A 72,089-nucleotide genomic window follows, 5' to 3' on the forward strand; every position below is an offset into this window, starting at 1 on the left:
TATATATATATATATATATATATATATATATATATATATATATATATATATATATATATATATATATATATATGAAGAAAGAGTTGCCCTCCGATTGAGACGCACTCCCAGGAGGTACATACAGCACAGGGAAGATCTTGTGGTAACCGCATCACCTGACGCGTTTCGGGCTACGCCCTTCCTCACCAAACACTCGAGTTCCGGTATTTCCCCTCCTTTATTTCCATTAGCATACTTGAACTCAGTTGAGTAGAACCAAGCATTATGGGACTGGAAGTCCTTACATTTGATTTAACCCATGTGGGCTGCTGGTAACTCGTGGTTCCACAGTTCTTAAAAACACGGTTTCCACACATGAAGCCTTCCCCCTCCTCCTGCTCCATATGCCGCAATTGTTTCCAACAGCAGCAGAGCGGTGCCTCTCACGACCTGGGCTGGCCGTCGAATATGTGAAGAAAGAGTTGCCCTCCGATTGAGACGCACTCCCAGGAGGTACTTACAGCACAGGGAAGATCTTGTGGTAACCGCATCACCTGACGCTGTGGAACCACGAGTCAACAGCAGCCCACATGGGTTAAATGTAAGGACTTCCAGTCCCATAATGCTTCTCTCTACTCACCTGAGTTCAAGTATGCTAATGGAAATAAAGGAGGGGAAATACTGGAACTCGAGTGTTTGGTGATTCGTGCACAACATACCTTTGAGGAAGGGCGTAGCCCGAAACGCGTCAGGTGATGTGGTTACCAGAAGATCTTCCCTGTGCTGTATGTACCTCCTGGGAGTGCGTCTCAATCCGGGAGCAACTCTTTCTTCATATATATATATATATATATATATATATATATATATATATATATATATATATATATATATATATATATATATATATATATAGATAGATAGATAGATAGATGGATGGATGGATGGATGGATAGATAGATAGATAGATAGATAGATAGATAGATAGATAGATAGATAGATAGATAGATAGATAGATAGATAGATAGATAGATAGATAGATAGATAGATAGATAGATAGATAGATAGATAGATAGATAGATAGATAGATAGATAGATAGATAGATAGATATTCACTTAAAAAACCATAGGTTTCACACATATTATAGTTATATGAACTAACTATAACGGGGGAATTTCATTGGTTTTTTGAAATATCCACCTAACTATAACATGTGTGAAACCTATGGTTTTTTAAGTGAATTTGCAAGGTTTTTTAAATGCTAATTCCTAACTATAACGTGTGTGAAACCTAGGGTTTTTTTAGTGAATTGGTATGTTTTTTTAAATGCTAAGTTATGTATGTATTATTATTTTTTTCATATATTTATTTTTCAATAAACTACGTATTAAAATTTTAATTTTTTTTGTTTTTTGTTTTATGGTTTTACACCGTGCGCACGGTGAGCGCACACCCGCGATTTAAAAAAAAAAAAAAATTCTAATGTTTTTTTCTGCCTTCGGGGTCCTTCAGGGACCCCCTGACAAAGGCTAGGGGGTCAGGAACTCTCTACCCTGCCCCCTTTTCATGTTCGCCACCTTCCTTTTTCACTCTCGCACTGAAAACAAACAAAATGGCGGCCGACACTTCCTGATTCCGACCGATTCGAACGTTGACTAACATGTAACCACCAATCAGAATTACGCTCGCGCACGTTAGGGTGCGCGCACGGTGCGCGCACAGTGCGCGGCTATAGATATTTAAGTGCTTTAACTACAATTTTCTCAGGAACTACTGAACAGATTGACTCCATATATGCAAAAGGCACATCCCTGACCTGAGGACTACCTCTCTGCCAAATTTCAAGTAATTCTGTTCAGCCGTTCGGGCTGTACCTTCAACTAAAGGTCCTATGGGAAAATGCATGTTGAAAACGCGTTTTGGGACCCCCCTTTTTTCTCTGCCCCCGCTTGACGAATCCCCCCGAGACTTTCAGGGTAGGAGCTAAGCGGAGCGCCCCATTAATTTTGAAAATTTCGCGAAGATTCGTCAACCGGCGCCAAAGTTATTCAAAATAGAATTTTGAGATTTCCTATGGAAACACGGTCCTAACCATAACTATCTACTGGCGACAACCAGTAGATAATATATACGCTAATGTGTATTGAAGAATGAGTGGGTGTATGAGTGTCTGAATGGATAATTCAGTGGGTGTGTGACAGACTGTATAAGTGAGCAACTAAACATGTCTTAGTTTATGAATAGGCGAATGACGAAACTGGCTGCATGAGTTGGTGAGTAGCTACATGAGTGTCTATATGGGTTAGCTATTGGTTGTATGAGTACTAGTATGGGTGCCTGACTGTCTGTGGGGGTGGGTAGGTGGTGTGACTCCCTGTATGGATGTGTGAGTGGGTGTTTAATGGGGGTATGGGTTTATGAGTGCATCTGCGAGATGCTGTATGTATGACTAAGTATGCGTTTGACTGTGTTGGTGAGTAAATGTATGTTTCAGTGTTATATGTGTAAGTAACTACGTATGTTAACGGTAGTATATGTGAGTGTTGGAGTATATAATTGACTATATGTGACAGTGTGTGATTGTGAGAGTGGCTGTATGGATAGGTGTGTGCTTGTGTCAGTGATTGTAGAAGAGAGTAAGTATGTGTTACTATCTGTATGAATAAGTGAGGTGGTATGTGTGTATAACTGTATAGGTGAGTAAATGACAGTGTGATCAATGTTTTCAATGACTGAGTAGGTGTTTGAGTAACTCTGTGGGTGAGTGGCGGTGTGTGAGTGCATATATCAATGGCTGTATTGATGAGTGACTGCATGTATGAGTCACTGTATGGGTTAGTGAGTGGATGCTTGTGCAGACCTATGAATCAGTGAGTGGGTATGTACTAACTGGTATTGGTGTCTCTATGCTTTCGAGAATTGTAGTCTGTATTTTAAAGTGGGTGTATCAAAGGTTTTTTTAGGGTGTGAGGAGGTACATCCGATATTAAGTGGATGATGGCATCAGTGATATCATCAGTGATGTCATTTGAGATGTCATCAGTGATGTCATCAGCGATGTCACTGACCATTAAATGAGTGATGTAATATGTGACGTCATCAACAGTGCATTGCGGGGGTGCGAGTCATAGTTGGCTAAGCTAATGGCTGATTTTTTCTGTTTTTGTACGAATGAAATATCAGCCTAACTATAACATCATTGAAAAGTGTTTTTTTCAGTGAATTTCTAAGGTTTTGTAAATGCTAATCCCTAACTATACCGTCACTGAAACCTGTGTTTTTTTCAGTGAATTTCTAAATTTTTTTAATGCTAATCCCTAATTGTAATGTTCCTGAAACCTGTGAATTTTTCACAGAATTTCTATGTTTTTGTACATGATTTTATTTATGAAGACATGTTTGTAACAATTTTTTATTTTCTGTTTATGTCTTTTTAAATATTTTCATTCTGTTTTAAAATAAATATAATCTGTTTTAAAAAAAATATATATAACATAGCCGATTAAAGATTTATAGTGTTATCTACTTAAATTAACACTGTTTTATTGTTTGTTATTTTGATCAGTGTGATAGACTATAATATAATATTCAATTGAAAAATATATTTTTTTTAAATATATAGATTTTGTTTTCAATTATTTTTTGCTAAATTACATTTTGTAAGATTCCTTTTAATACTATAAAAGTTGTTTTGTTGTATGCTTACCTATTTATTTTTTTAATTTCCAAAAAAAGGGTCGGGCATCCTACAGGATCCCATGCAAGGGGCGCTTGGATCTGGTATACAAATTTCAATCTCAAAAACACATTAAGAACAAATTGATATATCTTTTAGACATAGAGGTTTATTGCTGACTATATAAAAATAGTAATAAAGGAATTTAAAATTTATTTTCAAATGTTTTTGGCAGCTTTTTGTGGACGCAATGGTGTCGCGCAGAGGACGCGGTTCTACGCGGTGGGTGCATAAAGCCTGCTGGCATTTATTTCTTGGTTCGCATAGGAGACGCGACTCCGGCATAATTTCAAAAGTCTGAAATATGACTGTTTCCAATTTAATTTTGGGTTTAGCATAAAGAGTTTTCATTAAAATACTTTTGAACACAATATCCTGATAGAAAATGACCATTATATATAACATTTAATACATTTTACGGGTGCGTGATGGATATGCGGAGGATGAGCGACCCATACGTGACTCCATGTGACATAGAACGAAAGGTTCTCATTGGTTGAACAGCTTTTCATTCTCTTCATGCGTGGAGCCAACACCGGTTAAAGTAATTTATTTTGGGTGTGTCTGGCTTGAAGACAACCTGTTTTGTAGGCTCTTTTATTTTTTATTTTTTTGTGGTGTTTTTCATTTTCCTTCAAGAAAAATGGCAGCAGCATTCCCAGAGGAGCACGAGGAGGAGATGAAGGAGGTGGAAGTGCCAGTGAAGAAGAGGAAGAAAAGCATCGTGTGGGCCTTCTTTACTGTGCCTGAAGGCAAAAAAAAGTAAATGCCAGTAAGGTGACATGTACCATCTGTCACTAAATCTTATTGAGAGGCTCTGAGAAGAAATACTCTTATGGTGCTTCTTCAATGAAAAAACACCTGGAAAGAATGCATCCTATTCACCTGGCAAGTGAGGTGGAGCGTCATAGACAAGAGGAAGCAGCAAACAATGATGGACAACAACCATCAACATATGCAGGGGTTGTTTGGACCACTCCACAATCCCTGATAGTTCCGGAGTTGGCGAATGCTGCCATCGTCTGCCGCCACTGCCTTACGACACTGTGTGTGGGAGAGTTATGGATTGATGCCGTGAAGACACTCCTCAAGAGTGACAAATGTTAATATTTTTGTTGTTGTTGCTTATGTTTCTAATTATGAAAAAACCTAGAAATTCCGCATTCTACTTTTTAAATAATACTATCCTTCCTAGACCAGTTCAAAGAGATGTTGTAAGAGAACTGTTCGTTTTCCTAAGAATTTATAGGAAAACACAATGTTTTGTTAAAATAACCCTCACCTACCAAAAGGTCCTTTGGTGACATGCTTCATCATCGGGTTCTTCATGCCCTGTTTCAAGCCGGGGCGTGCTTCGACCAACGGAGACGTGGGACCACTGCTTGGTGAGGTGATGATATGTGTAGTGTGAGAGTGGAAGGGTCAAAGTGAATAGAGTGATAATAAAAATACCTGGCTGTGTGGAAATTAAAATGTAATACTTCCTATAGTTGGTATTAGTAAAAATGGGGAGTGGAGGATGCATGCTATGATGAGCCTTGTCTACATGTTTCGAAGCCATCCCCTTGGCTTCTCTTCAGGACCAAAACAGATGATCCCCACACCACTCTTCAACAGAAACAATAGTGTGGTCTGCCTAATCAATGTAGCAGCCTCGTGTACAGAATAGAAACAAACACTTATACAATACCCAATTGGTATATTCTTGTTATTCAATTTGGAAGGATTGAATAAAACATAGTTATCACATTCATTTTGATAATTACAAGACCACATCACCAAACTCGTGGAAAGTCTACCTAGTGATATATTTTTCTCTAGTGCACCACTACTCGTAATTCATTCACATGGGTGCTGTGTTGCCCTTGATTTTGACGAACAAGACAGTACAAGACATAAAACATAAAACGCACACTCCATGGTGAGCCGTATCCGTGGTATTAAAATCTTGTTGTATCTTCATTCTATATGCAGGAGTAATCTCATGTGATGCCTGGAGAGGTACTATGTGGAATAGAGGTACAGGGACAAATATGAAACAGAGTTAACATACACTTTTGCAGTGAAACTATAGTCCCCTGAGCTATTACACAGGAGGGAAGAAGCACTTGTAGTCAAACACTGTGGGAGAAAAAGTGTTCACGTAATGAGAAAATAACGTTTTTCACGGAAAAAACATTGCCTTGTTCCTGGTAATGCTCATTCCCCCAGCAATGCCTACCTGTGGCTCCGATGAACAAGGGATGTGTGCCGTGAAGAAGCTTAAGTACCTGATGCCTTCCGTGGTTGCCGCGTGTGTGTTTCCAACTACTACATCACTAACCTGCAAAAAATTGCTGTCCAGTACTGGAAAATTCCACTCGCTACACGTGCTTACTTCCGCTTGTTGTGCGTGCCAGCGAATGAACTGCTAGAATGCGAATTCTGCAAAATGTCCGCCATTATAAGGCAAATCAATTACTGGTTGTTCCTGTGTATAGCGCAGTGTGTGGGCTCCCTTGTTATGATGCTAAACGTTGAACAGAGCGGGGTCACTCTGAAGTAAACATTAGCTGAGGATAAGGTGTATTGCGCATGTCTGTGTGAAAATGCTTAAGCGTGTCCTCATCTGCCCTAATACTGCCCTACTTCCTGGTTGATCACATGTACCTACTGTATCAATAAACTCCATAAAGGGTGTCAATAAAAATTGTGCATGAATACATTCGGCAATTAGAGGTTTAGATGCATGTCACAGCAAGAGTGCCAAGGTACAATGTTAGTATAATCCCAAATTCCAGGATGATGCTATAGGTGATATAGCTTTTGCAGGCAATGATGGTGCTGAGACTGAGTATTTACGGATAAAACAAGATTTTATTGGAAGGGTGAATGATTATAAGACGCTATAGGTGATATAGCTGTTGCAGGCAATGATGGTGCTGAGACTGAGTATTTACGAATAAAACAAGATTTTGTTGGAAGGGTGAATGATTATAAGACGCCTGTGGAGAGTGTTTGGAGCATCTTATTTGATCATAGTGCAGAGGAGAAATCATGAGTCAGTGTGTCCAGGGTGCCCTTACTATCTCAGTTGTCTCCATGGGATGTCATCATTGAGTCCCCTTTCATGTGTATCCAAGTGAAACACCCAGCGCTGTTACTTTTTGAACAGTGTTACTTCATTGTTCACATGTTCAATGACTGTCCATTGTATGTCCTGTGTAGTGTGATTGGCCTCTAGCTAATGTGATGACATTTTTGTAGTCGCTTTTTTACATTTGACATTGCTGTTATGTTCCCCAATACGTGTTTTTTACTGGGCGTGTGGTCATCCCAATAAAGTGCATACCACAAGGACAGGTGATCATATTGATCACATTCTTACTGTTGTAGTTTGTGAAACGGCGTTGTTCCCAAACTGTGCATTGTTGAAAATGATATTTCTGCTCTTTTTGGTCAAATGACAAGGGTGATGTCCCATCAATGGTGGGTGTAGAGTGTTCGATGTATCTGCTTGAGTGGTTACTCATGGCCTGGTGTGTACCACCATATCCCACAGACTGTTGCCTCTTCTGTGCAAGAACATAGGTTTTGGTAAATTCAAGTGCCCGCAGTTGAGTATGCACCAATGTTTATTGATTATTTTCAATACTTGGTTGGAGCCAGTATTGAATGTGGTTATGCATATTGGTCTCTCTTCCTTTGGTTTCTGTGGTGCAGGTTCCAGAAGGGCATTCCTGTTATTGTTCCAGGCTCGTTTGAATGCTTTATCCACTATCTTGGTGAGGTAGACACTTTTCTCCAGCTTCTTGCGTAGGTCCTCTGCCTGTTCTTTAAAGTCTTTCACATTTGAGCAGTTTCTTCTCAGGCACAATAACTGACTATACGGGAGATTATCCCGTAAGTGCAGTGGATGAACACTGTCATACAGGAGGAGACAATTTTTTTCTGTTGTTTTGAAATGTGTTGTAGTCTTCAAAACACCCTCCTGGGGGATATGTTCAAGTCTAGGAACACTAGTTCATTATTTGAGATGGTGGTGGTAAATTTGAGATATTCATTCTGGTAGTTCAGTCAGGTCATGAATTTGGTAGCAGTTTCCATGTCACCATTCCAAATTACCAAAACGTCATCAATTTAACCCCTTCGATGCGCATGACGGAGCGGTTCCGTCATGCGCATCGGTTGTGCTGTGCGGATGACGGAACCGCTCCTTCATGGCCCCGCCCGCACACGAACCCTTCAGCACAGCGCGGTAATCCGCGCCGCGCTGAAGGAGTTAATGCTTCCATACCCTGATGTGGTGTTGTTAAGGGTTGTTTATGTGAAGGATCTTATGTGATTCCAAATGATGGACATACAGGCCAGCTACACTGGGGGTGAATGTGCTGCCCATGCTGGTCCCGTGTTTTTGGAGGTACAGTGGTGTGCTCTGGTATTGGAAGATGTTCCTGGTGAGTGCTAACTTGCAGCAGTCCATTGCAATGTTGTGAGGGGTTTGGAATTTCCAGACCGTCCTGAAGAGTACATCCTCTATGATGTGTAAAGTTTCATCATGCAGGGGACTAGTGTAGAGGCTTTCTACATCCAACCCCATCAAGAGTTCCTTTGTGGGTCAAAGTCCATATCTTGTAGGAGCCTCAACATGTCTTTGGTATCTTTTAGTTAAGTTTCTGCCTTTTGTTCAAGAGGGCGTAGAAAGGCATCTGCAAATCTGGACAAAGGCTCCAAAATAGATCCTATGCAGACACAATGGGACAACCCGGTGGTTTGTTCAGGTCTTTGTGAATTTTAGGAATCGTGTAAAAGTAGGGGATTATTGGTGATTTGTTGGTTAGGAAATCTCCTTCCTTCCCCGAGATCTAGCCGTGCGCGAGGGCTTCCTCTATAATGCTAGCAATCTGTACTCTAAGAGATTCAGTGGGGTAATCTGGTAAGACATCATAATTCCTGCGGTCTTGTAGCAGTCCTTGATATTCCTTGTCGTGAGCATCTGAAGTCTGGATCACAATTGCTTCCACTTTGTCAGCAGGTTTTATGACTAGTTTGCTGTTATTTGCCAGTTCCTTGATGGCTTGTTTCTGTTCCCTCATGGTGTTGTGGAAGGTGAGGTGGTTGTCTGAGTTGATGTCCTCTATTTCCTTCATGACTGCCTTTTCAAAAGCTAGTAGATCTGTGGGTAGCAAACTGTTAGGGGATGTAAATGTTGATTTCACTCTGAGTCCCATGTCATCTTCTTCTCTGATCTGTGGTTCGTTTTCGCTAAAGAAAGCCCTGAGTTTTAGTTTCCTCATGAACTCATTGACCTCCTTGCAAAGTTGAATTTGTCAAGTTTCTCCATTGGGACAAAACCCAAGCCCTTTTCCAAAATACTCTTTTGAGCTGGAGTCAGGATTTGGTCAGTCAGGTTCACCACTAAGAGGTCTTTCTGCTGGTTGTTGGTTGGTTGCTCAAGTGTCCTGTCATGCTCCTGGTTGTCATTCCTGATGCTTCTTCTTCTGTTGCCCAATGGACTTGGCTACTTTTCTGATTCGGACCCCTCCTGGGCCCTGGGTGTGACCCTAAAAAAGGATTCTGTTGATAGTATAGGAATTATTGTGTCATCAGTGGGCAGTATGGGTAAGGGGTAGGCGGGGGGTCCTTGGTAGGGGCCCCATCCTTGTAAGCCTCTGAAATGTGCTCTCCTACCCTGGCCTCTCCTCCCTTGATATCCTGATCCTCTGTTTCTACTTGAGCCCGAGCTGTTAGAGCCTGTGTCTGACGAGTACCCGTCAGTGTTCAAGTCTTGGTGTTTAAATGGTGCCACGTAATCTTCTCATATGTAGAAATATACCTTTTCCTGGCTAAATCATCCTGTGTCCTTTTTTAGTTTGGTGTACTTTGTTTCAGGGTGACTTTAAAATCATTAATTGTCTGGTTGAGTTCTTCAAGACGTTTCTTCAGTACACTGACTGGTTGATAACTTTTGAGGCGTACCTCAATAGTTTGTATCTCAGTCTTTAATTCCTGGGCAATACGGGTGGCAGTTTTTATTATTAGGATAAGCCAGTCCTAGGTACAGTGCAAGGAAATTGAAGACCAATCCTTCTTAAACAACTTGTCATGCTGGAAGGTAAATGGTTCGTTCTATACCTTACGACACTGTGTGGGAGAGTTATCCATTGACGCCGTGAAGATGCCTCAAGAGTCACAAATGTTATTATTTTTTGTTGTTGTTGTTTATGTTTCTAGTTATACAGAAAGAGCAGAGTTGGACTGTTTAACTTTTCTTTTTTTCTTTAAAAAAAATGAAAAACACCCCAAAAATAACAAAACTGAAAATACATAAAAAATATAAAATTGTTCTAAAAATAAAATTCTAATAGAATTTAGAACCACCTAAACTGGTAATAAATAGAAACATTGTACGTAATGAAAATGAACGATTGTATGAATGTGTGTATGATTAACATTAGAATTGTGAATAAGTAGTGTCTCAGTAGGTGATTGAATGCATGGATAGTATTTGAGGGAATGGATCAGTGCAACAGATGTGCCTGAGTGATTGCATGACTGCATGGATAGTGCCTGAGCGATTGCATTAGTGCAGGGGTAGTGCCAGGGTGATTGGATGAGTGCATTGGTTCTGCTTACATGAATAGCTGAGTGCAAGAATGGTGCCTGAGTGATTGCATGAGCGCATGGGTAGTGCCAGCACGATTGCATAAGTGCAAGAGTAGTGCCTGAGAGATGGTATGAGTGTATGAATAGTGTTTGAGTGGAAGGATGGGTACAAAAGTAATACCTGGGTAATTTCACAAATGCATTGAGAGTGCGTGAGTAAATGGATGTGTGCATGGGTAGTGACTGAGTGTATGGATAAGGGCATGGGTAGTGCCTGAGTGAATGGCTGAGTGCAAGAGTAGTTCCTGTGTGATTGCATGAGTGCATGGGTAGACCCTGGGTGATTGCATAAGTGCAGAGGTGCTGTCTCAGTGATTGCAAGAGTAAATGGGTAGTACCTGAGTGAATGGATGAGTGCATGGTTAGTGTTTGAGGGAATGAATGAGTGCATCAGTTGTGCTTGAGTGATTGCATGAGTGTATGGATAGTGCCTGGTGGTTTCTATGAGTGAAGGGGTACTGCCAGTGTGATTGGAGGAAGGCATGGGTAGTGCCTGAGTGAATGGATGAGTGCATGGGTAGTGTTTGAGCAAATGGATGAGTGCAACAGTAGTGCCTGAATGATTGCATGAGTGCATGGTTAGTGTCTGGGTCATTGCATAAGTGCAGGGGTAGTGCCTGGGTGATTGGAGGAGTGCATGGGTTGTGCCTGAGTGCATGGGTAGTGTTTGAAGGAATGGATTAGTCCAAAAGTAGTGTCTTAGTGATTGCATCAGTGCTCAGGCAGTGCCTGGTTGATTGCATGAGTGCAGGGGTACAGCCTGGGTGATAGGAGGAGTACATGGGTAGCACCAGAGTGCTTGAATGAGTGCATCAGTAGTGTTGGAAGTAATAGATGAGTGCATGGGTAGTGGATGAGTGATTGTATGAGTACATGGGTAGTGCGTTGGTGATTGCATAAGTGCAGGGGTAGTGTCTGGGTTATTGTATGAGTGCATGGGTTTTGCCTCTGTGAAAGGAAAAATGCAAAGATAATGCTTGGGTTATCCTTATTAGTGCGAAGGTTGTGCTACAAAGATTAGATTACAGCATGGATGGTGTTTGTGTGAAAGTATGACTACCTGGCTGATGATATCTGAAAGTTGTTTTAATAGTGTAAAGGATCAACATTATTTTTATTAGAAATGAATACCATTTAAATGAACTTTAAACATTGTTTCACATTATCATGCATATCATGTTATGTGTTCTTTACCTTTTTAAGTAATTTAGATATGTAACTCTGTGGAACTATTTAGAGTAGCATTGTTGTATATTGAATCAAAACTCTTTTCAAACGTCACCATTACCTACTGTAAAGAAGAAGAAGAAAACTGTAATGTAATGTATTACAGAAATTATAATATTATACTTTTTGAGAACACAACATAAAGTTTAGAATTACATAACATTTTCAGTTTCCCTTTTTTGCTGTTCTCAGATTCTACTGAACTTCACCATACACAAAGATTTCAATGTAGTATCCCCACTGAACAGCGGGGGGAAAACCAATCAATGAGATTGTAAAAAAAAATAATTACCAAAAAGCATTATTTCCAATATATGTAGATATGTTTACTTATCTACAGTTTCTTAGTTATGTCCAACTTGTACATTAAGTCTTTTATTACTCTCAAGTACATTTGCTAAAATGTACACTCTCATTTACATCTGGTACAATATAGAAAACAAATATATAAACTATTTGCTTTTAAACAATTTTCCAAATGCAATATCAATTAGCACAAATATTAATCCAAACACTAATTTTTAAATGGTAATTGTTTCAATGCTGTCTACTTTCTGTTCACATCTTCCCAATAGGCCGAATAATGTATTCAAAACTTTCACTTTGAAAAAATCCAGTATAAATTTGTTAATTTGTGTTCATATCTTCCCAATAGGCCGAATAATGTACTCAAAACTTTGGCTTCAAAAATATCAAATATGAATTTGGTAATTCACAAGGCAACCTAGATTTGAATTGCAAGGAGGCGTCATTGCAATGTGTCCATCCTTTATTACACTTTTAATACAAAGTATAGTGTCCAGATGTTGTATTAGGTCCATCATGGAAAATAATAGTCACTGCTATAAACGTTTTTCCTGAAATAGATAATTGACTTTCAACAAAAAAAAAAAATGTGGTTTCCAATTTCCTTCCCATTCGCTCTACAACTTTGTATCATCAAAATGAGATATTTTCCAGATATTTCTATATGTAATGTAGACAACATCTCTGATTTGCAATGCAAACATTTCATATCCTGATTGGCTGTTTTTACACATTTAGTAAAAGGTACTGGTATGCAATCTGGTATCGTCAAGTGTATGAATCGTTCTGTGTCTATTTCAGTGCTGGAAGTAAATGAACACTCTTCACATTTATGATCCCATCTGTAACTTGCTCCTAATAAGTTTTCAATCTGTATTTCTTCATTTTCTAATACTCCAAGCATAAAATTCTTGTTCATCTTGTTGTACATTAAGAGTAAATGTCAAAGAACCAGTACATATATCCAAAAGATGTCGAACAGAAGCAGTGTGGATTTTTCTTCTGTCAGTTACCAACTGTTGAAATACATGACGTACTAAAGAACAAAATCTTTTTTCATGATTTCCCATGATTTCACAATGAAGCTCTTCTAGATAAAACACAACATTCAAAATCACATTAGCATAGCAGTTGATACCTAAACTATTTTCCAACTGGTATCCTACAATGTCATCAACAGTTTCTATTTTCATTTTCATTACAACTTCATGATTCGCTTCAATGTTTTTCTTTTTTTGAACCTCAATTGAATGTTTGACATATTTCCATTTTGGATACACTACACATTTCTCATATACAGGATATTCACCTAAATTAGGAGAATAAGGTATTCTGAAACGATTGTACTCTCGTACACAATTTGCATCAGCACTAACCTTTTTCTCATCAAAAACAATCAAATACAAATCAGATAATGTTCTCACTCAAGACACTGCAGCATATGCCATTCCCTCTTTGAGCACTGTACTTCTAATATTCACCAAAGCACTGTCTATACTTAAACCCTGAGATTTATGAATAGTTACTGCATATGCTAAAGACAAAGGAAACTGTTTTCTGCGAACATATAAGTATTTTACTAGCAAAAAATGTACAACGCAACACCCAATCTGCCTTACCTCTTCAATCTGATCATATTTTATCTTTAAAAATTCTATTCTGAAAATTTACAAAATCAACAAATTTTCCCATTGCTCTATTTACTAAATGTTCTTCTACGTTCAAATTATGACGTAAAAGTACCCAACAGTTTATACATACACGTAAAGTCTTTTCTAAGCCTGCAGTCTTAGATACAGACTTTTCCAAAGAATCCAATTTTGCCTGTACTTTCTCTATGAGAAGAATAGTCACTCCTTGGTGTTCAATTTTATCAATAGCTTTAATTTTCACTATTTGTTGTTTTTCCAGTTTTAGTATTTCTTGATTAAATGTAGAACCTTCTTGCAGTGTAGGCAATGGCATTAGGCAAACTATGGATTCCTTTTCTTCAAGGTTATTGTACAATATTTCAGCTGCTGTATTTGCAGTTGTAAACAAGTTCCTTATTAGCTGACTTTCTAAACCTTGTTTACCATGTTTTGTCAATACACCAATTCTTATATCTTGAAAAATATTTCCATAATGTTCATCACTTGCTTGTCACATATTCTTAACAAGTTCTTTATATTCAAAATGTGACCAAATATTCACATTTACAATACTTCCCAAGATTTTCAAGTATCTTCATGGACACGTGCTTTAAAAACAGGTTGCCCTTTTGCAGGAGTAAGTTTTAGTAGATTGACAAATACAATTACATGTTTTCCTCCAAACAGAACATCATAATCACTTTTTAAAATCTGTTGCATTCTCAAGTGTACAAAGGCAAGCATTAAGTTTGAGACCATGCTCACCTCATCAATGATTAGAACTTTCATTTTCTTCAGCATTTCTTAGACTTTATAACAAGCTTATTCCAGATAGCTTGTGATATTCTAATTTATTTTCATGTTCAACTGGTAGCATAGGTAGTCGATGTAAAGTAATCCCTTTAATGTTGTGTGCTGCTAATCCAGTTGGAGCTGTTACAACACAAGATAAATGTGATTCTGTAGTTTTGTATAGATAACTGCTCAAAACTTTAATTAAGAAACGTTTTCCTGTTCCACCTTGAACTCTGATGTACATTAGAATAGGTTTTATTGAAGAGCATTTGCATTCTTATTTTTCATGTGGAAAACCATGTTCTATCTGTTCTGTCATTGTTGATATATTTCTTTTTGTTCAATGTTTAGTTGTCCTTCTGACTTTTTAACTGAATCATATCCTGCTGTTCTTGTTGCTTTGCAGTTTCTACTTCATTTATGGCTATTGCTACTTCATTTTCAATAATTTGTTTTCCTAGTGGATCTTGACTTAGTGGACCAGAAGTTTGACTATCTTGAGAACTGTCTCTAGCTATGTCAGCTGCAATAGTAGTTTCTTGTTCAATCTCATCATTTAACATTTGTAGATAAGTTGGGAAGATTGTGCATTTAATGCTATCTTTACTTGCATTAAAAGAATCATCACAGCTGTTGAAATCTCCAAGTAATTCCGCTTCACTGCGCCAAGGCTTGAACAGTTGCAGAAGTGCTAAATAGAAAAATTCCCTCTTATCTGGACTTTCGCAACTGGGTTTTCTGTGGTTAATAAGATTTCCTTTGACACGTTTTACCAAACATCGATCACATCCAATAACTGCATATTTTTCTTCATTTATATTTTCTATAATGTCTCTTTTAAAGCTATAATGTTGAAGTTTTTCATAGAGACATATGTTTTCCAGATATTTACTCCTTTTGGGATAGTATGTATCCAACATTTTATTTTTTCACAAGATCTGTACTTTCCGGTTCATTCAGTGCTAAGTATTCAATTTCTTGCATTACTCATGTTAGTGGGGTTCCCACATCGAGGGCACCACCACACTGCACAAACCCTACAAGCATGGACACACAGTTCACTAATGGAATGGGAATCCTTGTTTGAGGGAGGCCAAATGCGACCATACAAACAGTTAGTAGAAGAATACAATCTCCCTCCCAGGCAATTCCTACTACACTGATGACTTTTGGCAAGTAGCTGGCCATTCTGGGACCCGCTCGCAGGAGAACCACTGACGCACCCAGTAATACACACCATACCACATATATGGGGGCCGGCAGACATCTCGTCACATGGCTGTATAAAGCTACCCGAGAATTGTTATTTAAGCCACTGACCTCACTACAACAGATATGGGAAGAAGACCTCAACAGACCACTACATGACAAGGAGTGGGCACAGGCTCTAGAATACCCCAAAAAAGTCTCCAGAAATGCGGGATTCAAGAACAAACAATTCAACATCCTACATATGGCATACTTAACACCCAAGCGCTTACAACGTTATTACCCAGACACGCAGTTTCTATGCCCCAGATGCCAAAGCCCTGCAGCGGACTTCCAACACATGTTCTGGAGATGCCCTACATTGCAGCAATACTAGCATTACATCTATGACACACTCAGAGCAACCGCCAATATCTTTGCATCCCTTCTATTACTTCTGGCAAAGAGAGCCATAGCTATGCAGTGGAGGACTCCGTGAGGGCACCCGGTGGAGGCTTGGGTGTGAGCCTCGAAGAAGTCGGGCGTGGTGGACGAAGATGTAACCCAAGAGGAGGAAGCAAAGGGAATGCGCAAACACCACATATCAATGGAATGGGTGCAAATCCTGTTCCAGTTCAGCCAGCAAACCATGTGAGCAGAACCAGCTGAGGTCCCCCATACCCAACCAACTCCTGCCACGCCAACCACACCAGCTGGCATATGTATTAAGCTAGAGCATCTGCCTGTTGCTGATACTCCCTCACGGCCCACACCGTAGATCACAGCCCAAGAACCTGACAAAGAAATTAGCCGAAACCCCCCCACATCAATAACTGCCAGCCACCAAACTAGCCCCACACATAGGCACAGAGGACTACTGACCCCTTCCCGTCTGTACACACACCCCTTTTCCCCGCTGATCCTGCATCGGTACCCCAGTTCAGCACCCAGGTTTTCAGTTTAGGATACAAATTAGCTCCTCAGATAACACCGGTGAGGGACAGGGATCGTTACCCACCCACTAGAGCAGCAGGCGCAACGCTCCCATAAGAACCATGGGCGGACGTAGTTCCGTCACCAAGATTTTGATTAGCAACCATATCCCAGGACTAAGGGTGGGCGACAAATTCCATTCCGCTCGCGGAACTTGCGAAATTTCGGCATTTTCGCGTTCCGCGTGGAACGCGAAAATGTCAAAACTTCCGCGATTCGCGGCGGAACGAAAATATGCAGTGCAAGATTCATTCTGGCACGATGCTCCTGTCACTAAACCTCAACAGGAAGCATTTACAGATATAAATAAAGCAGGTGCCGGAGTTGAACTCAAATTCAGTAACGCATTAATCAGCACAAAACATTTGTGAGCACGGTCGAAGCTAGGCAGGTGTGCTTTCTCCCCATATCTACCATCAACAATTTGCTGTAATCCTTGATGGAGCTCTGTGCACCCATGAGTTTCTCACAATATGGCGAAACATCAGGAGCGATAGTAAAGAGGAAGACAAAGACCACATCAGTGAGCCAAAGGTAGAAAGTGTATGCCTGTGTCAATTCTTACAGGTAAGAGCCTGCTGTGTGCCGCAGTGCATGGCTACAGTACTCATTATCATCAAAAAAGCAGCTACATTATCCGTGCCTCATACCCCTGACAGATGTCCCTCATCATGGTCTTGGAAATGTTGCCACTGTCAATTAATTTAGAGGTAAGTAAGCTTGAAAATTAATAAAAGGTTACATTCTATTTTACTGCGTTTTAAATGTGTTGCTTTTCGGGTTCTTTGTGTCAGCCGGAAAAGTATAGTCACGGCATTCACAAACATAATTTCTTTGGTTCAGTGAATGAAAGCCAGCGCTTTCTATTTTTAAAGCATTTGTTAATAATCAAGTAATGTGTGCTGTTATTATGGTACAGCTAACAAAGCCCTTCTTTTCCGACAGTTGTTTATGGCAGCAAAACAGCTTGCAGAATCTCTGAGCAGCTCACAGCAGGCTTTGCACTGAGCATCCTTGTAATGAGCCGTGTTTGTCTCAGGGTCATGCTGACTCTGCCTTCAAATCCCAGCTCTACCACCACCGCCATGGCCCTTTACACAGCTGCAGTGTAGAAAAAGCACTATACATTTACCCAACGAGGTAGCACTTACTGATTAGCCAGTAGCAAGTACTCCAGTTGAGTAGAGGTATTGCACAAAACGGTGGCATCTTCTTGGGTAAATATGCAAGGCAGGATTCATTCTGGCACTATGCTCCTGTCACTAAAACTCAACAGGAAGCACTTACAGATATAAATAAAGCAGGTGCCCGAGTTGAAGAAGCTCAAATTCAGTAACGCATTAATAACTGATAACTTCAACCTATGTATAATGCTGGGATTGTATTGATATATTATGACAGCTATGAGAGAAAGCATTTAGCTATGTACACCTGAATGTCCCAAAATATCTATATCTGCCTATGCATGTACCTTGAATTCGGAACCATTTTCCATGATTCACTGTATCTTAAGTGTTAAAATTGAATAAAAAAATTGAAACAAAAAAAAGTATTCAATTTCTTGTAATGTTTTCAATACTCTATTCGATGTGCAGGTACGACCTAAACTTACCGAAATAATTCCTCTTGACTTTGAATATAAACTGGCAGAGCTAACCGATCTGAACATTCATAGGATCCAATATCTTGGTGGGAAAGCATTTTCAAGCTAGAGCTGTAAAATTTATTGCAAAGACTATTTTCCTGTAAAATTTCTTCCCACATTTCTTTCATCTCTGTCTTTTCAGATTTAGTTATATATAATGTAGCATAGCAAGCACCAGCAATTGAACTATCTGCAGCATATTGACTATCCAAATTTGCATTCCACATTGTCAAAATCACTGGAGTGTAGTCATCAATATAGTTTGAATCTTCGGTTCTTTTTAAGTTGTATGTATTCTTCTGAGATTTCCGAGTTATTGTATGCCTTACTGCTGACATAAGACTATTTTCTCTTCCTTTTGAAATTATTGGACATGGGACTCCAAAAAGACACTTTGTATTACATTTTTCATTAGACTTGTATTTTCATTGACAGTATTTGCCACATTGATGAAGTTGAAACTGTTAAACTTGTTGTGTTAAGGTGTTTTCTCCTCCTTCTCTTGGAATGGCACAGGTAACATACTGGTCAATGAAAGACAAAACTCTTGCATCAGTATCAGTTCCAGATTTTGGAGCATTCTTGATCCTTAATAGCATGTGTATATGAGGAGCACCTCTGGCTTGGTACTCTTTTCACCAAAAGAAATCAGTTACTTCTCCAAGAGGAGAAATATATTTATTGCAGATAAAGATACACCATACTTTGAAACCTATGGTTAAAATATCTGCAGACATTTACAGGATCCAAGGAACATAGTTCTCCAGGTGTTTTCAATTCAATATGTTTTACATTTGAATATGCATTTTGTGGAAATTCAAGTAAATCGTCCTATGCATATTCAGCACAGCTAAGTGTTACAAACCATGTAGGGGTCCTAGGTTTCTTAACACACATTTAAGTTCTCCATGACGACGATATCAATACTCATTGGTACCACATTGACACGCCATCAATTTTATTAACTGAGATTCTAACTATTCATCTGTTTGTTGAACTTTGTCCATTAATTCCTTTGCAGAAACATGAGGAAGATGAACTCCTGTTTTTGATATATGGTTCACTGCATATGAAAGTGCAGACAAATCACTTTCAAACAGAAGATGAAATATATATGGAATACACTGTCGAAATCTTCGATCTTCTGAGTACAGTCTTGTCAAGCGGTATTCTGAAGCTGGAATCTGTACTGCTCGTTCATCATATCATCCACCTTCTCCAGTGGGGAACAGCTGTGTAAAACAACGTGCTTTCCCATACACTCATGTGAGTTCCCTTCACTTTCTTCATTTGAAATAATTCAATATTGTTTCCTATAATTTATTTTGAATGTAGAGGATGTGTACTGTAATGTTCATAAATCTCTTCACTCCTAGACTTGTCCACTTTTTCTATTTGGCCACTCGAAATTTCTGTTTCATCTTCTAAAGATATTTCCTGTTCATCAACGCTTACATTCTAATAATAAATATTATTCTGCACCAGATACAATGTAGACTTTTGAAGTTTGTTAACATCTACAAACTCTTACCACATTTTTCAACTCTTTGTTGGTACACCATTAACTAGAATAACTATAGGCTCACTTTCCTCCCTGTCTATACCAACAGTTTCAATATTTTACTTAAAATCCAAAGGTAAGTACACAACTCTTCCTTTCAGACCTCTTTGTAATTCTGTTGGAAGCAGCTTACCTGTTTTAGGCTCCATACGAACTATAGCCTGAAACAGGTGCACAGAGTGAAATAAGAATGGACTTATATGCATTTATTCTGCCAGTTCCAGAGGTATACCTACCAACTCTAAGTTGTTATGTACAGCTCTAGTTGGGGAAACATTGTTTACATCGCTTTCGGTAGTGGTACAACGCGATGCTGTTACATCGCGGTCGTTACCACGACTGCGATGTTACTACTCTATGCCATTACAACGCAAGTCTTTACATCGGCTTGCGCTAGATGGCGTGCTAACATTACAAATAGTGTAGTTTACTATCCCAACACCTTCCCTACTGTTAAGTGGACTGGAGTTGGAATAGTAAATTACGCTTTTCTAATGTTAGCACGCCATCTAGCGCAAGTCGATGTAAAGACTTGCGTTGTAATGGCATAGCGTAGTAACATCGCAGTCGTGGTAACGACCGCGATGTAACTGCACGCGTTGTAATGACTCGCGTTGTTACATCATACATCCCTCTAGTTGGCACTTTGCTCTCTTCTAATTTGTTGTAACAATATTTACAAATACGTTGATCAGTAGCCAACTCAAAATCACCTTCCACCATCAAATAAGCACTACATTTCTCCCACTTATCATTGGTTTCCTTTTCACTTTTTAAATATACATTATCATTCCTAGTTTTACTTCTATAGTTTGGTTTTTCAGATGAAACAATCTTAAACTTTGTAATTTCTTCTGCAAACTTGCCAGTACTAATATCTTCCACCTGTTCTTCAACACCTACATTTATCAAACTCTAACTTTCTCGACGCTCTTCTTGTGACCCAAAGAAACAAAACTGTATATCATCACATACTTTTTTTACGTCTGACACTGTACCATGCAAAAGAGCTGTGTTCATTTCACTTAAAGATAATGCAGGACTTTTCACTTAGAAGAATGTCCTTACTAACTTCCGGATTTCTGAGTGGTGTACTGCTAATATTCTTAAGTGATCAAATGTACTTTGGCACACTTTTCTTGAAAGACAACCCAGAGAATGACCCTCCAACTCAATATATTTTCTTACTTTACATGGATCTAGTCCTTGTAACATTTTACTCTTCTGTTTAAGACTTTTTTGGGCATATTCTCGTAAAAAAAACTCGTAATAAGTCAATGGATTCCTGTTGAATACTACAAATACTAATACAATCCCACTTATATACTGGAGCTTGTGAACGCCTTCCTTGAACTTCTTCAGCTATTACTTCTTCCACATTCCTAGGAACCATCTTTTCTTTTTGAATTGAACAACCATCTTTCATCTCATAGCAACGACCACTAGTATCAACTGCATGAACTAATGTGTTTTATTGAAAATGGCTCTTTTCATTAAAGAAAGGCTTAGTACTAGAAGTGTGCTTCCATTTACCAGTAAAAGTTTAGTAAAAGTTACTTCTATTAACCAGTCTTTTTTTTGTTTGTTTTTCTCATTCATAAATTGTATTGTTCTATTCAATGTTTTCATTCTCTTCAATACTAATATAAATAATTTTCGTTTCAATTTAATAGCTTTTACTACTAACCTTTCAATTTGTTGCTTTTTCTGATCTCTTTATATTTTTAACAATCTGTCAATACATTTTGTAGTACTCTACTTCTATACATTCTCTTCCATATGTATTTATATTCTTTCAGCCTTCTTTCAACATGGACTGTTTTCCCTTAACATAATTTTCTATTAATATATCCTTTTTTTGTTTCCTTCCAATTGGTTGTAGAACTTTCCTTTCTCTTTTCCTCATTTTGAAAATGTTTTACAAATATTCTCATCGATAAATAAACAAATACTTTCAATTGCATTGCAAATGTCCCCATAACACATACATATTTAGAATATTATACTTTACATATTATCAAACCTATAATACGAACCAAATATTTAAACAGTAACATCTCAGAGCACATGCTATCTAAATTTGAGTAAAAAAAGTGTATGTATTCATTTCTACTCATGAAATATGGAACTTGGGTATTGAACAAGCTATGTCAGACACTGCACAATTCCTTCATTCAGAAGACATCACAACCTCTGCAACAGAATGACAGAGCAGAACTAAAGGTTTTCTCTACTACTACCCAAACCAACCAGGTTCAGATGTATAATACATCAGACAATAGATGTAGATGTAGACACATACGCCATTCACAACACCATAAAGTCTCTTAAACTTCACAGACTGGCATTCCAATTTCAAAATAACACCTAGAGTGTTGAGCTTACCCAACTACAAAGCAGAAAACCTTCACTTGTCTCTGTAGTAAGTCTTATCATATTCCTGAAAGCATGCATGCATGTGTCTGTACCTTTGCTAGTGACACCATATATAAAAGAAACATGCGAATAGTTGTATACCTGTGTTTTTCCACAGACTCATACAAAGTAGCCTAACCACTAATCCCTCTTCCAACATGTCTTAAACCTCACTTTTGTGCTATAGCTTCATCATTCTACTACTTTTCAAGGTATTTGGCCTAGTCAAATACAAAGCAGCAACCCATTTCATATCTCTATGGTAAGTCACACCATATTCCTGAAATGATGCATGCATGTGTCTCTACCTTTTGCTAGTGGCATCATATATAAAAGTAAAATATAAATAGATGTATACCTGTGTTTTATACATTTAGCATCTTCAGATTAATAACACGTATGAGAATACATGTGCAAGTAGAAATATATCTCAGTCACAAGACCGTGCAGATCTTAAAACTTGACAGACTGCACTTCGCATTTCAAGCAGACACCGAAAATGATGTGGTATATTTGAAGTGTACCTTTCCACAGACTCATACAAAGTAGCCTAATCACTAGTCCCTCTGCCAACATGTCTTAAACCTCAATTTTGTGCTGCAGCTTCACCATTCTACAGCTACTTAGGGTGTTGGGCCAAGCCAAATATAAAGCAGCAACCCTTCCAATGTCTCTGCTGTAAGTCTCACCATATTCCCGAAAGCATGCATGCATATGTATGTGCCTTTTACTAGTAGAATCATATATAAAAGAAACATACAATTAGATGTATACCTGTGATTTTTTTGTCTAGCATCTTCAGATGCATAACACATATCACAATACATGTGCAAGTAGAGACATACCTCAGTCACAAGACCATGAAGACCTTAAAACGTGACAGACTGCACTACACATTACAATCAGACACCCAGATTTATGCGGCGTACTTCAAGTGAACCTTTCTACAGACTCATACAAAGTACCCTAATCACTAATTCCTCAGCCAACATATCTTAAACCTAACTGTTCTGCTGCTGCTGCATCACCATTCTACTACTACTCAGGCGTTGAGCCTAGCCAAATACATAGCAGCAACCCTTCACATGTCTCCATTGTAAGGCTCCCCATATTCCTAAAAGCATGCATGAATATGCCTGTACCTTTTGCTAGTGACACCATTTATCAAAGAAATATAAAATAGATGTATACCTGTGTTTTATATGTAAACCATATTCAAATGCATAACACATATCAAAATATATCTCCAAGTAGGGACTTTCCTTAAACACAACACTATGCAGACCTGAAAACTTCATAGTACACACTTCCCATTTCAAGCACACACCAAACATGATGTGGCATTTTCCAACTTTACCTCTCTAGACACTTATATAAAGTAGCCTAATCACTAATACCTCATGTCAACATGTTTTAAACCTCACTTTTCTGCTGCAGCTTCACTATTCTAGTACTACTCACAGTGTTGAGCCTGGCCACATACAAAGCAGCAACACCTCTCTGTTATACATCTTGCATCTTTAAATGTATAAGACATATGAGAATACATATGCAAGTAGAGACATACCTCAGTCACAAGTCCGTGCACACCCATTGACTGACTGCACTTCCATTTTGAAAGCGACACCTAAAATTATGCGGTGTACTTCAATTGTACATTTACGCACACTAATGCAAACTACCATATTTGCGAATCCATCTACCAATGTACACATATACCATCATCATTTCAGTACATTAAAGCAAACTACAATACACATCTCTACATTTAATAACATATTTCAAACATCACTGTTCTTCAATAATTTTTAAAGTTTGAAAATAAAGCTTTTCAAAAATTGAAATATCACTAAAAACAGTAAAGCACTACTACATAATTCACCTCACACATTTGTAACTCACCTTTCAAATAGTATTGTAGAGTATGAAATATCAGAAACTCATAAAATATTTTCTTTTGCACACAATGACAACCATTCCCTCTCTTTCTGCACACAAACATGTAAGTAACAAATCACATTCCTACCTTCATTATTTTAAATTGTGAAACGCATTTCTATTGGTTAAACATATTAACTCTTACCAACTGTCTCCTAAAAGTACCCCAACTGGTTCTGTAATTTTCTGGAGTGGCGACTCCACTGCGCTGCCACTGTGTAGAGTTGCGATGGAGCCGCAAATGTATACGGGAGTTAAAAAACCTACTACTAATAATACTAGTATTATTTTTTAGGAACACACCACATCTAAACATAGAACTGATTTTGAAAATCGTACTTTAATATCATATCACTTAAATATAAATTATAATTTCATATTTTAAAATCACAGTTCAGTTTTAACCCTTCCCCCATTCTGCTTAATCGCGGTTTCCATAGTAACAGTTTCTGCAACATTCAACTGTACTGGCAGCTCACAAGTTTAACATATTTTCAAGTTCAGCACAGTAGCTTACAAATGGGATAGCAGGTGTGGTTGACTTTTTCAAAATATTACCTTATCCTATCCACTGTACATTTAAAAAAAAATTAATGACCAATAAGAAACATGCTTCTTTAGGAAAGTAGCAGGCATCCTATTTTTGAGTGTACAATGTTCACGAACAGCCAATCAGTTATCTGCTTTTTCAAAAACAACATCTTCTCCACCATTTTAGATACCTCCGTTTCTACCAAATGACTACCTCAGCGACAGACATCTTTTCATTACTTCCAGGTATCCCTTCAAGTTGCTTACAGGATGGATTGTAGGACACAGTTATGTTTTCTTGTGCAAAAGGTATGCTGAACACAAACGTTTTGACAAAGACCCAGCTTTGCAAAATGTGGATTTTAAATGGATTGCACAGAGAGGATTAAAGTGGCACCAATTAATGCCTTTAGTTCAAACCTTTTTGAATCTCCAACCCCCTGACCTCATGATTGTGCTATGTGGTGGCAATGGCCTAGGCACATTGACTGGAGTAAGACTAGAAATGCTCACGAAGGATACCTTTTCACAATTGATGTTGCTTTTCCATCAAACTGTCTTTGTATACTGTAATATATGCCAAAGATAGAAATGGAAGTGGCCAATCAATTCTGTCCACAGATTAAGAAAGCTAAAAAGAATGTCAATACAGCTGTTTCTGCTTACCTCAGAGACCAGAGGATGGGCTCCATCTATAACAACAATCTTCGTTTTGAAATGTATGACATTTACAGAAGTGATGAAGTGCACTTCACAGATCAAGGGAACAGAGCCTTTCCAAACAACCTTAAGCTGTGCATCCACACTTATATGTAGCTACAACAAACCCATAAAGAAAACAAGGGCTCTTTTTAGTGGCATCCTATAACACAATGGTAAATCCTATTTTTTTTAAACATACATACTCTTTGATTTTTTTGTGGATTCGCAAACCCGTCACAAATTGGCAAAAGCACAAATCAAATGTACTACAACACAATACACTTTTCAGGTTTAACTTTTAATTTTATATTTTATATATTTTTACTAACTCTATCAAATTGAATCTTATAATTAACTTCAATCTCACTAACTCTATAAAGCAAGTTGACAAATACAACACTACCTTCTGAAATTATATACTAATAAATCATTTATTTGAAGTGGATCCGCGAATCCGACACGACATTACACAGGGGGGCCACGCTGAAGCCACAATGGATTTGCGACTACAAAATAGAGAGAAAAAAATGCCCCAATTCCATTACTCGTTATCCGCCCCAGGGACCCCATCCCCCCGGGCATGATTTCATGTTGGGGACCATGGGGGAGCTTCAATAGCCCTGCGGTCCCTGCCAGCTCCCCACCTTCTGCGGGAGCCGGCATTGCTTTTGGACAAAGGGAGCTGCTGACATGCAGCTCCCTTTGCTCAAAAGCAATTCTGCTTTGCTTCAGGGAAGCGAGTGTAGGCTACCTGCTCTCGCTTCCTTTAAGCGAAGCAGAAGTTTGCAATGGCAGGGCGGGAGCAGTGCTCCCACCCTGCCATTGCAAACTGCAATGTTCGAGGAGTGAGCCCCACTGGGGCCGGCCCTGGGGGCCACCCCCCAGGGCCAAGGAGGGCTCCAGGAGGGGGCTGCGCGGCCCCTCTCCAAACTTGTATATAGCCCTGGGGAGGTGATGGTCCCCAGGGTCCCGGGTCTGCAACGGACCCCCATATTAGAATAAAGTGTGCCCCGGGGAGGTCGTGGTCCCAAGGCAGTGTGGGGGATTTGCGCCCCCCCCCACATAATTCTAAAAGGTAGCCCCGTGGAGGTGGCGGTCCCCGGGGCTTGGGGGGCCCTTGAAGCCCCCACCCATATTACACTAATGCCCCGGGGAGGTGGTGGTTGCTGGGGCACCACGGGGTGCAGGAGCCCCCAACACAGTTTTTTTTTTAAACTCCAGGGTGGTGGGGTCCCCCGGGCTGGCCAACCCAGGGGCTTCTAGAAAACAAAGCACAGGAGACTGAGCTTCAATTTTCAAAAATAATTCTATGGGATTCATGGACCTTACGCAAAATCCAATCAAATTGTTTTAACAAAAATGTTTTTTGGGCACTCGGTGTGTGTAAACTTAAGAATCAGTGAGTGTGTATGTAGTTATTGGTATTGGAGTGTCTATGGTTTTGAGAATGGAAGTCTGTAATTTAGAGTGGGTGTATCAAACGTTATATTAGGGTGTGAGAAGATGCATCATATTATCACATGGATGATGTCATCAGTGATGTCATCAGTGATGTCATTTGAGATATCATCAGTGATGTCATCCGTGATGCCACTGACCATGTCATGAGTGATATATTAAGTGACGTCATCAGCAGTGCATTGCGGGGGTGCGAGTTATAGTTAGCTGAACTAACTATAACGGGGGAATTTCTCTTGTTTTGTACGAGGGAAATGTCCAACTAACTAAAACCTATGTTTTTTTCAGTGAATTTCTAAGGTTTTTTAAATGCTAATTTCTAACTATAACGTACTTGAAACCTATGTTTTTTTCAGTGAATTTCAAAGGTTTTTTAAATGCTAATTTCTAACTATAACGTGCCTGAAACCTATGGTTTTTTCAGTGAATTTCAAAGGTTTTTCAAGTGCTAGTTTCTAACTATGCCTACAGCGGTAGGACATGTGAAGAAAGAAGAAAAAACACACAGAAAGAAGCAAAAGAAACGCAGAAAGAAGCAACAGAAGTCCTCAAAGATGAAGAAAAGTGCAGGAAGAAGCAAGACATGTGCAGAAAGAACCAACAGAGGAGCAGAAAGAGGCCTTGTTACAAAATCATCCTGTGCCCACAACTTTTTCAGATGGGTACTGGTGTTAACTGACTCTGACTAACCAGGCCTAGAGCCAGTGATATGCTAAAAGACACTTAGACTACAGTGAAAACACCTACATACACTAGGGAACACTATGCATTGGTGTACCCATGTGATTAGCATGACCTCCTCTGTAAGCCGCTAGTACATAATAAGGCAGGGGGATTAAAACTACCTCTTAAAACGCGTCATGGGGTGCGTTTGCACACTTGTGAAGGGAGGGGGGAGCCTGAGGTGACATGTGTGCAAACACACACTGTTGGGGATAAAGTCCCCTTGAATCCTGAGGGTCCCTGGGGTGCAACTAGCCTACCAGGTACCTCCATTAGCACCACAGAGCTGCTTTGCAGAGAGGTGTAAAAAGGGGCGTGGCGTCTGAACACCTCTCTGCAACGCAGCTCCCTGGCGCATACTGGAGGCTCCTGGTGGGCTAGTTGGCCCCCAGGGACCCCCAGCATTCAAGTGGAATTAGTTCCCCATCTGCAAATGTGCCAGGGGGCACATTTGCAGAGTGCTGCAGGGAGGGGGCTGGGCCTCCGGCGTGATGCCGGCCTTTTTTTTTTTTAAGAAGGGGGCTGTTTGGCCTCCCTTCTTTTCCTATTTTATTGACCCTGGGGGCCACATCCCCCAGGTCCTGACCCCTATTTTAATTTTTTTGGAAGAGGGCTGTGTGGCCCCCCTCCCGAAGCCATAATCTCCCCGGGGACCCCATGCCCCGAGGCATGGCCAGTTTTTATGTTTTAATTTATTTGGCGGGGGATGCATTGCCCCCCTCCTCAGGCCATTGGGGTCCCGGGGACCCCATCCCCTGGCGCCGGCCCTATCCGTTGGGGACAGTGGGGGGGTCCCCAATCACCCCACGGTCCCGCAGGCTCTCTGCATCCTGCAGGAGCTGGCATTGCTTTTCCACACGGGGAGCTGCTAAGATGTAGCTCCCCATGTGGAAAAGCAATCGGCTTTGGTTTTTACTGCTATCTCTTCCAAAAACCAAAGCAGTTTGCTCTGGCAGGGCGGGAGCCACAAGGCTCCTGCCCTGCCATAGGAAACAGCAGTGTCCCGGGGTAGGCACCCCGGGACACTACAGGAGCCGGTCCTGGGGGGTGGCGGGCCCCAGGACCATCACAGGGCTCCAGGAGGGGGCTGCATGGCCCCCATCCCCACATGTGCAAAGCCCAGGGGAGGTGGTGGTCCCCGGGGCTTGGGGGTCCATAACGGACCCCAAATTTTAATAATTAAAGTCCCAGGATGGTGGTGGTCCCCGGGGCGTGTATGGGGGGTTCGAGCCCCCCACTAAGGTAGTTAATTTTTTTTAAAACAAGCCCCTGGGGGGTGGCGGTTCCCGGGGCTGTGGGGGGGGCATGTGCCACTGCCAATATTTTATAAAAGTCCCAGGGTGTGGAGGTCCTCAGGGCTTGGGGGGCCTTTGAGCCCCCCCACCCATTTACTGTTGAAGCCCCAGGGGGTGGCAGTCCCTGGGGCTGTGGGGGGTCCATAAGCCCCCTGCAAATACTTTTGAAAAACCCCAGGGGTGGCGGTCCCCGGGGCATGGGGGGGCTTAGATGTCCCCCACGTAAAAAATCAAAGCCCCGGGGATCAGCGGTCCCAGGGGCTGCGGGGGGCCATGTGCCCCCCGCAAATCATTGTGCAAAGCCCCAGGGGTGGCGGTCCCCGGGGCAATGTGGCGGGGATTTTTTCTGCCCCGGGACCTGGCCCACAGGGGGGCTTTATTTAAACGAAGCGAGGGAGCCCGCACTTCTTTTTTTTAATTTTCACGGCCGGATCCGTGGATCCAGCACGCATCCGGCGATTTTTATAAAAAAATAATTTATTTTTTTGGCCCTGAGGGGTCCTTGTGGGACCCCCTAAGCAGTCCTAGGGGGTCAGGGTGTTTCTACCCTGCCCCCTTTTTGCATTTTGCGCCTTTGTTTTTCTCTTTTCTTGTGCCTCGGTTCTACTGAGGCACAAGATGGCTGCCAACACTTCGTGGTTTGGAGTGTTGACAGCCAATTAGCATGAAGCTCGTGATCGGGAGGGTGCACGGATTCACCGTGCCTCTAGATATCACTATCTTTATTTCTTAATTTCTCAAAAACTACTGAACGGTTTACACCATTTTTTAAAAGGTGGGTTTCTGAGCCAAGCAGTACCTTTTTGCCAAATTTGGTGTAATTCTGTTCAGCAGTTTTCGCTATAACAGTGTCTAAAGTTTCCTATGGGAAAATGATTTTTTCACCACTATTTTTTGAATTTCACAGGAACTACTGAACTGATTTACACCATTTAAAAAAAGGGAGCTTTCTGAACCAAAGGCTACCTTTTTGCAAAATTTGGTGTAATTCCATTCAGCAGTTCGGGCTGCAGCCGTGTCTAAAATTTCCTATTGGCAATAACATGGGGAAAATACATTTTGGGACCATTCTTTTTTCTTGGCCCCCGCTTTACGAATCACCCCCAAACTTTCAGGATAGGAGCTGATCAGAACGGGCCATTAGTTTTGAATATTTTGAAAAGATTCGTCAACTGCGCCAAAGTTATTGGGAATAGAATGTTATGATTTTCCTATGGATAATAGGTCGAACTATAACTACCTACTGGCGACCGCCAGTAGGTAATATATAGAGTAAGATATATATAAGAAACTAAAATCATTGTATAAGTGTCAGAAATGGAGAAAAGAGCATGGGATAATATATATATATATATATATATATATATATATATATATATATATATATATATTCAATGAAAAAAACAAAGGTTTCACACATGTTATAGTTAGCTGGACATTTCACTCGTAAAAAACCAATGAAATTCCCCCGTTATAGTTAGTTCAGCTAACTATAACTCGCGCGCCCGCAATGCACTGCTGATGACGTCACATATTACATCACTCATGACATGGTCAGTGACATCACTCATGACATCACTGATGACATCTCAAATGACATCACTGATGACATCACTGATGACATCATTCAGAGAATGTGTGTTTTTCAGAAAATTACATATGTTTTATATATGTATATCTCAAGGTCGATGGAAGAATAAATGGGTATATAAGTGTCTAAATGGATGAATTGTTTTTGAAAAATTGATTGTATAACTGACTGATTAAGTGTATCTTAGTGAATACATGGCTTAGTGAGTAATGTTTAAATATGTAAATATCTGTATCAGTCTCTCACTTTGTGTATAAGTGGCTGCATGGGTTGGTGAGTAGCTACATGGGTGTCTATATAGGTTATTAGTTGGTTTTTTGAGTATCAGTGTCTGATGTCTGTATGGTTCGGTGGGGGGTATTACGTAGTGCATAGGTGCATGAATGAATGACTCACTCTTTGTATGTGTTGAAGACAGCATGTGTGCAGGACTCTATGGGTGAATGAGTGTGTGCATGGGTGTGTTAGTGAGTGAATGACTGTCTCAATAGTGTCTCTATGAGTAACTACATATGTTTTAAACTAGTATATGTGACAATTGGTGTATATAAGCGAGTATATGTGAGAGTGAGAGATTGGAAGAGTTCCTGTATGAATAATTTTGTGTTTCTGTAAGTGATTGTTTAAAAGACTAAGTATGTGTAAGTTTCTGTAGAAGTAAGTGTGGCGGTGTGTGTATAACTGTATATGCAAGTAAATGTATGTTTGATTCTTTATTAGCATGAGTGACTATGTGTGTGAGTACCTCTATGGATGAGTGGCATTGTGTAACAGGATGTATACGTGTATGAGTACATATGATGAGTGAGTACATGTATGAGTGACTGTACAGGACTGTTGGTGAATGAGTGGATGTGTATGTGGATCTTAGAATTACTGAATAGGTTGTTGTAACTGGTATTGGTATGTCCATTGTTTTTAAAATTTTAATTTATATTTTTGAATGTGTGTATCAAAGGTTATATTAGGGGCAGAGGTGGTCTGCCACTCTATCACAAGGATGATGTCATCAGTGATGTCATCAGTGATGTCATTTGAGATGTCATCAGTGATGTCATGAGTGATGTCACTGACCATGTCATGAGTGATGTAATATGTGACGTCATCAGCAGTGCATTGCGGGCGCGCGAGTTATAGTTAGCTGAACTAACTATAACGGGGGAATTTCATTGGTTTTTTACGAGTGAAATGTCCAGCTAACTATAACATGTGTGAAATCTTTGGTTTTTTCATTGAATTTCTAAGGTTTTTTAAATGCTAAATCCTAACTATAACGTGTGTGAAACCCATGGTTTTTTCAGTGAATTTGCAAGGTTTTTTAAATGCTAATTCCTAACTATAACGTGTGTGAAACCCATGGTTTTTTCAGTGAATTTGCAAGGTTTTTTAAATGCTAATTTTTTTATTTTCTTCTATTTTTTAAACATATTTTTATTTTAATTTTCTATCCTTTTATAAAGACTATGGTTAAATTTTTAAAATTCTTTAATATGTTTTTTTTAATATATTTTATAAAATAATCATCTAAAATTTATTTGCAGTACATTTTTTCCTTTTTTTTAGTACGCGTACGGTAAGCTTATGGTAAGCGTACGGTTTACGCTACGTCCGTAATTTATCTACGCTGTTTGCGTATATTTACGCAATTTGCGTAGCCGCGCGTACTCCGCGTGGGACGCGTACGCGTGTACGCTACACGAGCACGTTACGCGGAAGTGTCGGGGAGTGACTGTTATGCGCATGCACGCAAGCGCGTGTCTTTTTTACGCGCATGCGTACTTTTGCCGTAAGCGTACCGTAAGCGTACGGTAGGTCATGTGATCATGAAACACAACTTTTGATTGGTTGAAACTACTTTCAGTTCTAGAACTCTCCTACACCACACCCATTCCCCTCATTTCTGCTTGTGATCCCTTAGGAGAAGGAGCTGGGTTGTCTTTGTGATACGATGGCAGAACAGCAGAGCCCTTCTGAGAGTGAGGCTAGCACTAGCAGCACTACCTTGAGGCAGAGAGCGAGGAAACAAAAGACCTCTTATGTATGGGATTATTTTACTTTTCCTGAAGGCCAGCAAAAGGTAAATGCACCCTTAGTGACTTGCAAGCTGTGTCAGCGTGTACTTTCAAGAGGTAATCCTGACAGGAAGTATTCCTTTGGGAATCATACCATGATGAGGCACCTCAAGGATGTACACAAAAGGACACATGCTCGACTTACTGGAGGTAACCCTTCAGTAAGTCAACCAAGCACATCCACAGCAGCTCAGCCTGGACCATCATCTGCAGGGCTGAGTCCTTCTTCTGCAGGTCAGGTGAGCCCTTCATCTGTGGGGGGAGCATCTCCTTTTGCTGGCCCTCTGGAAATTAACCCTCGATTTCTGAGGGTTGATAGTCGATGCGCCTCTTGTCATGATCTAATTTGTCATAGGGAGACCAGTGTTTCCCTAGTGAACCTCAAAATAGATCAGCACACTTGTCGCAGAGACTAATTTTCCCAATCTTTCTTTCCTCTGTCCCTGCATGAACACAACGGCTCTTTTAAGAGCCAACCTTATCTTTCATCTTTTTTTTATATATGTTTTTAAAAACTTTTGTTATTTTTTTTTTACCGTACGCGTACGGTGCGCGTATTTTTTATTTTTTTATTTTTAAAAACACTAAAAATCAATTATCACATTACAAGGTCTTTGAGAGACTACAATTATTATTATTGACTTACCATACCCACTCAAAAAAATATTTATTCATTTGTTTTTTAAAAAAATTGCTTTAAAAATGGTTCTAGTTTTCGAAAATTTTCTATATCAATCTGAAAAAAAAGAAAAAAGTATTAATATTTTTAAAACATTTTATAATACAGTACACATATTTACATATTTATCAAAAAATATTTTTGCCTTATTTTTGCTGTTTTCAGAATATATTGCATTTCACTATAAATTGTGAAAGCAATTGCATTCATCATTTTACAGCGGGCAAAAAAAAATAACAATCTCAAAGATTGTATCAAAAAAGCCCAGAATCTCTTTTTACTTAAACTTAACATTATAGAAATGCATAATATTCTAAAAAAATATCATCTAATATCAATACTTATTTCTTTAAACTACCGTCTGATATGTTTGTTTCAGAAGTATAATCACAATATTATATCTCAAATAACTCCACATTACATCTGGTTCCATTTCCTTTAGGCCAAATAGTAATTTTAAAATTCTTTTTTGATTAAATTTCCAATGGTAATCCAATAAAATTCTAAAGTTTTATTTGTACAGATCTCACCGATTCTCTGTAACATATTGGTTCCCTAAATATTTATTAATAATTTATTAAGTCCACAATAGAATTGTTTACCTTTCCACATGGCCAAATAGTAATTAAAAAAATCTTTTTTGAAAAAATTTCCAATGGCACTCCAATAACATTCCAAAATTTAAATTGTGCAGATGTTACCCATTTTCTCTAAATTTTTGGTTTTCGAAAGTTTCATTAAAAATTTAAAAAGTCCACATTACAATTGGTTATCTTTCCATTAGGCCAAATGATAATTTAAAAAATCTTTATTTTTGAAAATTCCAATGGTAATCCAATAAAATGGTAAAATTGTTTTGTCCAGATCTTGCCAAGTCTCTCTAAAATTTAGGTTTCAGGAAGATTAGATAGGAATTTGCTAAATCAAAAGGCAAACGTTGCTTAAAAACCAATTGGGAATCATTACACAGTGTCCAGCCTTTTTCACATTTAAGATAAACTGTGTAATGTCCAGAAGTAACAGTAGGTCCTTCATGGAAAATTATTGCAACAGTTACAAAAGTTTTTCCTGAAATTGATAATTGCTGTCCTGTAAACTTCTTTATTAAAGTATCCAATTTTGAACCATCAGCTCTATATCGTTGCATCATTAAAATTACATACTGTCCGTATTCCTTTAAAATTAATGTTGAAAACATGTCAGATTGACACTCACCGCATTGCATGCTATGATTAGCATCTTTAACTAATTTAGCAAAAGTGACTGTTGTAGTCTCTGGCAATGTCAAAAAAATAAACCTTTCATTATCAACATTAGAGCCACATATATTATAACAGTTTTCACAACTATGTTCCCATTTATAAGAGAGACCAAATAAATTATCAATTGCAACTTCTTCTTCTTCCAGTACCTGAAGAAAAAACATCAAAAATTCGTGTGCATCTTGCTGTTCATTTTGAGAAAACTGTGTTCGTCCTGAACATACATCTAAAAGTTTTCTAATTTCAGTAGCACTTTCTATTCGAGTTTTATCATTACTCAGCTTTTGAAAAAGGAGACTCAGCTCTGAACAGAATCTTTTTCCCTGATTTACTATTATCTGCTCTTGCAAACTTTCCAGATAAAATGCAACATTCAGCACTACATTTGTGTAGCAGTTGACACCAGAGCTATTTTCAAAATGACATCCTACAACCTGTTCTTCTTTTTCCTTACTCTTTTTGCTTGCAATTACATCACTCCTCTTTTTTTTCCACCTCTGTACATCTTCATCACAGATATTCTCATTTCTCCTTTTACGAGAAACTACACGTTTCTCCAACACAGGATACTGACCTAAATGAGGAGCATAGCTTCTTCTTAATCTATTATACTCCTTTACACTATTTGTATCAGCACTAACTTTTGAGTCATCAAAGTCTATCATGAATAAACCTGATAATGTTTTCACTCGTGACAAAGCAACATATGCCATACCTTCTTTGAACACAGTTGAACCAATGTTCACAAATGCACAATCTACAGTCAATCCTTGAGACTTGTGAATAGTTACAGCATATGCTAGCGAAAACGGAAACTGCTTCCTACGTACATATAAGTCTTTCACAAGCATGAAACGAACTGTACAACGACAAATGTCTTTAACTTCTTCTATCTGATCAAATTTTATTTTTAAACATTCAATTCCATCTTTTTTCTGATAATTAATAAAACCCACAACTCTTCCCATAGCTCCATTAACTAAACCTTTTTCAACATCCAAATTTCTCCTTAAAAATACTCTACAGTTCATGCAAACATATAGATTTTTTTCTAATCCAGCTGTTTTGGAAATGTTCTTCTCTAGTGAATCCAATTTATTTTTCAGTGTGCCTGTTACTGTGACAGTAATTCTTCCATCCTCAATTTTGTCCACTGCTTCTAATTTCCTGATCTCTTCCTTTTCCAATTTCAAAAGCTCCTCATTGAATATTGAGCATTCACGTAGAGTTGGCATTAAGCAGATGATACTTTTGTTTTCTGCAATGTTCTTGTATATCTTCTCTGCAACTATTTCTTCCTTTGGAAATAAATTATGTAGCAGCCGACTCTGTAATGCTTTTTTGCCAACTTCTGTGAGTAGTCCAATTCTGATATCTTTCAGAATACTTCCATATTCTTCATCGCTTGCTTGCCTCATATTAGTAGTAAGTTCCTTGTACTCAAAGAAGGACCAAATATTTGTATTTCCGATGCTTCCCAATGACTTCTTCGTGTCTTCATGTGTGACAGTATTAAACACTGGTTGTCCTTTAACTGGAGTAAGTTGCAAAAGATCTCCAAAAACTATGACGTGTTTTCCACCAAATAACATGTCATAGTCTGTCTTCAGAATTTGCTGCATTCTTAAATGCACAAAGGCAAGCATTAAGTTTGAAACCATGCTCACCTCATCAATAATGAGAACTTGCATCTTCTTCACGACTCTTGAAACTTCCAAGGATGCTTCTCCAGTTAGCTTGTTGTATTGTATTTTGTTCTCATGCTCCACTGGTAACATTAGCAAACGATGTAAAGTGATTCCTTTTATGTTATATGCTGCTAACCCAGTTGGAGCAGTAACCACACAAGACAAAGTAGAATCCGTTTTTTGCTGTAGGTAGCTTCTGATGACTTTAATTAGGAAACTTTTTCCAGTTCCAGCTTGTCCGCTTACATACATCCTGATTGGATGAAATGATGTGCATGAGCACTCTTTTTTTTCATGTAGAAATCCGTGATCAATTTTGTTACTGATCTCTTCATAAATTTGTTGCTGCTCTTCGTTCAGTTGTCTTTCCAAATTTTGTAAGTCTATAAATTCTTCTTGAGCTTGATTCATAGCCGTTTCCACTTCATTCATGGCTATTGATGCTTCATTTTCAACGATTGGTTGTCCTAGGGGATCTTGACTGAGTGTTTCTGAACTTTGGCTGTCCTGAGAACTGTCTCTAGCTATTTCTGCTGCAATTGTAGTTTCCTGTTCAATTTCTTCATTTAACATTTGCAGATAACTTGAGAATGTACTGCATTGTATGCTGTCTTTGCAAGCATTAAAAGAATCTTCATAGCTTTGAAATTCTCCCAGTAGTTCATCCTCTGTACGCCATGGTTTAAACAACTGTAAAAGAGCCAAGTAGTAAAATTCCTTCTTGTCAGTAGTGTCGCAACTCAGCTTCCTGTGATTTATCAAACTTCCTTTTGTTTGCTTCACCAAACATCCTTCCTCACCAATGACTTTATATTTTCCATTGTTGATGTCTTCTGCGGCTTTCCGTGAATAAATGTAGTTCTGCAGCACTTCATAGAGACACATGTTCTCCAGATGTTGACTTCTCTTGGGATAATATGTGTCCAACATGTTTGATTTCAAAATATCTGTACTTTCTGGGTCATTCTCGGCCAAATATTCAATTTCTCCAACAGATTTTAGTACCCGATTTCTCATTGCTGCAAGGCCTAAACTTGCCCAAATTATTCTTCTTGACTTCGAGTAGAGACTTGCAGAAGATAACCTATCTGAACATTCGTAGGATCCAATTTCTCGATGCGATAACATCTTCAAACTGAAACTGTACAGCTTCTTACTGACAGTCTTCTCGTGAGAAATCTCTTCCCACATTTCCTTCAATTCTGTTTTTTCTGATTTCGTAATGTAAGACGTTACATATCGAGCAACAGCAATGGAATTGTCAGCTACATACTGTATATCCATGTTAGCGTTCCACATGGATAAAATGACTGGGTTGTAGTCATTTATATTTTTTGATTCTTCTTTTCTTTTAAGGTTGTAGGTATTCTTAGGTGATTTTCTTGTGATAGTATGTCTCACAGATGACATAAAACTGTTTAAAAGAACAGGTCTAGGAAATCCAAATCGACATTTAGTGTAGTATTTAACTTTGCTCTTGTATTTCCGTCGACAGTATTTTCCACACCGATGACTTTGGAAACGTAAAACTTGCTCCTTTAACTTTTTCTCTTCTGTGCTTTTTGGTATAGCACATGTTGCATATTCTTCAATGTAAGATAACACTGCTTCATCAGTATCTGTTCCAAACTTTGGGGCATCCTTGATCCACAACAGCATATGAATATGAGGAGCACCTCTTGCCTGGTACTCTTTTCTCCAAAAGAAATCTACTACTTCTCCAAGAGGTGGATTTTTTTTATTGCAGATGAAGGACATCATAGCCTCAAATCTATGATTGAAATATCTGCAAACATTAACCGGATCCAATGAGCACAGTTCTCCTGCTGTCTTGTATTCGATGTTTTTAATGTTTGAATTTGCCTCTCGTAGAAAATCCAGTAAATCATCCCAAGCGTACTCGGCACAGCTTAGTGTAACGAACCATGTTGGTGTTCCTAAATTCCGTAACATGCATTTTAATTCACCATGGCGTCGGTACCAATATTCATTTGTCCCACGCTGACAAGCCATCAGATTGATCAGTTGTGTTTCCAAATGATCATCTCGGTGCTGCACTTTCTCCATAAAATCCTTAGCAGACACATTTTGTAAATGTACTCCACTTTTTAAAATGTGATTTACTGCATAAGACAGTGCAGACAAGTCGCTTTCAAATAAAAGATGGAACAAATAAGGAATACTTTGTCGAAATCTGGGATCTTCAGCATATAGTCTTGTAGTCCGATACTCAGAAGCTGGAATCTGTTCCGGACGTTCATCGTATCGTCCTCCTTTTCCTTTAGGAACCAGCTGGGGAAAACATCGAGCTTCCAAGCTCTCCTCCCATACACTCACGGGAGTTCCTTTTGCTTTCTTCATCTGAAAGAGATCAATATTGTCTCCCATAACTTCTTTTGAATGAAGAGGATGTATGCTAAAATGTTCATAAATTTCTTCTTCCTTTGACTTGTCCACTTTTTCAATTTGTCCAGTTGGTGTTTCTGTGTCTTCTTGTAAATCGTCTTCTTCTTCTTCTTCTATATAAATTGATTCATACCATTTGTTATTCCTTTTCAAATACAAATTTGCTCTTTGTACTTTCCGCACATCTACCAGCTCCTGCCAAATCTTCTTATTCTTTGTAGGTACACCATTAACCAGAATAATTAATGGTTCAGTTTCCAAAGTATCCGCATCAATAGTTTCCATATTTTTTTTCAAATCCAAGGGCAAATACACCACTCTACCTTTTAAACCTCTCAGTAAATCTGAAGGAGGTAATTTACCAGTTTTTGGCTCCATACGTACTATGGTCTGGAACGGATGAACACATTGAATGAGTATAGACTCATATGTATTTAATTCAGAAAGTTCAGCAGGAATAGCATCCAATTCTAAATTATTATGTACAGCTCTGGTCGGCATTCTATTTTCCTCTAACTTGTTGTAACAGTATTTACAAATACGCTGATCTTCACCCAAATCAAAACAATTTTCAAGAAATATATATGTGGCAAAATCGTTCCACTTATAATTATCTTCATTTTCACTCTTTCTGTAGAGATCAACATTCCTAGTTTGTTTTCTATAATGAGTTCTGCGGCAACAAATACAAGTAAAATTTGGTCTTTCATTAGAGATTATTGCAAATTTTGTTATGTGATCATTAAATGTGTTACTTACAGAGGGTTCTACATTCTCTTCCACTTCTTCCTCATTTACTGTGTCCTTCTCTGCACTGTTTTGTTCAGGACCAAAGTAACAAAACTGAATTTCATCAACAACCTTCTCTACATCTGATACCGTTCCTCGGAACAGAGCCCTATTCAATTCATTTAACTTTATTGCTGGACTTTTGGCAAAATAGAACCGTCTCACAAACTTTCTCATTTCAGTATGATGAACAGCCAGCATCCTAAAATGATGGAAAACACTATTACACACTTTTCTGGATAGACAAGCCAGAGAATGACCCTGCAAACCAGTATTCTCTCTCACTCTGCATGGATCCAGACTTTGAAGCACCTTAATCTTCTGTTTTATACTTTTTTTACTATATTCTCTTAGAAACTCACGAAATTTGTCAATAGATTCCTGACGCACAGTGCAAATACTACTACAATTCCAAGTGTACACTGGGGCTTTAGGACGTCTCCCCATAGCCTCATCTGCCATCACTTGTACCTCATCTCTTGGAACCATTATCTCCTTCTCCATTATGCAACCATTTTTTACTTCGTAAGCACGACCTCTGGTGTCAACTGCATGCAGCAAACTATTACTTTGAAAATAGCTCTCTTCATTAAAAAAAGGTTCACTACTTGAACTATGCATCCACTTTCATAAAAACACTTTACAAAAGTTTGTTCTGTTCACTACTCTTTTCCTTTTGCTATGTGATTTCAGTACATTAACCATTTTGTCTAATGCACGCATCCTATTCAAAATTAAAATGAATAGTTTCCTTTTTAATTCTAATGCCTTTGCTGCAATGGCTTCAATTTCTTGTTTTCTTTTATAAAACTTAGTCTTTTGCTTATATTTCTTCACATCCTTTATCAAATTGGACATAACTCTTCTCTGAAACATTTTTCTACGTATCTCTTTAAACTCTGTTTTTCTATTTATGTAAATCTTTTCAGTTGCAGAATGTATATTTGCATTAACTAAATTCTCAATTTTTTCCTGTCCTTTTCTTTTCAAAACATTCTTTCCAGTACAGACATTTTGTACATTTTTCATTCTTTTGAATATATTTTTTAGAAATTGTTTTTTCTGCTTACCAGAAGATTTTTTCTTTTTCCCAACATGAGCATCTTCTACTAACTTTGGTCCTCCATTTGTCTTCAAATATAGGTTTTTTTTGTGAGTTTTTTGAACTCTGGATTTTGTAGGCATCTTAAATTTTGTTCACTGCTCTTCAGCAATACCTGAAAAAAACTAAAAAAAAATTCCTTTATTTTATTTAAATATATTACTACATTTCTTTTCACAATAGTCACAAAACATAATTTCTTTGCCAATTTGAAAACACACTTATTACTCTTTTTTTTGGCAAGTGATAATCACTTTTACAGACTGACACATTATAAATCCAGTTTTCAGATTTTTTTAAAAGCACATGTCCAGACTGCTTTTTCAGACCACCACCATGTGTATCCTGGGTGACTGCCTACACTCCAGCAAGGGCAACCAGCCTTAGTGATGCTGAATGTATTTGCATTACAGACTGAAATCTCAAACCCCACTCGCTTGTAAATACTGTGCATGATTATACATGGAAAGGAGCTGGGTGTGTGCTAAGAGTCTGCTTCTGCACCAAAAAATCGCTCCCCCTTTTTCCTACTAATGCAACTGTGAAATCACCAGAGCAAAACGCAATAAATCTCTGCCTGTAATTCCTATTTGCACACAGAGTCATGTTTTCACATCAGTCACAAAACGAAATTTCTTTGCCAATTTGAAAGCACACTTACTGCTCTTTTTTTTGGCAAGTGATAATCACTTTTACAGACTGACACATTATGAATCCACTTTTTAGATTTTTTAAAAAGCCCATGTCCAGACTGCTTTTTCAGACCACCACCATGCGTATCCTGGGTGACTGCCTACACTCCAGCAAGGGCAACCAGCCTTAGTGATGCTGAATGTATTTGCATTACAGACTGAAACCTCAAACCCCACTCGCTTGTAAATACTGTGCATGATTATACATGGAAAGGAGCTGGGTGTGTGCTAAGAGTCTGCTTCTGCACCAAAAAATCGCTCCCCCTTTTTCCTACTAATGCAACTGTGAAATCACCAGAGCAAAACGCAATAAATCTCTGCCTGTAATTCCTATTTGCACACAGAGTCATGTTTTCACATTAGTCACAAAACGAAATTTCTTTGCCAATTTGAAAGCACACTTACTGCTCTTTTTTTTTGGCAAGTGATAATCACTTTTACAGACTGACACATTATGAATCCACTTTTCAGATTTTTTTAAATGCACATGTCCAAACTGCTTTTTCAGACCACCACCATGTGTATCCTGGGTGACTGCCTACACTCCAGCAAGGGCAACCAGCCTTAGTGATGCTGAATGTATTTGCATTACAGACTGAAACCTCAAACCCCACTCGCTTGTAAATACTGTGCATGATTATACATGGAAAGGAGCTGGGTGTGTGCTAAGAGTCTGCTTCTGCACCAAAAAATCGCTCCCCCTTTTTCCTACTAATGCAACTGTGAAATCACCAGAGCAAAACGCAATAAATCTCTGCCTGTAATTCCTATTTGCACAAAGAGTCATGTTTTCACATTAGTCACAAAACGAAATTTCTTTGCCAATTTGAATGCACACTTACTGCTCTTTTTTTTGGCAAGTGATAATCACTTTTACAGACTGACACATTATGAATCCACTTTTTAGATTTTTTAAAAAGCCCATGTCCAGACTGCTTTTTCAGACCACCACCATGCGTATCCTGGGTGACTGCCTACACTCCAGCAAGGGCAACCAGCCTTAGTGATGCTGAATGTATTTGCATTACAGACTGAAACCTCAAACCCCACTCGCTTGTAAATACTGTGCATGATTATACATGGAAAGGAGCTGGGTGTGTGCTAAGAGTCTGCTTCTGCACCAAAAAATCGCTCCCCCTTTTTCCTACTAATGCAACTGTGAAATCACCAGAGCAAAACGCAATAAATCTCTGCCTGTAATTCCTATTTGCACACAGAGTCATGTTTTCACATTAGTCACAAAACGAAATTTCTTTGCCAATTTGAAAGCACACTTACTGCTCTTTTTTTTTGGCAAGTGATAATCACTTTTACAGACTGACACATTATGAATCCACTTTTCAGATTTTTTTAAATGCACATGTCCAAACTGCTTTTTCAGACCACCACCATGTGTATCCTGGGTGACTGCCTACACTCCAGCAAGGGCAACCAGCCTTAGTGATGCTGAATGTATTTGCATTACAGACTGAAACCTCAAACCCCACTCGCTTGTAAATACTGTGCATGATTATACATGGAAAGGAGCTGGGTGTGTGCTAAGAGTCTGCTTCTGCACCAAAAAATCGCTCCCCCTTTTTCCTACTAATGCAACTGTGAAATCACCAGAGCAAAACGCAATAAATCTCTGCCTGTAATTCCTATTTGCACACAGAGTCATGTTTTCACATTAGTCACAAAACGAAATTTCTTTGCCAATTTGAATGCACACTTACTGCTCTTTTTTTTGGCAAGTGATAATCACTTTTACAGACTGACACATTATGAATCCACTTTTTAGATTTTTTAAAAAGCCCATGTCCAGACTGCTTTTTCAGACCACCACCATGCGTATCCTGGGTGACTGCCTACACTCCAGCAAGGGCAACCAGCCTTAGTGATGCTGAATGTATTTGCATTACAGACTGAAACCTCAAACCCCACTCGCTTGTAAATACTGTGCATGATTATACATGGAAAGGAGCTGGGTGTGTGCTAAGAGTCTGCTTCTGCACCAAAAAATCGCTCCCCCTTTTTCCTACTAATGCAACTGTGAAATCACCAGAGCAAAACGCAATAAATCTCTGCCTGTAATTCCTATTTGCACACAGAGTCATGTTTTCACATTAGTCACAAAACGAAATTTCTTTGCCAATTTGAAAGCACACTTACTGCTCTTTTTTTTGGCAAGTGATAATCACTTTTACAGACTGACACATTATGAATCCACTTTTCAGATTTTTTTAAAAGCACATGTCCAGACTGCTTTTTCAGACCACCACCATGTGTATCCTGGGTGACTGCCTACACTCCAGCAAGGGCAACCAGCCTTAGTGATGCTGAATGTATTTGCATTATAGACTGAAACCTCACACCCCACTCGCTTGTAAATACTGTGCATGATTATACATGGAAAGGAGCTGGGTGTGTGCTAAGAGTCTGCTTCTGCACCAAAAAATCGCTCCCCCTTTTTCCTACTAATGCAACTGTGAAATCACCAGAGCAAAACGCAATAAATCTCTGCCTGTAATTCCTATTTGCACACAGAGTCATGTTTTCACATTAGTCACAAAACGAAATTTCTTTGCCAATTTGAAAGCACACTTACTGCTCTTTTTTTTTGGCAAGTGATAATCACTTTTACAGACTGACACATTATGAATCCACTTTTCAGATTTTTTTAAATGCCCATGTCCAGACTGCTTTTTCAGACCACCACCATGTGTATCCTGGGTGACTGCCTACACTCCAGCAAGGGCAACCAGCCTTAGTGATGCTGAATGTATTTGCATTACAGACTGAAACCTCAAACCCCACTCGCTTGTAAATACTGTGCATGATTATACATGGAAAGGAGCTGGGTGTGTGCTAAGAGTCTGCTTCTGCACCAAAAAATCGCTCCCCCTTTTTCCTACTAATGCAACTGTGAAATCACCAGAGCAAAACGCAATAAATCTCTGCCTCTAATTCCTATTTGCACACAGAGTCATGTTTTCACATTAGTCACAAAACGAAATTTCTTTGCCAATTTGAAAGCACACTTACTGCTCTTTTTTTTTTGGCAAGTGATAATCACTTTTACAGACTGACACATTATGAATCCACTTTTCAGATTTTTTTAAATGCACATGTCCAAACTGCTTTTTCAGACCACCACCATGTGTATCCTGGGTGACTGCCTACACTCCAGCAAGGGCAACCAGCCTTAGTGATGCTGAATGTATTTGCATTACAGACTGAAACCTCAAACCCCACTCGCTTGTAAATACTGTGCATGATTATACATGGAAAGGAGCTGGGTGTGTGCTAAGAGTCTGCTTCTGCACCAAAAAATCGCTCCCCCTTTTTCCTACTAATGCAACTGTGAAATCACCAGAGCAAAACGCAATAAATCTCTGCCTGTAATTCCTATTTGCACACAGAGTCATGTTTTCACATTAGTCACAAAACGAAATTTCTTTGCCAATTTGAATGCACACTTACTGCTCTTTTTTTTTGGCAAGTGATAATCACTTTTACAGACTGACACATTATGAATCCACTTTTCAGATTTTTTAAAAAGCCCATGTCCAGACTGCTTTTTCAGACCACCACCATGCGTATCCTGGGTGACTGCCTACACTCCAGCAAGGGCAACCAGCCATAGTGATGCTGAATGTATTTGCATTACAGACTGAAACCTCAAACCCCACTCGCTTGTAAATACTGTGCACGATTATACATGGAAAGGAGCTGGGTGTGTGCTAAGAGTCTGCTTCTGCACCAAAAAATCGCTCCCCCTTTTTCCTACTAATGCAACTGTGAAATCACCAGAGCAAAACGCAATAAATCACTGCCTGTAATTCCTATTTGCACACAGAGTCATGTTTTCACATTAGTCACAAAACGAAATTTCTTTGCCAATTTGAATGCACACTTACTGCTCTTTTTTTTGGCAAGTGATAATCACTTTTACAGACTGACACATTATGAATCCACTTTTCAGATTTTTTAAAAAGCCCATGTCCAGACTGCTTTTTCAGACCACCACCATGTGTATCTTTGGTGACTGCCTACACTCCAGCAAGGGCAACCAGCCTTAGTGATGCTGAATGTATTTGCATTACAGACTGAAACCTCAAACCCCACTCGCTTGTAAATACTGTGCATGATTATACATGGAAAGGAGCTGGGTGTGTGCTAAGAGTCTGCTTCTGCACCAAAAAATCGCTCCCCCTTTTTCCTACTAATGCAACTGTGAAATCACCAGAGCAAAACGCAATAAATCTCTGCCTGTAATTCCTATTTGCACACAGAGTCATGTTTTCACATTAGTCACAAAACGAAATTTCTTTGCCAATTTGAATGCACACTTACTGCTCTTTTTTTTTGGCAAGTGATAATCACTTTTACAGACTGACACATTATGAATCCACTTTTCAGATTTTTTAAAAAGCCCATGTCCAGACTGCTTTTTCAGACCACCACCATCCGTATCCTGGGTGACTGCCTACACTCCAGCAAGGGCAACCAGCCTTAGTGATGCTGAATGTATTTGCATTACAGACTGAAACCTCAAACCCCACTCGCTTGTAAATACTGTGCATGATTATACATGGAAAGGAGCTGGGTGTGTGCTAAGAGTCTGCTTCTGCACCAAAAAATCGCTCCCCCTTTTTCCTACTAATGCAACTGTGATATCACCAGAGCAAAACGCAATAAATCTCTGCCTGTAATTCCTATTTGCACACAGAGTCATGTTTTCACATTAGTCACAAAACGAAATTTCTTTGCCAATTTGAATGCACACTTACTGCTCTTTTTTTTTGGCATGTGATAATCACTTTTACAGACTGACACATTATGAATCCACTTTTCAGATTTTTTAAAAAGCCCATGTCCAGACTGCTTTTTCAGACCACCACCATGTGTATCCTTGGTGACTGCCTACACTCCAGCAAGGGCAACCAGCCTTAGTGATGCTGAATGTATTTGCATTACAGACTGAAACCTCAAACCCCACTCGCTTGTAAATACTGTGCATGATTATACATGGAAAGGAGCTGGGTGTGTGCTAAGAGTCTGCTTCTGCACCAAAAAATCGCTCCCCCTTTTTCCTACTAATGCAAATATAAAATTACCAGAGTTGTACACAATAAATCTCTGCCTATATTTCCCAACATGTGTAACCTGGGTGACTGCCTACATTCCACCAAGGGCAACCAGCCTTAGTGATGCTGAATGTATTTGCATTACTGAGTCCAACCTCAAACCCTTAAACTATTCTTTTTTTATACCAATACACCATAATTTATCGTGAAAACATAGTCCATATTTTTTTACATGTTCCTCACATTTAAATTTCTCCCAAAACAGAAAATAATAAACGCAACTTCAACAAAAAGAATTACATTTCTATTATTCATTTCTTAATTTACCATATACATCTCCTCTCAAACTCTAACCTCACCTTTAAAATTAGTTAGTTGTGAAAGAAATGTGGCACTCAAACAGCAGATTATCAGAGCCAGGATCTCTGTTCTCTACACCTCTCTCCTCTCAGCAGAACCAGATAATGACAAAGTTTCCCTCTATTTTTCCACACATATACATGTAAGTTTCAAATCTCAGTGCTTCCCCATTTTTTTCAAATGTAATCACACATTTCTACTGGTTGAAAACCAACCCCTTTCCAAAAGTACCCTTCCCCCAACTTGACTTCTGCCTAGTACCCTTCCCCCAACTTGACTTCTGCCTGCTACCATAGCAACAGCTCATGGAACACTGCTGTGTGGAGTCAGGTCAGAAGTTCGCCAAACAATGTTTCAATTCCAAAGAGCAAGAGTGCTTGACTTTTCAAACCTTACAGCAAATCCATAGTACTGTTCTTTGGTAACACATTTTTCTGTACCAATACAAAACATGCTTCTATTAATTTACACATACAGCCTCGTTTTTATTCTAGAATGGTATGAAACAGCCAATCAGTTATTTTTTTTTGGAAAAAAATATGTATGCCTCCATTTCCAAACTGTCTTTCATTTCTTTTTCCCATTCTACTGAAAGACACCTCCTGAGTGCATCCAGTTCTCCTTTGAAGATGTTCACAGTGTGGATTGTAGGGCACAGCTATGTCTTCTGGAGTGAAAAGTATGCAGAGAAAACAGATATGGTGAGAGACCTTGCTTTGCCAAATGTAGACATTAAATGGATTGGTCAGAGAGGGTTAAAGTGGCATCAATTGATGCCATTGGTGAAATCCTTCATGCACATCCAACACCCTGACCTCATAATAGTGCACTGTGGTGGCAATCACCTAGGCACTTTGACTGGGGTAGGTCTGGAAATGGTTATGAAGGACACCTTTGCACAACTGTTTTCACTTTTCCCTAAAACTGCCTTTGTGTTTTCCAACATATGCCAAAGGCAAAAATGGAACTGGTCCAATCATTTCTGTCCGCAGATTGGCAAAGCAAGAAAGCACGTCAACAAATCTGTTTCTGCTTTCCTCCGTGACTATGGTATGGGTTCCATTTACCACAACAACTTGCGTTACGACATGCAAGACATTTATAGAGGAGATGGTGTGCACTTCAATGATGAAGGAAACAGAGTCTTCCTCTTGAACGTTAGACTCTGCATCGGTACTTACTTGTAGGTACCACTAAAAAATAACTTTATAAACACAACGGCTCTTTTTAGAGCCCCCTAATAACTAAACACTTAAATCTGAATTTCATTTCTTTTATTTTTTTTTTTGTTACCGTACGCTTACCGTACGCGTACCCCGTGATTTTTTTTAAAATCAATAAATGTTTTCTTTGTACTTTTCTGTCCTTCTTTGACCCCCTCACAAATGTAACGGGGTCTGTAACTCTCCTCCTTGCCCCCTTTTCTTGTTATCACTCTTTTTTTTCTGAGTGAAACACACGAAATGGCGGCCGCCGCTTCCTGGTTTCGGCCGATTCGAATGTTTACTTAGATCTAAGAGCCAATCAGAATCGCGCTCGCGCACGCCACCGTACGTGTACGGTAAGCGTACCGTAAGCGTACCGTAAGCTGGCTCAGATATATATATTGATTTAAAAGCTATTTTCTCACAATCTACTGAACAGATTTACACCAAACCAACAAAAGGCACTTCCTTGACCTGAGGACTACCTCTCTGCCAAATTTCTAGTAATTCTGTTCAGCCGTTCGGGCTGTAGCCCTGTCTAAAGGTCCTATGGAAAAATGCATGGGGAAAATGCGTTTTGGGACCCCCCTTTTTTCTCAGCCCCCGCTTGACGAATCCCCCCGAGACTTTCAGGGTAGGAGCGGAGCGTAGCGCCCCACCTATTTTGAGAAATTCGCGAGGATTCGTCGACCGGCGCCAAAGTTATTCAAAATAGAATGTTGCGGATTTCCTATGGAAACAGGGTCCTAACTATAACTACCTACTGGCGACCGCCAGTAGGTAATATATATATATATATATATATATATATATATATACACACAAAAAACAAAGGTTACAGGGACATTATAGTTAGGCTCAAATCTTACTCATAAATAAACAGTTAAATTCAGCAGTTATAGTTACCTGAGATAATTATAACTTACACCCTCCTCAATGCACTGCTTATGACATCACATATTACTTCACTCATGACTTGGTCAGTGGCATCACTCAATACTTCTTAAATGATATCGCTCATGACATCATGCACAGGGCCACTCACACCCCATATAACCTCAAGTAGGACGACTCACACACACCCACTCAAATATTCATTCACAGACCAAGTACTCACACACCCACTCATGCCTCTATAGAGACACTCACCTACCCGCTCACTCATCCATACAGCTACTCATACAACCAGTCATTAACCCATAGAGCCAGACATACTGCCACATACTTTGCCATACAGATACTCACCCATACACTTATTCACCTGCACAGTCACTCACACACCCACTCACTTACCCATACTGCCTCTCAACACATACAAGCACTCACACAATCACTTACATACCCATTCGCACATCCATACAAGCACTCACATATCCACTCACTCACTCATGCAGCCATTCACACAGAGACTCACTTTCCAATACAGCCACTCACGCACCAACGCACTTAATCAAACACCCACTCAAAGAGCCACTCACTCACCCATACAGCCATTTATGCACCCAGTCACTCACTCACTCATACAGCTATTCAGACACCCATACAGCCACTAGACCTGGGCTGTAAATTACATTCTGCTTGCGGAATTTGTGGAATTTGGGATTATTTTGCCTTCCACAGAGAACGCAGAATCGCCCAATATTCTGCTTTCCGCCGCTTTGCGGAATTTTTTATTTGTTCGCGTTCTCAAAAGGCGTGTTCCCGGGATATTTCCCCCCGAGCGCGCAAACAGCATTCGGGAACAGGAAAAAAGCATCGCGAACAAGCAATTGCGCATGTTCGAGGAATTTCTGAATGCTCGTGGAGATTTTCTACCGTTTCGCGGAACTTTGCGTAGCACAACTACACAAATTCCGCCCACCCCTAATCATAAGTAGTGCATTCCGGGGGTGCGAGTTATAATTAGCTCTACTAACTATAATGGCTGAATATCTCTGTGTTTTTTTCAGTGAATTTCTAAGGTTTTTTAAATGCTAATTTCTAACTATAACATCCCTCAAACCTATGGTTTTTCAGTGAATTTCATAGTTTTTTTATATATAATGTGATGTGAAAAAGATCGCGGAGGCGATCGAAACGCGTCTGAGGCAGACACTTGTCTGGATCATTATGGTGATTAAAATAGGCAACATGGAACTTTGAACCCGTCTTTGTGCAGTTCCTGGGAAACAACTTTATTGTGGTATATACCTGCTTTGTATTCCCTCCGTGGAACTGAAGGGTCAGGACTTTGTGTTCATATATATATATATAAATTCAGTGAAAAAACCATAGGTTTCACACATGTTATAGTTAGCTGGACGTTTTACTGATAAAAAACCATTGAAATTCCCCCGTTATAGTTAGTGCAGGCAACTATAACTCACGCGACCGCAATCCTCTGCTGATGCTAATACTGTATTTAGACACTTATTTGCCCATGTCTTCTTCCATTAAATTTTAGCTATACATATATTACAAATATTTTTTTTTCTTAAAGACACATATGTCATCAGCAGAGGATTGCGGTCGCGTGAGTTATAGTTGCCTGCACTAACTATAACGGGGGAATTTCAATGGTTTTTTATCAGTAAAATGTCCAGCTAACTATAACATGTGTGAAACCTATGGTTTTTTCACTGAATTTGCAAGGTTTTTTAAATGCTAATTCCTAACTATAACGTGTGTGAAACCTATGGTTTTTTCAGTGAATTTGTACGTTTTTTTAAATGCTAAGTTACATTACGCCATTCGTGGCGTGCGCGCCCACTTAACGCAGTTCGTTCTGTGCGCGCACGGTGCGCTTCGCGCACAGTGCGCGCCCACTTTACGCAGTTAGTGCCGTGCACGCACGGTGGGCACGCGGTTCGCTACGCGCACCGCGTGCCCACGTTACGCTCCATGGGCCATGTACGCACGATGCGCTTCGCGCACCGTGCGCACATGGAGGACATATTATGCGCTTCATAGTGAATGGAAATCTTTTCATTTTCAGGTGTGTGATATGCCCTGCACAAAAGCTGCCCTTCGGGCACCATTTGCACACGGGGTGGGGAGAGTGTGGATAATTTTTTTTTTTTAAAATATTTTGACCGTACGCGTACGGTAAGCGTAATCGGCTAAATTTTCTAATAAATTAAAATTGCCTTTTTGGCTTTGGAGGATCTTTGGGGACTCCGTCATCATGGCTATGTGCTTAGGAGCTGTCTAAACAGCCCTTTTACGTGTTTTTGGCCTATGTTTTTCAACACCCCCTCGGAGTGCGAGAGAGAAAATGGCGGCCGCCGCTTCCTGGTTTCGACCGATTCGAATGTTTACTAAGATCGAACAGCCAATCAGATTCGCGCTCGCGCACAGCACCGTACGCGTACGGTAAGCTTACCGTAAGCGCACCGTAAGCGCACCGTAAGCTGCCACAGATATATATATTGATTTAAATGCTATTTTCTCAGGAACTACTGAACAGATTTACACCAGACCTACAAAAGGCACTTCCTTGACCTGAGGACTACCTCTCTGCCAAATTTCAAGTAACTCTGTTCAGCCGTTCGGGCTGTAGCTGTGTCTAAAGGTCCTATGGAAAAATGCATGGGAAAAACGCGTTTTGGGACCCCCCTTTTTTCTCAGCCCCCGCTTGACGAATCCCCCCGAGACTTTCAGGGTAGGAGCAGAGCGTAGCGCCCCACCGATTTTGAAAATTTCGCGAGGATTCGTCGACCGGCGCCAAAGTTATTCCAAATAGAATGTTGCGGTTTTCCTATGGAAACAGGGTCCTAACTATAACTACCTACTGGCGACCGCCAGTAGGTAATATATATATATATATATATATATATATATATATATATATATATATATATATTCACTGAAAAAACCATAGGTTTCAGGGGCGTTACAGTTAGCTTGACTTTTCACTCGTACAAAACCATAGAAATTCCCCCGTTATAGTTAGTTCAGCTAACTATAACTCGCGCGCCCGCAATGCACTGCTGATGACGTCACATATTACATCACTCATGACATGGTCAGTGACATCACTCATGACATCACTGATGACATCTCAAATGACATCACTGATGACATCACTGATGTCATCATCCAGTGAATGTGTGTGTTTCTGAAAATTACATATGTTTTATATATGTACATCTCAAGGTCGATGGAAGAATAAATGGGTATATAAGTGTCTAAATGGATGATTTGTTTTTGAAAAATTGATTGTATAACTGACTGATTAAGTGTATCTTAGTTAGGGGTGGGCGGAATTTGCGTAATCGCGTTACGCAAATCTCCGCGAAACAGTAAAAAATCTCCGCGAACATGCAGAAATTCCGCGAACACGCAGAATTGCTTGTTCGCGATGCTTTTTTCCTGTTTACAGTTGCTGTTTGCGTGCCCGGGGAGAAATATCTTGTGAACACGCATTTTGAGATCGCGAACAGGAAAACATTTTGCGAAGTCGCGGAAAGCAGCATTTTGGGCATTTTCGCGTTCTCCGCGGAACGCGAAATTACCGAAATTCCGCAAATTTCGCGAGCGGAACGGAATTTACCGCCCAGGCCTAATCTTAGCGAATACATGGCTTAGTGAGTAATGTTTAAATATGTAAATATCTGTATCAGTCTCTCACTTTGTGTATAAGTGGCTGCATGGGTTGGTGAGTAGCTACATGAGTGTCTATATAGGTTATTAGTTGTTTTTTGAGTATCAGTATAAGTGTCTGATGTCTGTATGGTTCGGTGGGGGGTATTACGTAGTACATAGGTGCATGAATGAGTGACTCACTGTTTGTATGTGTTGAAGACAGCATGTGTGCAGGACTGTATGGGTGGATGAGTGTGTGCATGGGTGTGTTAGTGAGTGAATGACTGTCTCAATAGTGTCTCTATGAGTAACTACATATGTTTTAAACTAGTATATGTGACTATTGGTGTATATAAGTGAGTATATGTGAGAGTGGGAGATTGAAAGAGTTCCTGTATGAATAAGTATGTGTTTCTATAAGTGATTGTTTAAAAGACTAAGTATGTGTAAGTTTCTGTAGAAGTAAGTGGGGTGGTGTGTGTATAACTGTATATGCAGGTAAACAGATGTTTGTTTCTTTATTAGCATGAGTGACTATGTGTGTGAGTAACTTTATGGATGAGTGGCGTTGTGTAACAGGATGTATGGGTACATATGATGAGTGAGTACATGTATGAGTGACTGTATAGGACTGTTGGTGAATGAGTGGATGTGGATGTGGATCTTACAATTACTGAGTAGGTTGTTGTAACTGGTATTGGTATGTCCATTGTTTTGAAAATTTTAATTTCTATTTTTAAATGTGTGTATCAAAGGTTATATTAGGGGGAGAGGAGGTCTGCCACTCTATCACAAGGATGATGTCATCAGTGATGTCATGAGTGATGTCATCAGTGATGTCACTGACCATGTCATGAGTGATGTAATATGTGACGTCATCAGCAGTGCATTGCGGGCGCGCGAGTTATAGTTAGCTGAACTAACTATAAAGGGGGAATGTCTATGGATTTGTACGAGTGAAAAGTCCAGCTAACTATAACGCCCCTGAAACCTATGGTTTTTTCAGTGAATTTCTAAGGTTTTTTAAATGCTAATTCCTAGCTATAATGTGCCTGAAACCTATGGATTTTCAGTGAATTTCAAAGGTTTTTTAAATGCTAATTTCTAGCTATGCCTACAGAGAAGCAACAGAAGTCCTCAAAGACGAAGAAAAGTGCAGGAAGAAGTATAACGTGCAGAAAGAACAAACAGAAGAGCAGAAACAAGCCTTGTTGCAAAATCATCCTGTACCCTCGACTTTTTCAGACGGATACTGGTGGTAACTGAGTCTGACTAACCAGTCCTAGAGCCAGTGCTATGTTAAAAGACACTCAGAATACAGTGAAAACACCTACATACACTAGGGCACAATATGCGTTGGGGTCCCCCTTTGATTAACATGACCTCCTCTGTAAGCCGCTAGAATATAATAGGGCAGGGGATTAAAACGACCTCTTAAAACGCACCACAGGGCGTGTTTGAACACGTCACCTCATGCCCCGTCCCCTCCCTTCCCCACTGTGTAAACACACCCTGTAGCCATTTTAAGTTGGCAGATTAAGTCCCCTTGAATCCTGAGGGTCCCTAGGGTCCAACTAGACCACTAGGTACCTCCAGTAAGCGCCACAGAGCTGCGTTGCAGAGAGGTGTAAAAAGTGGCACGGCCTGCACCACCTCTCTGCAACGCAGAGCAGTGGTGCTTACTGGAAGCACCTGGTGGGCTAGTTGGACCCCAGGGTCCCTCAGGATTGAAAGGGAATTATTTCCCCAACTTAAAAACGCGCCACAGGGCGTGTTTGCACACGTCACCTCAGGCCCCGTCCCCTCCCTTCACCGCTGTGTAAACGCGCCCTGTGGCCGTTCTGAGTTGAGAGATTAAGTCCCCTTGAATCCTAAGGGTCCCTAGGGTCAAACTAGCCCACTAGGTACCTCCAGTAAGCGCCACAGAGCTGCGTTGCATGGAGGTGTAAAAAGGGGCGTGGCCTCAGAACACCTGTCTGCAACGCAGCTCCCTGGCACATGCTGGAGATACCTGTTGGGCTAGTTGGCCCTCTGGGACCCTCAGTATTGAAGGGGAATTAATTCCTCAACTTACAACTGGCCAGGGGGCGCGTTTGCAGAGTGCTGCAAGGAGGGGGCGTGGCCTCCGGCACGATGCCGGTCTTTTATTTTTATTTTTTTTAGAAGGAGGGCTGTGTGGCCCCCTTTCTTTTTCTAATTTATTAGCCCTGGGGACCCCATCCCCCAGGGCCTGCACCCTAATTTTTTTTGTTGAAAAAAATTAATTTGGCCCTCCCAAGGCCTTAATCGGCCCCGGGGACCCCAACCCCCGGGTCATGGCCTATTTTTTTTTTATTCTTTAGGAGGGGGGCTGTGTTGCCCCCTCCTCAGGCCACTTCTGGCCCCGGGGACCCCATCCCCTGGGGCCGGCCTTTGATTTTTATTAGTTTAAAAAAATATATATTTATAGAAACACCTAGGACATGCTGGACAAACCGTATGTACCTATCACCATGACGATTTGCGTGATATTCATTAAAAGGCGACTATGCATACAATGAATCCACGTAGAATGTATTCACACCGCTAGCGAAGCTCTGACATGTCCGACACCCTACCGTGCCTAATCCCGGCGCCCCCGCTGGTGGGTACTCTCCAAGTTGACACCCTTGTCGTTTATTTATACAAACATGGGTAGCTATTGACGGGCACATTTAATACACATGCACACCAAGCCATTCAAAGGGGATTCGACAAAAATTCGACCAAACTATGCAAGAAACCCCCTCACGGTTAATAAAACACACAATCACCGCCGGATGTGTAATACTTTTTATTTTACTCTCTGGAAAGGAGACAAACCTCACTTGAGAGTCACAGCATGCTCCTGGCTGAGCCCAATGCTGTGTTACACCCACCAGTGCCCGCCGAGTGCCACACACCTCTGTGTTGTATTCCACCAGCTAGTGCGTATGCTATGACACTCTCTAGCCCATGTGCACTGTAACACCACCCCGTGAATATGTCAAGCCACACTTGCCTTCGCACGGGTTATATTGCCCCATCTAACTTGCCTTCCTCGATGCCTATGTTAAAAGCACAGCGCTATGCCATACATATTAAAATCTGGGATCCATATCTTTGTCACAGTGCATATGCAATGTTACACTACCCAGCACATATTTTATATTACAACTTTAGAGACTACTTAGGTAATACAACACTGCCCTGTGCATATTACACTCCAAGGCGCATATCACATAGCAAGCGCTAGTGCCTGTGCTATCTCGCGATCTCCAATGAATCTATCATTGCGCACAATGTATTGCATATTATATTTCAAGGTCCGGTTCATCTTATATCACACTTTTTGGTGCATAGTTTATACGATATACTATATCTAGTTTTCATTTTCAATCGTGCTCTCAGGACTATGTTCTATATAACACTGCGTCCACCTACCCTTTTCACGGGCATTACATTTTGCGTAGGGGGGTGGAGGGTCAGGGGATGTTTCTGCCAAGTGAGCCCGGAGTCACAGTCCCAAACGTCCTCTTCTTCCTGAATAAAAGTGAGATTATGCTGCATACTTGTTCATATTTTAAGTAGTTCGCACAGACACACATTTTAAAAACAATAAAGTTCCTCAAAGCCACCTTCTATGAACAGTTAGCTTGCTGCCCCATCCACCTCCTCCCTATCCTCTGTTGTCTGAATCCATGGACTAGCCTCCTCCCTCCTGCCATGCATGGTCTGATGTGCTGCCACTGCCCTCCATTTAGCATGATGTATCAGTCCACTCCTCCTGCCCTCCATTGCCCAATTCTATGGCCCATCATTGACCTCCTGCTTAGCCTCTATGCTTAGCTTGCTGCCCCTATTCTCCTTCCCCCTGCCCTCCGATGTCTTTGTGCATGCCCCTGCTCCATCCTTTTTGACCACCATGTTCCATGGACCTGCCACTCCTATCTACTCTGAGTGTTCTGTTGAGCTCCCCTCCCACCTGCCTAGCATTGTCAGATGACTGTAACCTGTCCCTGCCACATCCACCCTGCCTGTCCACCTGTCCATGCCCCTATCCCCTTCCTCCTGTCCTCCATTGTCCATTTTACTGCCACACCCTTCTGCCCTCCCTGGTCTGTTGTGCTGCAACTGCTCCTCCTCCCGGCCCCGCGCGGTCTGTTGTGAGGCCCCTTCCCCTGAACTCACTTGTCTGTGCCCAGGTCCTGACCCTTCTTTCTATCCTCCATGGTCCTTTGTGCATGCCCCTGCACCCTCCTTCTTGCCCATCATAGCCATTGTGCTGCCACTTACCCTCCTGCTTGCCATGCATGGTCTTCTGTGCTGCCATGGCCCCTCCCACCTTTCCTGTGTGGTCAGCTAGCTGCTCCTGACCCCCTCCCACCTTCCCTACATGGTCTGTGACAATGCATCATAGTCTCACTGTTGCTCTCCATGGTGTGTCTTGTTTCTAGTGCCCATCCTGCCTGACCTCCATGGTCATCTTGCTGCTCCTGCCCTGCCCCCTAGCCCCCAGGCCTCTGTTTCCATGTGCAGACCCCTATTCCCTCCCTCCTGGCTTGTCGGTTCCATTGTAATGCCCCTGATCCGTCCCTCCTGCCCTTTATGGTCTGTTATGCTGCAGCTTTCTCTCCTGTCTGTCCATTATGGTCAGCTAGCTACCATTGCCTCTTTCCCCTCTGTTGTCTGTTGTCCATGTGCATGGTCCTGTCCCCTCCTTATTGCTTTCTATTGATTGTTGTGCTGCACTCCCGTCCCGCATGCCCTGTGTGGTGTATTGTACTGCTGCAAACCCTGATGCCTGCCCTGTAGGGTCAGTTTGGTGCACCTCTCAATGTCCCTCCTGTCCTCTGTTATCCGAGTCCATGTCCCTACCCCAATTCCTCCTGCCTACCATGATCCAATGTACCATACTTGCGAACATTTTGAACTTGGTAAGAGGGAGATTTTGAAATAAAACTGGGGTATTGATTTTCCCCTTTGAGTTACATTGAAAAAGAGAAGATTGCAGACAGGAAACAGATCAAGTAAAGCCCATTTGAGCTTAAAAACATTGGACGTTTCCTGGCTGAAACGGGTCTTTTGGCATGTATGGTTGTATGACCGCTACCTCTTCCTTCTGCCCACAATGGTCTATTATATTGCCACAGCCTCTCTTGCCAGTCCTGTATTGTTGGTTTGTTGCCCCTGCCCCCCTTTCCACTGCCCTCCATAGTCTGTTGTGCTGCCACTGCCCTTCTTGCCTGCCTAGTGTGGTCAAATTGTTGCCTCTGCACTCTCCTACCTGCCTTCAATTTTCAGAGTCCGTGCCCCTGACCTCTGCCTCTCAACAGTATCCCAATGAACAACTAGATTGCTAACATTCTATATTTATTACAAAAGTGTGGAACGCCTGACGTCATCTTGATGTAATCAAAACTGTAATGCCTAGAGCCTTTCCTTTAGAAATTACATATATGAGAGGGTCTTATTTGCATCAAAATTATGGTTAGTGCTCTAAAAAACTAAAATGAGGACATATTTTCTGAGTTTTCAAATAGCGACAAAGAACTTTTAAATTATTTGTAATCTTAGTTTTTTTATCCAGTTGACCACTTGATTAAATGTTGCATCCAAGGGGAGAGGGTGTGGTGTTACTTCCAGAGCTGCAGACTTTGCAACTGGGGAACCAGGTTGGAGTTTCTGCTTCAGCTCAATATTCTGTGATTCTGGTCAAATCACTCAATCTCCCCATGTCTACAACCAAAATGAATTTGATCATTTTGTGTTGTAACCGATGCTCATGTAAAGCACTCCAATACCTGACAAGTCTGCACTATATTAAACTGCAAATACACAAAAAATAAGTGTTTTGCACACTTCTGTCATTGGGCTACATTTGGGCTACATCTGGGTGATATTTGGGCTACATTTGGGTTCTTTTGTCTCTGGTGGCCATTTTAGGAGATTTATTTGTTATGAAGTTTCCTAATTTCCTCATTTACTGCAGTCTCCTCAGTAGGAAATGCTTTAAGTTTTTTACTTTGATTCCATCAAGAAGGTATTCAGATGTGTCACACATTTTTCATGAATTCTGAATGTTAGCACTCTAGTTGCTCATTAGATCACTGTAGTAAAGCTACTGCTCACCAGGCAAGTCTGCGGCTGGTATTCAAAGTGCATGTTTCAATCTGCATGTCAGAATTTTTTTATGAAATAAAAGAGGATTTCAGAAGTAAAATGTGCCCTAGTTTTTCTTTCTGCAGCACTAATCATAATTTATATGGCAAAATGAACCCCCTCATTTTGTTCCTTTGTAAATTAAATGTTTTATGTGTTACCACTTTATTCCAATCAAGATGGCTTCAGGTGTGCCATACTTTTGTCATAAGTAAGACTGTTAGCGCTCTAGTTGTTCTTTAGAGCACTCTGGGAAGCTGCAGTTGAACACAAAGGAATCAACTGACAGTCTCTGCCCTTGTTGGATGTACATGTTTTACTGAGAATGTCAGACTTCATTCTTACATGACTGAGAAAGATAATGTGAATTTACAGAAAATATGCTCTCAGTTTAGCTTATAGATCACCTTCCAAACCTCTGTGGGAAAAGCATGAGAAAATAGTTTTCTCTCAAACATGGTTCATGATATCACAGCAGAAGGCTTTTTCACATTGTAAAATCACCTTAGAACACACCACAATTCCTAAAATGGGTATGGTACCATCAACAAATGATTTATAATGTAACTAAAGTCTTAAAACCTTCTATTAACTGCAATGCTTTTTAATGAGGTGCTATCATGTATATTGGTCCCAAGATGGCTGCCAACACTTCTTGGATGAAGTACTGACAGCCAATCAGATCTCACGATGAGATGTGTCATTAGGCTCCGCCCAGATATGTATGTGATTTTACTTTTGATTTTCTCAGGAACTACTGAACAGATTGACACCATATATGCAAAAGGCCCATCCCTGAGCTGAGGACTACCTCTCTGCCAAATTTCAAGTAATTCTGTTCAGCCATTCGGGCTGTACCTTGGACTAAAGGTCCCTATGGAAAATTGCATGGGAAAAACGCGTTTTGGGACCCCCCTTTTTTCTCAGCCCCCGCTTGACGAATCCCCCCGAGACTTTCAGGGTAGGAGCGGAGCGGAGCGCCCCACCTATTTTGAAAATTTCGCGAGGATTCGTCAACCAGCGCCAAAGTTATTCCAAATAGAATGTTGCGGATTTCCTATGGAAACACGGTCCTAACTATAACTATCTATATATATATATATATATATTCACTTAAAAAACCATAGGTTTCACACATGTTATAGTTAGCTGGACATTTCACTCGTGAAAAACCATTGAAATTCCCCCGTTATAGTTAGTGCAGGCAACTATAACTCACGCGACCGCAATCCTCTGCTGATGACGTCAGATATTACATCACTGTATTTAGACACTTATTTACCCATGTCTTCTTCCATTAATTTTTAGCTATACATATATTACAAATATTTTTTTTTCAGAAAGACACATATGTCATCAGTGATGTAATATCTGACGTCATCAGCAGAGGATTGCGGTCGCGTGAGTTATAGTTGCCTGCACTAACTATAACGGGGGAATTTCAATGGTTTTTCACGAGTGAAATGTCCAGCTAACTATAACATGTGTGAAACCTATGGTTTTTTAAGTGAATTTGCAAGGTTTTTTAAATGCTAATTCCTAAATATAACGCGTGTGAAACCTTTGGTTTTTTCAGTGAATTTGTAAGTTTTTTTAAATGCTAAGTTATGTATTTTTTTAAGGATTTTCACCGTGCGCGTACCGTACGCGCACGGTGCGCTTCGCGTACAGTGCGCACACGTTACACAGTTCGCGGAATTTTGCCGTTTCTACCGTACGCGCACGCTATGCATACTCCGCGATTTTTGCCAAAAAAATTAAAGGACATTTTGGCCCTTGGGTGTCCTTCTGGGACCCCCTGACAAAGGCTAGGGGGTCAGGAACTGTCCACCCTGCCCCCTTTTCACGTTCTCCACCTTTGTTTTTCACCCCCTCAGACTGCAAGAGACAAAATGGCGGCCGACACTTCCTGATTTCGACCGATTCAAATGTTTACTAAGATCTAACAACCAATCAGAATCGCAGCGTGCGCGTACGGTAAGTTTTACCGTACGCGCACGGTGCGCGCTTATAGATATATATATGCTTTTAAATGCTATTTTCTCAGGAAAAACTGAACAGATTTACACCAGACCTGCAAAAGGCACATCCCTGACCTGAGGACTACCTCTCTGCCAAATTTCAAGTAATTCTGTTCAGCCGTTCGGCTGTAGCTTGGACTAAAGGTCCTATGGAAAAATGCATGGGAAAACGTGTTTTGGGACCCCCCCTTTTTCTCAGCCCTCACTTGACGAATCCCCCCGAGACTTTTAGGGAAGGAGCGGAGCGGAGCGCCCCACCTATTTTGAAAATTTCGCGAGGATTCGTCAACCGGCGCCAAAGTTATTCCAAATAGAATGTTGCGGATTTCCTATGGAAACACGATCCTAACTATAACTATCTACTGGCGACCACACTGCACGATGGATTGTGCTACCAATTAGAATTTCCTGCAAGGACAGATTAAACAGTAGACACAATATTCTGTTTCACATGTAAAATCTCCCTTGATCACAAACTCTTTACCAGTATGGGGTACCACTAATGTTTTACTGTCTTTGCTATTAGCACATGCCTTGCAGTGTTTACATGTCCTAAATCCAATGTATTTTTTAGTCAAATCTTTATCACTGGAGGATATAGCATTGTTGCATAACTCATCCTTCAGTGATAGGCCTCTACGATATGTTATTTGTGGTGTACTATTCAAATATTTTCGAAGGATCGCATCACTGCGAAGGATATGCCAGTTGCGCTCAAATAGTTTCCTTATCTTAAAGGCACTATTTGAAAAAGTGGTAATAAACCTTACATTATCTGACTGTTTCTGGTTCGTTAATTTAGGTCTAAATAGATCTACTCTCTGAAGTGCATCAACTTTCGATATCGCCTGTTTGATGTTTTTGTGGCTGTAACCCCTTTCTCTGAAGCGATTACTCATAGTTACTTTTTCCTTCTCATATTCCTCTTGAGTACTGCAATTTCTTTTTGCCCTTAACAGCTCTCCGTAAGGAATACTCTGTATTAGGCTAGATGGATGTGCACTTTGTGCATTCAAGAGACTGTTACCAGCAGTTTTCTTTCTGTGTAATTTGGTGACTAATGTTCTATTGTGAACTTGTACCTCAACATCTAAGAACACGATCTCTGTCCTACTGGTATGTGCCGTGAATGTTAAGTTTTTATCATGTGTATTGAGCTCCTTTATAAATAGATTGACTGAGGACTCATCCCCTTTCCAAATTAGGAATATATCATCTATAAATCGTGCCCATGTCACAATCTTGTCACCTTGCATCTCCCAGCTTTGGGACACCTGATCCTCCCACCAGCCCATAAATAAGTTGGAATAATGGGGGGTGAATCAGGTGCCCATTGATGTTCCTTGTATCTGTTTGAATATGCTGTTATTGAAGAGAAAGTAATTGTTGGTTAAACAATATCTAATCATATCTAACAGCATGTCTGTGTGCATCAATAATGAGATGGGTCTTGCTCTCAAAAAAATGTCTCATTGCCTGGAGCCCCAGGTCATGTGGGATACTAGTGTAAAGACTGGTCACATCGAGTGTGACCAGTAAAAAATCTTCCTCCCAGACCACACCATCTATAAGTGTCAAAAAGTAAGTTGTATCTTTGAGGTAAGCTGGTAATGCACAAACAAAAGGTCTCAAATAATGATCAATGAATTTTGTCGTCATTTCCAGTTGAGAACCCATTGAAGTCACAATGGGTCTCCCAGGTGGCTTTACTTTGTTTTTATGTAGCTTCGGAAGTAATTACATAATAGGTAAAGTTGGATGTTTACAATACAAACTCTGAAATTCCTCCCATTCAAGTAGACCCTGATCTTGCCAGTCTACTAGCATCTCATTATATCATGAGTAAGATGACAAAACCTCTGATTTATTACTTAATATGTAACACAATGGATCACTGAGTTGACGTGTACCTTCTTTCAAATACTCATTTTTACTCTAATCAACCACATTTCCACCTTTATCTGAACATCTGATAACAATAGATTGATCATTTTTAAGGTCTTGAATAGCTTTGAATTTTGCATCATTGAGATTTGTTTTAGCTCTTCCTGCCATCTCATTCCTCAATTTTTTCAGATCATATAAAACACTTTTTTTCAAACACCTCTATTGCGTCATAATGAATGTTAGGTGTAAATACAGATTTAGGTTTAAATTTGCTTGACTCCATTGAGTCCACTTGTAATTGCAGTACATCTAAGTTAATGAGTGGATCTTCATGGTGGACAATAGTCTCATTAAGCTCAGCCATAGTATGTAACATGTCGATATCTCAAATCAAAAGTGTTTCTGCCTCTGGCTGAGGTGCCACTGTCCTATCAGTTGAAGTCTTTGTGGAAAACCATTTCTTCAATTTAAGTTTCCGTAAAAAACAAAAGACACCGATGCGAGTCTGTACATAATCAAGGTGTCTAGAGGGGCAAAATGAGAGTCCTAAAGATAATAATTCAATGTCTACAGAAGATAACTTACGATCTGATAAGTTGACTGCCGTCATCTTGCACCTCTCTTGGCTCTGGTCGACCAAACCACCGATTTTTCAATCTCTCCTTTTGCGTCTCCTTGCCCTTGCTTCCTTATTTCTTCGGTTCCTCCGCGTCCTCTAATTTTTCCTCGTGTGCCGCGTCCCCGGCTACGACGAAAATCCTGTTCTCCTTGTGCTTGATTCTGTTTTGCTCTGGTAATCATCTGGAATTGTTTGAGGAAGTTACTTTTCCCTATCACACTGGTTGGTACATTCTGAGCCAACATCTCCACAGATATAGCCGACGTATTACTGTCCGAAACATCACTTTCTTCAGTAATCTCACCTCTGGATGTCATATTAGATGGCTCACTTGTTTTGGACATTGCATTCTCAGAAAATAAATGATCGTATTTTTTATGGAATGTCAATGTTCTTCCAGCCTGATAGTCTTTAAAGTCTCTAATACATTTTCTTTGTTTTGTACTGGTAATCTCTTCCTCCAATTTATCCAGCTTTAACTGAATCTTGACATTAAATTCTTCAAATGCCTCTTTGGAGATCAATTTCTGTAACTCCTCACCAATTCTATCGATTTCTTCAAAGATTTTAGCACGATCTTTAAGGGCGTATTTGATGAGGATCTGCATCATAATCACAGAACATTCCTTTGAATTACCCGCCCACTCCTCCAACATTTCAGGGTCTGGGTTTTCATAGGTTGGGACTGTATAAATACGTAGCCCCCTTGGCACACGGCCCGCATCAATGTATTTTTGGAGGGATTCAGCCTCCCACCATTTTGCCAGTTCCTTCTTGTGTAGCTTCTCAAGTTTTGTCATATAGGGCCATTACCTGCACTTCTTGATTGATCTGTATTAATTCAGTAACAGATGTACTTACTCCTTCCAACCCATTTGTTGCCTGGGTAAAAAACAGTCTATTAGAAGTTTCTTTTCTTTTAGCTTCAACTAAAGAGGCCATTGTCGTAGTATAATCTTTGCCACAAAAAAGTAAATCCTATTTCATCGCCTTAGTACCAGCCAACCGGTTTTTGGTAATTCCAGTTAGCCGGCTCCGTTCCGTGCTCTCCCCACTGCACAAACACCTTGAATTCTCACTCCCCGGTCAGTTCGGCTCACCTCCGTGGCTCCACCTTCTGGGTCGCATTACCAAATCGTATCAACGTTTCGTATCTCGGTACAATTTTTGTAATTACTTCAGTGCTGGTATCTTTTTTATCCAGATGACAGCGCTTACAGTAAATCCGCTATCAGGAAAGTCAACACGGGTAGCTCCGATCTTGAGAAACATCTTCTTGATCCAAAACCCAGAAGTACGGAGCTACGTCACGGCGGTCCTGGGTGGGCTCCGGCCGTCCCATATATAGAAACAGATACTTCCACATTTTTGATGAAAGAAATACAGGACTCCCAAAGGTTATGCTTTAGAATTTATTTCAGGCACTAAAACGCCTCACCAACGTGTTTCGCTTACAGCTTGGTCACGGTGATAGCGAAAGCTTTATTCGGCCTCATTTTATGAACAAGTTACATTTGAATTCCCGAAACAAAGGTAGGACCATTTGATGCATACATACATCGTAACAAACTGATGTCCACTTGGACATGAAGATTATGGAATACATTGTCACATATTGATAAATTGTTTTTGTGAATCACTAAATTATCATTGACTTTGATTTTTGTGAAATTGTTAAGTAAATAATGTATAAACAGTACTGATTCATGTTTTTAAGAACCACTCTAAGATGACGCTAGTTTACAAGGATGAATTGTATGCATCAAATGGTCCTATCTTTGTTCCGGGAATTTAAACAAAACTTGTTCATAAAATGAGGCAGAATAAAGCTTTCGCTATCACCGTGACCATGCTGTAAGCAAAACGCGTTGGTGAGGCGCCTTAGTGCCTGAAATAAACTCTAAAGCATCACCTTTGGGAGTCCTGGATTTCTTTCATCAAAGATGTGGAAGTATCTGTTTTGACATATTAAGGCAGGTGATGCCGAAACGCGTAGCAAAGGAATGTAATCATTAAACCTGTGGATTCAGTGAAAGTCGTTGGTGTCGGCGTCCTTTCTTTGGTCGAAGATTGGAGTTGGTGGTTGATATGTATATATATATATATATATATATATATATATTCACTGAAAAAACCATAGGTTTCACACACGTTATAGTTAGGAATTAGCATTTAAAAAACCTTGCAAATCCACTTAAAAAACCATAGGTTTCACACATGTTATAGTTAGGTGGATATTTCACTCGTAAAAAACCAATGAAATTCCCCCGTTATAGTTAGTTCAGATAACTATAACTCGCGCGCCCGCAATCCACTGCTGATGACGTCACATATTACATCACTCATGACATGGTCAGTGGCATCACTCATGACATCACTGATGACATCATCCTTGTGATAGAGTGGCGGCCGCGCGAGTTATAGTTATCTAAACTAACTATAACGGGGGAATTTCATTGGTTTTTTACGAGTGAAATATCCACCTAACTATAACATGTGTGAAACCTATGGTTTTTTAAGTGGATTTGCAAGGTTTTTTAAATGCTAATTCCTAACTATAACGTGTGTGAAACCTATGGTTTTTTCAGTGAATTTGTACGGTTTTTTAAATGCTAAGGTATGTATGTATTATTATTTTATTATATATTTATTTTACAATAAACTACGTATTTTTTTTTTTTGGTTTTTCACCGTGCGCGCACGGTGCGCACACCCCGCGATTTTTTTAAGAAAAATTAAAAAACAAATTCTGCCTTCGGGGTCCTTCAGGGACCCCCTGACAAAGGCTAGGGGGTCAGGAACTCTCTACCCTGCCCCCTTTTCACGTTCGCCACCTTCCTTTTTCACTCTCGCACTGAAAACAAACAAAATGGCGGCCGACACTTCCTGATTTTGACCGATTCGAATGTTGACTAACATGTAACCACCGATCAGAATTACGCTCGCGCACGTTAGGGTGCTCGCACGGTGTGCGGCTATAGATATGTATGTGCTTTTAACTGCAATTTTCTCAGGAACTACTGAACAGATTGACTCCATATATGCAAAAGGCACATCCCTGAGCTGAGGACTACCTCTCTGCCAAATTTCAAGTAATTCTGTTCAGCCGTTCAGGCTGTACCTTGGACTAAAGGTCCCTATGGAAAATTGCATGGGGAAAACGCGTTTTGGGACCCCCCATTTTTCTCAGTCCCCGCTTGACGAATCCCCCCGAGACTTTCAGGGTAGGAGCAGAGCGGAGCGCCCCACCAATTTTGAAAATTTCGCGAGGATTCGTCAACCGGCGCCAAAGTTATTCCAAATAGAATGTTGCGGATTTCCTATGGAAACACGGTCCTAACTAATATATATATATATATATATATGTATATATATATATATATATATTCACTGAAAAAACCATAGGTTTCAGGGGTGTATTTGAGATGTCATCAGTGATGTCATGAGTGATGTCACTGACCATGTCATGAGTGATGTAATTTGTGACGTCATCAGCAGTGCATTGCGGGCGCGCGAGTTATAGTTAGCTGAGCTAACTATAACGGGGGAATTTCAATGGTTTTGTACAAGTGAAAAGTCCAGCTAACTATAACACCCCTGAAAACTATGGTTTTTTCAGTGAATTTCTGAGGTTTTTTAAATGCTAATTCCTATTTATAACGTGCCTGAAACCTATGTTTTTTTCTGTGAATTTCAAAGGTTTTTTAAATGCTAATTTCTAACTATGCCTACAGAGATAGGACATGTGAAGAAAGAAGAACAAATGCACAGAAAGAAAAAAAAGAAGTGCAGAAAGAAGCAACAGAAGTCTTCAAAGACGAAGAAAAGTGCAGGAAGAAGGAAAACGTGCAGAATGAACAAAAAGAAGAGCAGAAAGAAGCCTTGTTGCAAAATCATCCTGTACCCTCCACTTTTTCAGACGGATACTGGTGGTAACTGAGTCTGACTAACCAGTCCTAGAGCCAGTGCTATGTTAAAAGACACTTAGAATACAGTGAAAACACCTACATACACTAGGGAACATTATGTGTTGGGGTCCCCCTGTGATTAGCATGACCTCCTCTGTAAGCCCCTAGTATATAATAGGGCAGGGGGATTAAAACTACCTCTTAAAACAGGCCACAGGGCGTTTTTGCACACGTTAACTCAGGCCCCGTCCCCTCCCTTCACCACTGTGTAAACACGCCCTGTGTCCGTTTTTAGTTGGGAGATTAAGTTCATTTGAATCCTGAGGGTCCCTAGGGTCCAACTAGCCCACTAGGTACCTCCAGTAAGTGCCACAGAGCTGCATTGCAGAGAGGTGTAAAAAGTGGCAAGGCCTGGACCACCTCTCTGCAATGCAGCTCAGTGGCGCTTACTGGAAGCACTTGTTGGGCTAGTTAGCCCCCAGGGGCCCTCAGTATTGAAGGGAAATTATATCCCCAATTTAAAACGTGCCATAGTGCGTGTTTGCACACGTCACCTCAGGTGTTGCAGAGAGGTGTAAAAAGGGGCTTGGCCTCAGAACACCTGTCTGCAGCGCAGCTCCCTGGCGCATACTGGAGATGCCTGTTGGGCTAGTTGGCCCTCAGGGACCCTCAGTATTGAAGAGGAATTAATTCCCCAACTTACAACTCGCCACGGGGCGCGTTTGCAGAGTGCTGCAAGGAGGGAGCGTGGTCTCCGGCACGATGCCAGTCTTTTGTTTATTTTAATTTTTTAAGAAGGGGGGCTGTGTGGTTCCCCTTCTTATTCTAATTTATTGGCCCTGATGACCCCATCCCCCAGGGCCTGTCTCCTAATTATATTTTTTTGACCCCAATCCCCAGGGCCGGCCACTGTTTTTTATTATTTTTAAAAAATATATATTTATAGACACACCTAGGACATGCTGGACAAACCGTACGTACCTATCACCATGACGATTTGCTTGATATTCATTAAAAGGCGACTATGCATACAATGAATCCACGTGGAATGTATTTACACCACTAGTGAAGCTCTGACATGTCTGATGCCCTACCTTGCCTAATCCCGGTAGACACCCTTGTCGTTTATTTATACAAACATGGGTAGCTATTGACGGGCACATTTAATACACATGCACACCAAGCCATTCAAAGGGGATTCGACAAAAATTAGACCAAAACTATGCAAGAAACCCCCCTCACGGTGAATAAAACACACATCCACTGCCGGATGTGTAATACTTTTTATTTTACTCTCTGGAAAGGGGACGAACATAACTTGAGAGTCACAGCGCGCTCCTGGCAGAGACCAATGCTGTGTTACACCCACCATTGCCTGCTGAGTGCCACACACCTCTGTGTTGTATTCCACTAGCTAGTGCATATGCTATGACACTCTCTAGCCCATGTGCACTGTAACACCACCCCGTGAATATGTCATGCCACACTTGTCTTCGCACGGGTTATATTGCCCTATCTAACGTGCCTTCCTCGATGCCTATGTTATAACGCACAGTGCTATGCCATACATATTACAATCTGGGATCCATATCTTTGTCACAGTTCATATGCCACGTTACACTCCCCAGCACATATTTTATATTACAACTTTAGAGACTTGTTAGGTTACACAACACTGCCCTTTGCATTAGGGGTGGGCGGAATTTGCGAAAGCGACTTTCGCAAATTATCGCGAAAATGTTAAAAATCTCCGCAAACAAGCGGAAATATCGCGAAGATGCGGAAGTTTTTTTCCCGCCCGTTCGCGATATTTTTTGCATGGTTGCAGGTCGCTAACTTACCCCTGCGGTTGCTCGCGGGCGCGGCCATCTTGTTTTCAGTTGTCTCGCGGTGCATGATCGCGAGAAAAAAGAAGTGATCGCGCGACGCATGACGTCACTGCGGACGCGAACTGTCGCGAGACAGCGCAAATGGCTAAAACAATACAACATCTCATGGAGAACGCGACCGGATCGGGAAAACTTGTCGGCGAACGCGGGGATTCAGGTAAGGCGATCGTGCGCGCGCGAGAATGTATTATTTTACAGCTCGATCAAGAACCAAATTATCGCAAAGCTGCGGAATGCGGAAATTTTGACATTTCTGCGCTCTCCGCGGAACGCGGAAATGCCAAATTATCGCAAATTCCGCGAACGGACCGGAAATTTTGCCCAGGCCTACTTTACATATTACACTCCAAGGCGCATATCGCATAGCACGCGCTAGTGCCTGTGCTATCTAGCGCTCTCCAATGAATCTGTCATTGCGCACAATGTATTGCATATTATATTTCACGCCCGGTTCATCTTATATCACACTTTTTGGTGCATAGTTTATACCATACACTATATCTAGTTTTCATTTTCAATCGTGCTCTCAGGACTATGTTCTATATAACACTGTGTTCACCTTCCCTTTTCACGGGCATTACATTTTGCGATAGGGGGTGGAGGGTCAGGGGGTGTTTCTGCCAAGTGAGCCCGGAGTCACAGTCACAAACGTCCTCTTCTTCCTGAATAAAAGTGAGATTATGCTGCATACTTGTTCATATTTTAAGTAGTTCACACAGACACATGTTTTAAAAACAATAAAGTTCCTAATACCAGCCTTCTCTGAACAGTTAGCTTGCTGCCCCATCCCCCTCCTCCCTATCCTCTGTTGTGTGAATCCATGGACTAGCCTCCTCCCTCCTGCCATGCATGGTCTGATGTGCTGCCACTGCCCTCAATTTAGTATGATGTACCAGTCCACTCCTCCTGCCCTCCATTGCCCAATTCTATGCCCCATCATTGACCTCCTGCTTAAACTCTGTGCTTAGCTTGCTGCCCCTATTCTCCTTCCCCCTACCCTCCGATGTCTTTGTGCATGCCCCTGCTCCATCCTTTTTGCCCACCATGTTCCATGGACCTGCCACTCCTATCTACTCTGAGTGTTCTGTTGAGCTGCCACTCCCCTCCCGCCTGCCTAGCATTGTCAGATGACTGTAACCTGTCCCTGCCACCTCCACCCTGCCTGTCCACATGCCATGCCCCTATCCTCTTCCTCGTGTCCTACATGGTCCATTGTACTGCCACACCCTTCTGCCCTCCCTGGTCTGTTGTGCTGCAACTGCTCCTCATGCCTGCCCCGTGCGGTCTGTTGTGAGGTCCTGACCCTCCCTTCTATCCTCCATCGTCCTTTGTGCATGCCCCTGCACCCTCCTTCTTGCCCGTCATAGCCATTGTACTGCCACTAACGCTCCCACTTGCCATGCATGGTCTTCTGTGCTGCCATGGCCCCTCCCACCTTCCCTGTGTGGTCAGTTAGCTGCCCCTGACCCCCTCCCACCTTCCCTCCATGGTCTGTGTGTATGCCATCAAAGTCTCACTGTTGCTCTTCATGGTGTGTCTTGCTTCTAGTGCCCATCCTGCCTGATCTCCATGGCTATCTTGCTGCTCCTGCCCTGCCCCCTTGCCCCCAGCCCTCTGTTTACATGTGCAGACCCCTACTCCCTCCCTCCTGGCTTGTCTGTTCCATTGTAATGCCCCTGATCCGTCCCTCCTGCCCTTTATGATCTTTTATGCTGCAGCTTTCTCTCCTGTCTGTCCATTATGGTCAGCTAGCTACCATTGCCTCTTGCCCCTCTGTTCTCTGTTGTCCATGTGCATGGTCCTGTCCCCTCCCTCTTGCTTTCTATGGATTGTTGTGCTGCACTCCTGTCCTGCATGCCCTGTGTGGTGTATTGTGCTGCTGCAAACTCTGATGCCTGCCCTGCAGGGTCAGTTTGGTGCACCTCTCCATGTCCCTCCTATCCTCTGTTATCCAAGTCCATGTCCCTACCCCATTTCCTTCCATGATCCAATGTACCATACTTGCGAACATTTTGAACTTGGTAAGAGGGAGATTTTGAAAACAAAACTGGGGTATTGATTTTCCCCTTTGAGTTACATTGAAAAAGAGGAGATTGTAGACAGGAGACAGATCAAATAAAGCCCATTTGAGCTTAAAAACATTGGACGTTTCCTGGCTGAATTGGGTCTGTTGGCATGTATGGTTGTACTACCATTGCCTCTTCCTTCTGCCCACAATAGTCTATTACATTGCCACAGCCTCTCTTGCAAGTCCTGTATTGTTGGTTTGTTGCCCCTGCCCCCCTTTCCACTGCCCTCCATAGTCTGTTGTGCTGCCACGGCCCTTCCTGCCTGCTCAGTGTGGTTAAATTGTTGCCTTTGCAACCTCCTACCTGCCTTCAATTTTCAGAGTCCGTGCCCCTGGCCTCTGCCTCTCAACAGTATCCTAATGAACAACTAGATTGCTAACATTCTATATTTATTACAAAAGTGTGGAACGCCTGACGTCATCTTGATGTAATCAAAACTGTAATACCTAGAGCATTTCCTTTAGAAATTACATATATGAGAGGGTCTTATTGGCATCAAAATTATGGTTAGTGCTCTAAAAGACTAAAATAAGGACATATTTTCTGAGTTTTCAAATAGCGACAAAGAACTTTTAAATTATTTGTAATCTTAGTTTTTTTATCCAGTTGACCACTTGATTAAATGTTGCATCCAAGGGGAGAGGGTGTGGTGTTACTTCCAGAGCTGCAGACTTTGCAACTGGGGAACCAGGTTGGAGTTTCTGCTTCAGCTCGACATTCTGTGATTCTGGTCAAATCACTTAGTCTCCCCATGCCTACAACCAAAATGAATTTGTTCTTGTGTGATGTAACCAATGCTCATGTAAAGCACTCCAATACCTGACACGTCTGCACTATATAACACTGCAAAAAACACAAAATAATAAGTGTTTTGCACACTTCTGTCATTGGGCTATATTTGGGATACATCTGGGTGATATTTGGGCTACATTTGGGCTCTTTTGTCTCTGGTGGCCATCTTGGGAGACTTATTTGTTATGAAGTTTCCTATTTTCCTCATTTACTGCAGTCTCCTCAGTAGGAAATACTTTCAGTTTTTTACTTTGATTCCATCAAGAAGGCATTCAGATGTGTCACACATTTGCCATAAATTCAGAATGTTAGCACTCTTTTTGCTCATTAGATCACTGTAGTAAAGCTACTGCTCACCAGGGAAAACTGCTGCTGGTATTGAAAGTGCATGTTTCAGTCTGCATGTCAGAATTTTTTAATGAAATAGAAGAGGATTTGAGAAGTCACTCAAAATGTGCCCTAATTTTTCTTTCTGCAGCACTAATCATAGTTTTTATG

The sequence above is a fragment of the Triturus cristatus genome, chromosome 10 (genome assembly GCF_964204655.1).
Source record: "Triturus cristatus chromosome 10, aTriCri1.1, whole genome shotgun sequence".
NCBI lineage: Eukaryota > Metazoa > Chordata > Amphibia > Caudata > Salamandridae > Triturus > Triturus cristatus.